The 72,089-nt window shown below is 35.5% G+C and overlaps 2 protein-coding genes across 4 annotated transcripts in view; one reads left to right on the top strand and one right to left on the bottom strand.

Moving 5' to 3' along the window:
- Positions 1–4,812, top strand: part of LOC149786922 (uncharacterized) — a 7,453-nt gene extending 2,641 nt beyond the window's left edge. The window contains exons 3-5 of one of the 3 annotated variants that reach the window (XR_016425230.1): positions 278–356; positions 803–980; positions 3,195–4,807. Coding sequence is in view for 2 of the 3 variants with exons in the window: in XM_089978295.1 (XP_089834421.1) it covers positions 2,317–2,451; positions 3,195–3,407 (348 nt within the window). In the remaining variant the exon portion in view is untranslated. Of the gene's footprint in view, positions 1–277; positions 357–802; positions 981–1,827; positions 2,452–3,194 lie in introns of those variants that run through there. The other 2 variants (XM_089978296.1, XM_089978295.1) reach the window with 2 other exon arrangements.
- Positions 4,813–50,621: 45,809 nt separating this feature from the next.
- LOC149786921 (dihydrolipoyllysine-residue acetyltransferase component of pyruvate dehydrogenase complex, mitochondrial-like) lies at positions 50,622–71,452 on the bottom strand. Its single transcript, XM_089977451.1, has 7 exons — positions 71,393–71,452; positions 68,567–68,717; positions 63,347–63,427; positions 57,492–57,567; positions 56,127–56,201; positions 54,390–54,454; positions 50,622–53,276 (listed from the first exon to the last, which is right to left on the bottom strand). The coding sequence occupies exons 4-7, from the start codon at positions 57,495–57,497 to the stop codon at positions 53,171–53,173; spliced, it is 252 nt and encodes an 83-aa protein (XP_089833577.1). The 5' UTR covers positions 57,498–57,567; positions 63,347–63,427; positions 68,567–68,717; positions 71,393–71,452; the 3' UTR covers positions 50,622–53,170.
- Positions 71,453–72,089: the final 637 nt, after the last annotated feature.

Here is a 72,089-nt window from a genome sequence, read left to right as displayed (position 1 = left end):
GGCTATAATAACTGACGTGTGTTAAAAACTCTCATTTTTATTTGCAACAAGAATGGTATTTAAACAGACGAAAACATGATCAGTGCTTTCATAAACTGTGCCGATATCGTTAAACTGCCGGTGATTGTCATAGACTAACAAGTGCAGTTCGATTTACATGTAAAATGAAATCTTTGTGGGAAAGCTTAAAGGCATTTGAAAGGATTGGTCCGAAGTTAATCAGATTCAACAAACAAGCGATCTTGCATACATTTATCCTATCAAATTTCAAATTCAGTCCAGTGGCCTGCTACTTCTGCAGCGACCTGAACACTACTAAGCTTGAAAAATACAACAACAAAAGCGTGCTTATAGGTGTGAGTATGATTATTTACACAAGCATTTATCATTAACTCTTAAAGCAAAACTGACAACCCTGAAAGTGTGCACCTTAGGTCATGAATTTAGAGACTTTCAAATTCTGAATAAGTGTGCGCTTCCCAATGTTTGGATAATTTTATATGTTATAAGAATATAATAAATATTTGTTTATAAATACAATTTTAGATAGTGAATTATGTTAATTGCCCCAACAATGAAAACCCCATTGTATGGCAAACAAATAGCTTATGTATGCAACTGTCATTCTGTGGAATCAGCAACCGAATCACCTAAGAGACCAATCACATTTTAATTCATTTAGATCCTTAATTATATCCTGGAATGGTACAGACTGTAAATGTTATATCTGCAGATAAATAAATAATGGTTTTTTTTATGAATTCAATGTTTGTAGTCATGTTTTAAATACTTGTTTCTTTAGGTTTAAAGACAATCGAATGTCATCTCATTTCACAAGGTATCCATGTACAAAGAGAGAGAATAAGGAGAGCAGTTAGAAATGTAGATCCGGTTGGACAACAATTGAGGCAGCGAAGGGTTTATTCAGTTCCGTCCCCTCTTGCCCTGTGACATATGGATGGCAATCACAAACTGATACGGTAGTGTTCCACTCAGTTATATTACATGTGCTAACAATAAAGTTGTGTGTAATCTCTAATTCTCAGTACCCAAAGTTTTGTTAATTTAATTTCCTAGGCTCCGAAATCCTAAAATTAAAAGACACATAATTTTACTCCAAATTTTCTATATCTTAGCATCTCCAAGATAAAACCTTTCAATTCTGAACACATTTTATTGGAAGGAAAAAAGTTACAGCATAAAAAATTCAATCAGTTCTCTTAAATAGTTCGGACGTATAACACGAAAATTCGGGAAAGACATCATAACATCAGATCCATCAATGGCAGTTAGTTACTTGTTAATGTAAGTATTATTAACGATATTCATTCAGTACATGTTAATCTTGGACGTTAATGATGATTAGAAAAGGGTAAATTTGGTGCTTATTTTCCCGATTTTTACAAGTCTATCATGTTGGAAATGACATATAGTAGTGGGTCAAGTTGATGAAATAACGCATATACAAATAATTTCTCAGACATGTTTTGTTCCTCATGTGATCTTGTCGTGTTATATGATATTCATATTAATTGCTTAATGTGCCCAGATGATTTGATAATATATGCATCTAAATGTAATGGCTTGCAAAATGCCGACGTAGACGGTGTCTAACTCTTTAACACTAACACAATTTGAGGTAATATTTCATGCAGTTGGTAAACTTATCAATAATTGGCAATTAAAATAAAATTAATTGTACTGACGTTAGCAGAACATAATAATTGTTTAATGCTCTGGTAAGCTTGAATATTTTTGTCGAAGTAAAAAGTAGCCATCGCAGACAAATGCAAAGTTAGGGGGATACATTTATAAACTCTATTCTTCAACCTATTACAACTTACGATCATGAAATTTGACATAATCGACTCTGGTTGATGTAAAGAGGTTAAATGACATGAATGTTTATGACTAACTATTTATTAGGATTTTGACATTTTGTTTTGGACATTAAAACGTTTAGTAGCATCGAGTTAGGGGAGTATTTCCATCTCATATGCAATGTTGAACACATAATGCCGGGTACATCTATCGGAACACCCAAAGGACTCCCTTGTCCTTCAAATGTGCACATGAAAACACAAAACAGTGACAGGACTATATAGTGCAAGATTCTAACAATCTTAATCAGATATTTAGGATCTGAACATGTTTGTGAGATAAATATTAATAATCTTGGAACAGAAACAGCTTCAAACATTGGTACAGTTGAAACTCGCGGTTTTCTTACAGCTATTATTCCAAGATTCGGAGAAACATGTCTTCTGCTTGCATTATGTGTACAGAAATGTGATAAACGACACACTATTCCAGCTTATGAATTCATGGAACAATCATAAATTGAGAACTGAGAACAACAAGACTACCTGCCAGCTATTTATACTTGGACTGCAGCGTATATTTAACGAGAATCAATTAATTGCTAACGAATACTTCGAAGAATTAGATCAGGTGAGAAGCTTGTCTCGTTTTAAGCAATGTGGCCTATTGGTAAAGAAAGAAACCAGGAAGACTGAAGAGATTTGAAACTGGGCACTATCCAATCTGCACGTTCCTTAAAATACCTACCATTATTTTATCAATGTCTGTGTGTGTGTGTGTGCTTCTAATTAGCAGTGTATGTGATTACCAAAGTCATAACAAATGACTACAACTTCACAGTGTGCTACTTCGTTAAGTGGAAAGTACCTGTATTTTCGAAATATATTCTATCAAGCTCATAAAACATACCAAATTTACAATCAGCGAAACATTACAATAACAATATAAAGCAAAATTCCCTGCATGTCAATATAAATAGCATTTAAAGGACATCTGATTGTAACATTTCTGCTTTATATAACTTAACAGACAGTATTCGACAAAAATTTTAGAATTTCAGAAAACTGTTTGTCCAATATCGAGGAACAATTTCTTTTAGCACGAAAAACTTTCATGAGTTTACCATGCAGAGACCAAATTACAAATTTGTTTATTGCCGGTTCTGCAAGACAGTATATGCTATTCTCTTAGCCTAACATTTGTTGGTGATATTTGGAAGTTAGAACTGAGCCACCGTAGCTCATTCTCTTAAACGAATTCATTTCTTAAGAGCCAAACTTAATTGTGTCTTTGAATCATTTTTTTTTTAACTATAAAAAATGAATGAATACATTGCAGACAAAATTATTATTAGTATTATTTTCTTCATTTAGGACGCTCTACCAGAGTATGGAATGGATCCAGATGCACCGTTACCTGAGCCAAGTGATGAAGACAATATCGACGTGCCATCAATAGAGCTACTTAATGAAGAACAGTTGCATTATTTCAATGCCAAAATGAGTGGAATTCACGTAGCTGACCTTTCTGACATTGAACCATATTTGCATGCTTTAGATTCTGTTGATGAGATTTTGGAAGTTTGAAGTCGATAATTCATGTACTCTACTACATTTCCGTTGATTATATGGGGCGATTTTACTTTCTGCAATTGCTCAAAGCAGTATCTTGTCATCAGTGACAACTTTCTTTCATTCCCCTATTTGTAATTAAATTCATCTTAAATCCCTATTTGTAAGATTACAAATGTATTAATAACATAATCTTTGTTCCTTATTAAATAGACTGTGATCCAGTACAGCTCTATGTTAAAAATAATAAATGAATAACTTGCGCAAGACTTCGTCAACTGAAATCTGAGTATCAAATCTACTCCTAATAGGTATGTCCGACTGTACTAAAATCTAATTAATAGTGTTGATAGTTTTTGTATTATAAAAATCCAATAACCGGTAATAGAACATGCGTTTGACTGAATTCAACTGAAATCTCCGCAGAGTACGCATCTTACCTGTATTTATTCGTATTTATACAAATTCTGTCAGTATTATCAAGCATTTTTCTGTGTAATTCAGGGATAGCACTTTCAGTTCTGTTTGGTGTATATTTGTAATCCTCCATAATTGATTATATGTACCCTGATATTTGTCTAAGTTAATTTCAATCAATGAAAATGTCACTTACGCCGCGTGGAGACAGTACTTAAAAAAAATAAATACAAATTAAATAATTTATTTATCAACTGAAAGTTGTGTTCTAGTTCTATCTTTTAGTTTCTTTTAAGTGTAATCATCATAAATGCAACGTGTCCTCTTGTAACTAAACGTAAAATGCGTCAATCTTTCTTAACAGCTATATCCGCACGCGTTTCTCCGAGAACCTAATTAAGTGCCGACCGTGTTTTGATAACTGACTTGTGGAAGTATTTGTTGTATTATTGCACTGAACGAAAAGCTGGACTCATTTGTATTATCACGTTAATTATGTCTTTTGAATCAAATAAAGGAGGTGGAATAAAAGAAAAGTTAAAAGGCACAAAAATCTTATAAACTTAAAATCTAGTGATCCCGGTCGTATGTCGTGTGAACTCGCTTCATTTGAATAATCGAACACTGTTATAAATGGTATCGTGTACTCTTTCATAACTGTTATCAAAGATAGCAATGCAGCCAAGCGAAATGAATACTTCGTAAAATAAAGAGCTTGTTTTCACAGATACGGACCATTGTGGGCAAGCGAGTTTCAGAGAATTTTTGAACTGGCACTTAGAGATATCCTCAAGGATGATAAGAAGTTTCATTAATACTTCCAAAGAAATCACGACATCAATATTGTACTAAGTGAACAATACAAAAAATGAGTTTCGACATAGAAGATCGTTTCATGAAATAAATGTCGCCCTTTTTGTTTTTGTTTTTTAAAAAAGGATTCTTGTTTCGGGGTATATCAACATTTAGTCTAGTTCTCTGCTCTGTGGACTCCCGATTTGGCAGGATACTATTAAACACCACTATGGGAATTAGACTCATCAATAAAATAAAAAGCATTGACGTGTTACACAGATTTTTCGCGCACATGTGATGGTTGTTGAAACCAGTTGGAACGATCTTTTACAACTTCATTAGAAAAAGAAATTTATTAAAAATTGTTATCGACGTGATTGTAAAATGAGGATTCAGTCAGTAAACAGCCCAATTCCCTAACGCCTCCCCCTCCCTCGGTTTTCTCGATGTCAAAGCGAATTTTCAATTTTTGGAGGTACCTCGGTAACTCGCGCCCTCGCTTTTAATGCGGTCTTGTGGACACTGTTGTGTACGAGTTATCGAGGGAGAGGTATATATATATATATATATATATATATATATATATATATATATATATATATATATATATATATATATATATATTGCTATGCCCGTCTCACATTAAATAATACCTATATTGGTACGTATATATTGTTTTTGCCTTTTTGGTGCATTACTTAAGATTGCAATGAAGGTACCTTAATATGTGTTGACTCATTTCAAAATCAATATTAATAAAGAACCTGTTTACAAGTTTGGGGTAATTTCACATTTGATGATTAAGCCTGATGAGTTCTGTCGCAGTGAGAGGTATCGTGAAACATGTGAAATGGGAGGTGTTGATAGATAGATCTATATCGAATAGGAAATTAATGCAACGTAGAGCCTTAAAGTGTATACAAGGTATATGAGTTGAACAATGAATTCATTCCGATTTTTCTATGTTCTTATTTAATGTTATTCTGCAGATATATTTAATGTTTTGTTTAGATATAATTTGAGAGTTGGATTACTCATCAAAATTACAAAGAGCTCATTGATTTTTCAATAAAATATTATTCTGTGATTATTGTTATTATTGTGAATTCATTCAAAAGAGTTCTAGACAATGCCATTGTTATACATTAATAATGTTAGTACATCAGCACATTCAGGATATGGAATTCATATGAAACATATTCTTTTGGACTTGGAATATAATGTTTAGTATTTGTAACGTTTCCCTCTTAGTAAGAGGGGTGGTTAATTGGATTTGGCTGGAGTTATCTAGAGGATGACCTCCCTCGATATTATAACCCGGCGGGAGTGAAAGAAGAATATAATTTCAACAGAGAACTGAGCGAGAATACCTGGAAGAAATAAAACAATACGAGCCCCCTTTGACAAGAAAATAACACATTTAATTAGAACAAATTAATAACGCCAATTCCAATTCAAGTTAGATTATATCAATATAATTCAACAGGCGCGTGCAATTTGTATTTATTTCATCATCATAATAAAAGGTGAAAAGAGCGCAATGTCCACGACTGATTTGCATCATCACCTTCCTATCTTGACAGTATATCCACATCTCCTAGTTCATCCTCGCTAAGCTGTGTGCTTTGGCCATTCATGGACTTACTGGTCCTTTTATTCTGACTTCGTCATTCTTTTTCTCAGACTTCTGTCTTCAGACTGTCCAGTCTCTATCCCATAAAGATATTCCTTAAAGGACAAAATTACCCCTAAATTTCTGTATACCCCACCCTCTAGACGTACATAAAATTCCCTCACGTTACTCAGAGCATGTTGGCTATCCACACACTGTGTAAATTTAGTATGGTTGGACAGTGACCTTGCTTCCAGTGGCAGGTCTTAAATTACCACGCGAGCGTCTATTGAATATTGCCGTATTCTTTTACATATGCAACTACATGTTTTATTTATATTGCATGAAATTCACAAATTGTAACTCGCAGCAATCCTTAACCTACAAGATTATACAAACATTACAAAATCAGATATAATTAGGTAAGTATTGTCCTAACAAAGGAAGTTATTGCAAATAATCCTTTGAAATCCTACATATATGAACATTTGGATCGTATGCAATCAATTCTACCAATGAACTAATAACTGTAAAATTGAAAGGTAAATTGCATAACAATTCTAGCATAAACACTTTCCATGAAAATGAACAAAAATTAAATCGCATAACATCTCTAGCATCAACACTTTCCATGAAATTGAATAACATAAATTGCACAAAAACTCTAGCATCAACACATTTCCATGAAATTGAATAAACGATACATATATGGAAACCTAATCATAGAAAACACATTTGTATAAAACAAGCAATCAAATAATAGAATATTACGTGAAACTAAATTTGCGTACCTTGTTGATGTTCTCTTTCAGAACATACGCTTCCGAGCATTAAAACCTGTCTTTCTTTTACAAGACGGTCTCCTGGTCCTTTTCTTGTTTAACAAGGAGAGCAATATTGTCTTTAGGCCTCCTCCGAAGTCTAGACTCCTCTTTCAGGAAATTTCAGACTTATGAATTTTGACTAAGGTCGTCACTTTAAAGTCTGATTGCTTCTAAAGTGTACGCCTTAATTTATTCTGCCCAATCGTAGGCAGCGGTCCCTAATTTTTCCCAAAGAAATAATTCCTTTCATCAGGTTTAGACAGGTCGGAATCTGTGAACGACGGTGCGTAACTATTTCCCTTTGAAAATGACAAGTGGACATAGGTTCCTACCAAGCGGTTAGGGTTGTTTGCTCAAATGTTTACTTTGTAAGGGCCGTGTTAAGATAGCCCGGTGAATTCCACTTAGTTTGATTGCTGCCCCTTTGAAGTTTACACGGACATGGGCGGAGATGAACGAAGAAAGGTCGAAGTGATCCCTCATAACCACTTTTCTGGCTTAAACGCGATAAAATGTTCATGACCAACACATTCAACTTTAAAGTTCACTGCAATTCAAACTTCGACACTTCACAGTGTTATTTTCGATTGAATTCATAATACTTTAAGTTCCTCTTAAAGTTTCATTTCATAACTTATAGAACTAAATTATTTGTAAATTGTACAAAACTTAACGGTGTTGCTACATTAGGCTCATTACTTTCAGACCACAGAATCGTAACAATGTTTTATTTTGAAATTTTACAATAGTCTTATATGTATCTCATTTCCGCTGTTTACACTTTCTTGAGACGGTACCTTATCGAAACCTGCTTTGGACGGCATTCAGTATGTATAATTGCGTAAACATTGGTCAAAACAAAATTCTACGAAATACTACTGATAAATATATGTAAGTAACAAAATGTCTGTTATATTTCTTTAATAACATTAATACATTTGATTTGACATGATGTTCTTATATCTTAGTCAGCCAAATTTTAGATTTTCATATTTTCATTTGCCAGGATTTCATATAAGTAGGCAATACATAGTATTCGATTGTACCATGATAATCAGTGGCGTAACTACCTTAGTAGCAGGTACAGCCGTGCTGTGGGGCCCGGAAGTGTTTTGGGTACGGCCCAACCAGAAAAAAAAATCATTTAAAGTGACAGTAAGGGGGGAGGGGGGATGGCGGTGCAAAAAGTTGTATGTGTGGTCCGTGGTGAGATATAGCTACGCCACTGATGATAATGTAACAATATTATTCATTTACCAAATAATATTGATAAGAAAATCTTATTTCTAGGTGTGCATGAAATTGTGATGCATTGTGAAAGTCTTATTTTATGAAGTTTGTGCTATCCTAATGAATTAAAATCATTATCGCTATATATAGATGACATTGATAATATGCAAATAATAGACTAAACTGCACACATCCACATACACACACACCACAAATATGTAAAGGTGTAGTGGTTGTCTAGGGGTGGGGTTCTTCTTATAGACTTTAACGAATTATGAGAAGTTCCCCTGGTCCTTATTCAGAAGGTTAATTCTGGACACTATATTATTTATTGACTAAATATATTTATGGCTACGAGCCCCCAGTCAGCAATGCCGACAGTTAAATTAAAAGAAATACAAAGATGAAATTTAAACAATAACAATTTAATAAATGAAATTTAAAAGAATTTAAAGTAATCAATGTTTCTCTTTCACCCAATGATCCCTTTGATCATCATTTGAGTTCACAGTGTGAGGAGATTTTTCCCTTCTTGAGTGCTACTCATCTAAATCTCTTCGTTCCCTTGTCTTTTTCTCCTTTCTTGATCTCCACTTCCGCTTCCTCTTCTATAATCCTTGTTCCTTGCCGTTATCTTGACTTCCGGTTCCTCTTCTAGTATCCGGAACCCTTGACGGTATCCCTTGAGGTCACCCGAAATTCACTCGGTATCTCTCGCCGTCACCCGAAATTCTCTGAACTTCTTTCGTCCCCCGAAAGCTTCCTGTTGAAAGGTATAATGCATTAGCATAGGGTTATAAAAATCTTCCCTCACACTACGTCACTGAACTGAACCATCAGTTTAAGGCGGGACGTTTGGGTCGCGCATGCGCACACATCGAAATTCCCATACACTTCCGCCGCTTACAAAAATGGCGCCATAACACAATCACACAAAGGATTCAAATATCTACATACTGAGCCCTATCAGTATATACATACAAAATATTTCAAATATGATTGTACTAAAATATTACTACGATTAGTAATATGACTATCTATATATTTATATATATTTCCTACACAAGCGTACCAAATCCACAATATTCACATTCAAATGGTGATAAACGGCAATCCGTTACTCAATGGCAAAATCTATCATTACGTAAACAAATTTCTTGTCTACCAAAATATAACTACGCAAAGAATTACAATATTAATTCTTATAGCGGCTAGCGAGAAATACAATTCTTCACAAATACAAATCGTCCTTTCAAAAGGGCGTAAACGTAATAATCCACGAAATAATATGCACACATATTACTAGCGAAAGAAGAGAACATTTTCGCCTCACAAAATAAGGTGTACATAGTAACATTATGAATAATGATGCAACGAATCAACATCGTAATCAATCGTAAACAATAGTACTAGCTAAAGTCATGAAAAAATGCAAAATATTACGGTCATAATTAACTATTCATACTTCAATACAAGTAAAATGTATACATACGACAAATTCTCTTCAATTAACAGCAGTCGTATCAAGCAGAATCAACGTAACATCAAACTTACCTGATCGAAGCTATTTCATGAATTTCTTAAATTCCGCCAATTTTTACGAATGGCTAACGGAGTGTGTGTCACTGCGACTCTTAAACACCAACTGACGAATTTCAGGCTTGTACAAGTCTTATGCCAGTTTCTCGAATCAAGTCCCACCTACAACGCATCCCGATTGGATGGCGACGGACTCTGGTCATTTGATCGAACTGTCAATCATAAAAATGTCAGTCTGTGTGTCCCCATGTACTGTCCAGCCTACCATCGTCGGCTTCCGGCTCTTTGAAGTTGTCTACGTCACGTGTTCCCATGTACAAAGATTCCCGCCAGATTTCCACTCAAGAGCTCAAACAAAGACTGGGTTACGTAAGAGGATTAGCCAACTTAGGTACTTGGAAAACAAAGCTTACCTGGCTCCACTTACAGACTTATAAATACATGTATAATACAAGGGGTTGGGTTAAAACATCACATCCCCCCACGCTTGAGAATAAAATCAGGATTTTATTCACTCAAACTACAAAAGCAAAAGTGTTACAACGATATAAAGAACAAAATCAGCAAAATGAACTAAATGCTAAACTGAGTATGAACACGAAAATATAACAAATGATCTATATCATTTCGGCGCTTCTACTCATGAAATCTGCGCCTACGTTTTCAGATCCTTTCACGTATCTGATCTGCATCTGGTACTGCTGTAAAAACAGCGACCATCGCATCAATCGACCATTGGACAACTTTGCCTGCGCCAGATAGGCGAGTGGTTGGTGGTCGGTCTCCAATATGAACTTACGTCCATATAGGTATCGCTCGAACCGTGATATGCCGAACACGATTCCGAGACATTCCCTCTCCGATACTGAGTAATTCTTCTCGGCAGCAGACAACTTCCGGCTGCCGTATGCGACAGGAAAAAGCGTCTTGTCATGCTCCTGGAGCAGTACTGCTCCCAGTCCCGTGTCGCATGCATCGGTGCGCAGAACGAATTCTTTATCCAAGTCCGGTAGACGAACAACTGCGTCGGATGTAAGTCTATCCTTTAGCGTTTGGAATGCGTGCTCACAAGCATCTGTCCAAATGAACTTACTCGGGGTCCGTTTCTTGGTTAGGTCAGACAACGGGCCCGCAATCGCGCTGAAATTAGCGACATACCTCCGGTAATATCCGGCCAGTCCCAGGAATGACCTCACTTCCGTTTTCGTGGTGGGGCGTGCGGCGTTTCTCAACTGCGCCACCTTCGACTTCTCTGGAGACAGCGTGCCTTGGCTCAGGGTATGTCCTAAATAGTCTAATGTCCTGAAACCAAGGTGACATTTGGAAGGGCGGGCTGTCAAGCCCTCCTGACGTAGCCGCTCCAAAACGTCAGCTAACAGAGCGAGGTGTTCACCCCATGTCTCTGTAGCTAACAAGAGGTCATCCATGAAGTTGTGGACACCCCTATCGCGCAAGGGCTCCAACAACTTCCGCATCATTCTGGTAAAGACGCTGGGCGCGTTTTGTACCCCGAACGGCATCACCAACCATTGGTATGTCCCGTCGGGAGTAGCAAAAGCAAGCTTCGGTCGGTCTTCTTTCCTTACCGGAATTTGCCAATACCCCTTGGACAAATCCAGTTTGGAAAAATATTTCGCTTTCGAGACCGAAGCGAAGATATGTTCGGGGTCAGGTAGCATTTCAACTTGAAATTCTGTCACCTGATTCAGCTTCCGGTAGTCGACGCAGAACCGATGGGTGCCGTCCTTCTTCTGCACTAAGACTACTGGTGAGCTGTACGGAGAGTCGGCAGGTTCGATTACTCCCAGAGCAATCATCTGCTCGATTTCTTCCCTTACAACTTGTCGTTTCGCGTGGGGCAAGGGGTAGGGTTTACGCTGAACTGGTCGGTCGTCCACCATCTTTAACCCGAACTCGACAAGCGTCGTCCTCCCGGGTTTTTCTGTTAGCACGTCGGAATATCCGGCCAGCAAGGTCTCTATCTCGTTCCGCTGCCCTTCAGTTAACATGGGGTCACACTCCACGTCCGACGGAGTCTCGGCCCTCGTTAATGGACAGCTCGGGACAGTGTTAGCACCTTCCGTATCGCCTTCGATATCCTCGGTGACTATCGCTGCGACAACAAAATCGCTGGCGGTCTCCCTTTCCCGGTACCTCTTGAGCAAATTGGCATGGTACAATTTCTCTTTCGTCGGTAGCTGTATCCGGTAGGTTTGACCTCCGACCTTCTTGGTGACGACGTATGGACCCCTCCAGGAAACTTGCAACTTGTTGTGTTCCTGGGGCAACAACAACAACACTTTGTCCCCTACCTCAAACTGACGTGGTTTTGCGCGCTTATTGTAATTTTTCGCCTGTTGCGCCTTAGCTCGTTTGAGATTTTCTTGCGCGAGAGAACAAACCTCTTCCAGTTTGTTGCGCAAGTCCGCGACGTACTGGTAGGTAGTGCGTACTTCCTCTACAGCGTGGTCGTCTGTCCACAGCTGTCTCAGTACGGCGATTGGGCCGCGTACGGTTCTCCCGTACAAGAGTTCAAAGGGAGAGAATCCCAAACTCGCTTGCGGTACTGCCCGGTATGCAAAAAGCATGGCCGGAATATACCGGTCCCAATCCTTGGGGCGGCCTTCGCACAATTTCTTGAGCGTGTTTTTCAAGGTCCCATTAAACCGTTCGACCAATCCGTTACATTGGGGGTGATACGGTGTAGTCGTGAGGTGTTTAATCGACATGAGACGATTCACCTCCGCCATCACACGACTCATAGATTGTGTTCCTTGATCGGTCAAGATCTCGTCGGGCACTCCGACTCTTGACCAGATCGCAAACAGAGCTTCCGCGACGGTTTCCGTGTCAATGTTACGCAACGCAACGGCCTCCGGATAGCGTGTAGCATAATCGACAACCGTTAAAATATATCGATTACCGTGCGCAGACGCGGGTTTTATCGGTCCGATTAAATCCATGGCAACACGTCTAAATGGTTCATCGATAAGGGGCGTACTCCCCAAAGGGATGGGTCGCTGATCCGTTTTCGGTGCCATTCTCTGGCATTTGTCACAGGAGAGACAGAACCGTTTTACGTCTCCCTGGACCCCTGGCCAGTAAAACTCTTTTACAAGACGGTCACGCGTCTTAGCAATTCCCATGTGTCCACCCATGAGACTCTCGTGTGCAAGTTTCAGTACTTCGCAACGCTTTTCCTTTGGCACGACGACTTGCTTGAAGTGTTCGTTGTGTTTCCTGGCGTGGCGATACAAGATTCCCTTCTTGTAGACAAACTTCACCGCGCCGTTCGGAGTTTCCCTTTCTGTTCCCGCTTCTACGTGTTTGTGCAACTGCGCCAGAGTTGCGTCCTCCTGTTGCAGCTTCCTTAACTCCGCTGAAATAACATTACTAACCGGTGTCGATGTAACTTGGATTGGCTTTTGTTTTGGCTGTCGACTCATGGCCCTGGTTTCAACAGCACTAACTGGCATAGGTGTGCAGGTTTCGGGGTTCGGCTGGGGTAACACATAACGGCAACCCAATATGACGTCATGTGATAGCCCCTCCAAGCAAGCAGCTCCAATTTTCCCCTTCACGTATGGTGAATCGAGGTCAATGACAGCTACTGGTAATGAGTCACGCGCGCAGTTCGCGTACTGAACTTCTATTACCTCCCCTGTATAGTCCTCCGGCTTGACATATTTCTTGTCGACAAGCGCGGGGACGCTGCACCCAGTGTCATACAAGATGGTGGCGCCTTCACCATTGACAGTTGCGGCCGCAAGGTTGGCTGGGTTGCGACTCGCTTCCGGCACACATTCCTTCTTAGCTACGACATTCACCTGGGTCTGCCTGCCCTTGGGACAGTCCCTGGCAAAATGCCCCAGGCGCTTGCAATTAAAACATGTCTGCGGCCCTCGCCGACTTGCAAGTCCTGGTTTCGTGGGTGAGGCCTGTCCAGGTCGATAGGCGGCATCCCTACCTGTAGGTGTCCCTCCGACCTTCCCGTCGCCCTGACGGTTACGGACAGCCGGCTCAACCTCCCCCATACGACGCGACTCAGAGGGTCGGGGTCGGTCAGCAACCCCGGAACCTCCACTCTTCGAGTGCGCCTGCTCGTATCGCTCCGCCATGTTAGCGATCTCTTCGAGCGTCCGGTGTTCTCTTTCTGCTAAGAAAACTGTCAACTCGCGACGGTAAGTACCCAGGACATGTTCCTTGAGTATTACCTCGCGTAGCCCTTCGTACGTGCGTTCGACTTCGGCCATTTTCATCCACTTCTCAAATAAACCTCGAACACGGTTGTGGAATTGAGAGTGGGTCTCTGTTACCTTTTTCACCGAGTCCCGGAAAAGTTTCCGGTAAGTCTCGGCGGTCAGCCGGTAATGGCAGAGAAGCGCCTTCTTGAGGGCAGTGTAGTCATCAGCCTCTTCTGCAGTTAAGCCGTGGTAGACTTCCCGAGCTGCACCTTGCAAAAAGGCTGATACATTAATGGCCCAGTGCTGTTCAGGGACCTGATGAGCGCGTGCGAGTTTCTCAAACTGGACGAGAAAATCGTCAATAGCCTCCTCCCTATCATTGAAGCGTGACATGTTGATCTGGACTATCCGGTGGTCGATGAAAGGTCGGCCGGTTGTTCCAGAGCTTGTACTGGCGTCGTCCCGTCCGTTGGTCCTAGCTTCAACTCTGACCTTTTCCATCTCCAGAGTGTGAGCGAGTCTGGCTAGCTCCAGATCTTTCTGGGCGTCTCGGTCCGCTGCTTCTCGGTCCGCGGCTATCTTGGCTTGATCCGCTGCGATCTTGGCTAACTCTTGGTCCGCTGCTATCTTGGCTAGTTCTCTCTGGGCTTCTCTTTCCGCTGCTTTTTCGGCCTTCCATTCCTTGATCCTTTCTTCTATAAAGGTTGCCAGGCGATCTCCCTCGTATCCAAGATCTTCCGACCCCATGGCGCGGTATTCCTTTATCATTTGTCGTTCGATAGCCATTATACTAATGTAAAGTGATACCTTGTCTCAAAATTCAAACAATATACAGATATTTGTAATACCAGTTTAAATACTTACCTGTCGACAACAACTAGTTTCGTTCAGGTAAGATATTTGTTCGATATCTGCTTCACACGTACTGCTATGAATGGAAGATCTACAAAGCCTGCACATATGACAATAAAAATACAAGATGAGAAAATCACAAAATTTCAAATACAAAGAATGGAAAATATCTCACACTGTTCACTAATACTTCTACCAATAACTTTAAGTCCCAAAATAATATATATGTCTAATTCATATCCCGGACGAAGCGCCCACTGTAAAGGTGTAGTGGTTGTCTAGGGGTGGGGTTCTTCTTATAGACTTTAACGAATTATGAGAAGTTCCCCTGGTCCTTATTCAGAAGGTTAATTCTGGACACTATATTATTTATTGACTAAATATATTTATGGCTACGAGCCCCCAGTCAGCAATGCCGACAGTTAAATTAAAAGAAATACAAAGATGAAATTTAAACAATAACAATTTAATAAATGAAATTTAAAAGAATTTAAAGTAATCAATGTTTCTCTTTCACCCAATGATCCCTTTGATCATCATTTGAGTTCACAGTGTGAGGAGATTTTTCCCTTCTTGAGTGCTACTCATCTAAATCTCTTCGTTCCCTTGTCTTTTTCTCCTTTCGTGATCTCCACTTCCGCTTCCTCTTCTATAATCCTTGTTCCTTGCCGTTATCTTGACTTCCGGTTCCTCTTCTAGTATCCGGAACCCTTGACGGTATCCCTTGAGGTCACCCGAAATTCACTCGGTATCTCTCGCCGTCACCCGAAATTCTCTGAACTTCTTTCGTCCCCCCGAAAGCTTCCTGTTGAAAGGTATAATGCATTAGCATAGGGTTATAAAAATCTTCCCTCACACTATGTCACTGAACTGAACCATCAGTTTAAGGCGGGACGTTTGGGTCGCGCATGCGCACACATCGAAATTCCCATACACTTCCGCCGCTTACAAAAATGGCGCCATAACACAATCACACAAAGGATTCAAATATCTACATACTGAGCCCTATCAGTATATACATACAAAATATTTCAAATATGATTGTACTAAAATATTACTACGATTAGTAATATGACTATCTATATATTTATATATATTTCCTACACAAGCGTACCAAATCCACAATATTCACATTCAAATGGTGATAAACGGCAATCCGTTACTCAATGGCAAAATCTATCATTACGTAAACAAATTTCTTGTCTACCAAAATATAACTACGCAAAGAATTACAATATTAATTCTTATAGCGGCTAGCGAGAAATACAATTCTTCACAAATACAAATCGTCCTTTCAAAAGGGCGTAAACGTAATAATCCACGAAATAATATGCACACATATTACTAGCGAAAGAAGAGAACATTTTCGCCTCACAAAATAAGGTGTACATAGTAACATTATGAATAATGATGCAACGAATCAACATCGTAATCAATCGTAAACAATAGTACTAGCTAAAGTCATGAAAAAATGCAAAATATTAAGGTCATAATTAACTATTCATACTTCAATACAAGTAAAATGTATACATACGACAAATTCTCTTCAATTAACAGCAGTCGTATCAAGCAGAATCAACGTAACATCAAACTTACCTGATCGAAGCTATTTCATGAATTTCCTAAATTCCGCCAATTTTTACGAATGGCTAACGGAGTGTGTGTCACTGCGACTCTTAAACACCAACTGACGAATTTCAGGTTTGTACAAGTCTTATGCCAGTTTCTCGAATCAAGTCCCACCTACAACGCATCCCGATTGGATGGCGACGGACTCTGGTCATTTGATCGAACTGTCAATCATAAAAAATGTCAGTCTGTGTGTCCCCATGTACTGTCCAGCCTACCATCGTCGGCTTCCGGCTCTTTGAAGTTGTCTACGTCACGTGTTCCCATGTACAAAGATTCCCGCCAGATTTCCACTCAAGAGCTCAAACAAAGACTGGGTTACGTAAGAGGATTAGCCAACTTAGGTACTTGGAAAACAAAGCTTACCTGGCTCCACTTACAGACTTATAAATACATGTATAATACAAGGGGTTGGGGTAAAACATCACAAAATATATATATATATATATATATATATATATATATATATATATATATATATATATATATATATATATATATATATATATTCAAATATATGATCTTAAACCAAGTGACAGAAAAACGCCAAAACCAGCAAGTTTTGTAAACAACTAATTTACTTCCCTAGAATACGAAACGAAAATTTAAAAAAGAAAACTTGCAGTATAGTGAAATGGATGCCAAATAGTCATAAATGTTTTATCACAAGGCCAAAGATATAGACTAATCGGAGTGAATTCCAGTTTTGAATGTGCTGATGTACCAATAGCCGCTCGCTGATAGTGAATGCCGTTCACAGTGCGGTGAATACAAAAATAAGGGATGGTGGTTGCGTGCTGAAGAGTGATTCTTCTAGCATTCTGTTCAGGAGTAGGTTTCATACAATAAACATAAGAGCAAGTTTGTTATTTAATAAAATTAAAATGTTGTTTTCATGTGTTAATGCCGAATATGTTTCATGTGAAACAAAAAGCAATATATTTTATATTTGAACATGTGAAGCTTGCTGAAATGGAAATGTCACGTTATACTACACAATGAGATATATATATATATATATATATATATATATATATATATATATATATATATATATATATATATATCTGTCTTTGTGTGTGTGTTTATCGTTTATGTCGGATGCGGGAGGTCGTGGGTTCGATCCCCGGCCGAGTCATACCAAAGGCTTACAAAAACGGTACTAACAGCTGCCTCGCTTGGCGCTCAGCATTAAGAGGTTAGTGTTAGGACTGGTCGGCCCGGTGTCAGGTTAATGTGACTGGGTGGGACATCATACTACATGTCTGCGGCATGATGCCCCAGTGCTAGACATCACTATAAACTGCCACATTGCAGACATCGTAGCGATATGACTGAAAAATTGTTAAAGCTACGTTAAAAATCCAATTCACATCACATCACATCGTTTATGCAAACCTAGCTAGCTGCCACAAAGAAGGACTGAACATACTGTTTTACAATAAGTCGTAGAAATGTGAATGTAAAAGAAGAAAATGTCCACCTCTCTTTAGAGGCTATATAAACCTTTCGCATCGAACGTCTCTCAAAATGTGTATATATTGGAGTCCTAGTAATCATGCTAATCTAACACAACATAGGTACAACGAACTGAACACAGATACAATTTAGATAGTATGGAGTAATTCAGGAGTAAACATGTAATATCATTATATTAATAATAATCTTTAAGAAACTAGTTCAATTATAACCATGACGCAAACGAAAAACATTTACCACATATTTCATTTTGATAAATGTATATCTATAATCTATGAAATCAGAACTACCTCTTTCTTGTTATCTTTACAGATGTTATATATTTACCTGAAACTTCTTTAAGGTATGCTATGAATTTTTTATATGTACCATCCTCCTTCAATCTTCTGTTAGATCCGATATCTGAGAATACTGGTTTTAGGACATGGATCAATTTTCTCTGTGTCAGAGTTGACCTTGCAGAAGGCCTGAAGAGATATTTAATACACGGCTTTCGGCGCATTAACTGAAAAGTAACATTTCAATACATAAAAAAGTTGCAATTGACCCAAACTGTTTCATTGGCAAGGTTGCAATAACAAAATGGACTTTGTACCATAACGTCTATTTGCACATAAGACTTTATTATCAGTTTGATTTTTATCTAGTTATGCGCATCTTCAGTTTACTTCTCAAGAATTGGAAAATACGATGGGTACTAAATTTAGAAAGCTTGATGAGATTAGCTGATATTCACATAATCTAATACATGATCAACTTATGCTTTTAAAATAACCTTAACAATGTTTACAATCCTTGTTTAATAAACAAGCTATATTGTATATTGTGGTCCCAAAATCACTGCCAAGATTTTTAGTGTATAATAATAACAGGTTACAAGAGATTTATAGGTCCGGGTTACAGCTGCAGGTTTGGGAAAGTTTAGATACTCATTTGTGCTTACATCAACAAAACCAAGCCGATTTAAGCCATCTCTAAATTGTGCCTGGACTGGTGTTAAGTTTTGGGACAGGAGCATTTCCAATTCTTCTTCTGTTAGGAAACATGGTTGAGGCCCGTTCTGCATCAATGACAAACCTAAAAATATTGTTAACAAGAATAGAATGGGTACTTTAGAAAGTACCAAAGATGACGCGCGTGTGATATTAAATGAAAGATATATTTAAAACAAATTAATCATTTTTCTGTTTCACGCTTATTAACTCCAAAAACGAAGCAAAGCCTGTTAAGCAAGAAATGTGGGTCATCGCAATCACATCTTACTAGGTGTTGAAATACGCGTGACACATGAGTGCCACGCCAAAATTAGTAATGTATTGACCATGCCTGCAACAATGTCGTGTAAACTGAAACTGAGGTATAGGACTTAAAGAATGTCAGAAATATTTTTGCTAAAACAGTTAAGATCGCTTTTTATGTCAAGAGAGAGAGAGAGAGAGAAAGTATACTTTCGTTCAATAACAGAATGAAAGACCTATACCATTAATTTACGCGACAAACGATTTGCTTTATCGATTGCTTACCAAATTGCAGACCAAAGCTATTTACCACAAAAATTAACATGAAAGCATATTGTGCTCTGCCTAATTTTCACATCGCAAATATGTTGTCCATTGATAGCCGAATTATGACCAGCATAGTAAAAATTAAATCTACAGCAAGTAACGAAAATATAACACTTACCACAAACTAGTCCTGCACCAAAATAGTATTTCCTTTCAAGTCCACCGGAGTCATCTTTCAGTGTGTATGCACCCTCCTCAGTCATTTCAAAAAGTCTACATTCTTCTTTTATTATCTCTTGCATCATATGAGTGAGGAACTCCTTCCTTGGTCCCCCTTGGTCGGAAGCCACTTCTCCATAAAATGTCACCTCAAGGGGTACCAGAAGGTTGGGCGCTTCCAGGATCTCCTCCATTCCTGTTGCAAACATATTCATCCGCGACACATAGATGGATTTAACTTCTAGGACAGTCCCCAGGTCTGAATCTCTCTAGATTTTGATGCTTGCCTGCCAGTGTTTGCTTTATATGTCATCACCTTGTTATCAGCAAGTGTGACTTTCACTCATGTCAAATATAATTGCTTTTAGACTCCCAGCTAACTGTCCAGTTATAATGCCCCTGTTTCAGTTCCCTGTGTTTGAAAGCTAGCATTAAATATGGGATTTCAATATTGTATGGGGCATAATAGATGGTAGGTCTATATTATGTACCAAAATAAGATTAGCTGACTGTTGTTGTGATGTATTTGATTGACAGATGCTTCAAATACACTGTCTAAATAGTTTTGTGACTTTTTACAAGAATACTTACAATTTTATCTTGAAGACACGGAGTATGTAATATCATCACGAATTTGAAGAGGAAGAAATAGTAAGAATTCTATATTACTTGCATTCAGTAATTTGTATTATCACTTAGTGTATCACATACATACACTTTCTATTGCGAGTTTCTATTTGAGATACTTATATATATATATATATATATATATATATATATATATATATATTGGATTGTAGAAATATAACAGCTTTATACCACAGTCATTTGCAAATGTTTATAGAATTAATGTATCAATTCAGTTTAAGTTCATTGACAGTTCAATAATAATAAGTTAAGTTCAATAACTGTGCTCTCTCCAAACTCCACAAATCAAGAAATCCAGAGTTCATGTAGCTTTAATTCTCATGCTGGTCATTTATTTGTCTAATTGCAGCAAGAAGTAATTAAGGCATACCAATGTCTATGTCGGTATATTGGAAGTGTATCATCATTAGATAGTAGTACTTTTTTGCCCAATGTATATTATAAGTAGCATAGATAGAGACTATGGTAATTAGCATATATGTTTGTAAATGATCATGGAAGTTTATAAAGCATTTAATCTTACATTGGATCATAACTGACACCAGCCTTGTGTAAATAGCATTCAGGCAACAAATTGAAGCAATTGATATAATGGTCATATGTGTTTGTAGTTTATATTTCTATCCATCTCTCATATCATTGATCAGTCATACTTGTAATCTTTTATCTTCCAATACATAAAATCTAGTACCTAAATTCTAACTTTATATTTTATTATCTAGTTTGACAGAATTGTTGACATCAGATAGTTAAATAATTTCATTCTTCAACAGGTTTCCATCTGTATACCATCACTCGAGTCTCTACCTTTCAATAAAATAGAAGATGGAACTTTCATAGCCATAGATGATCTTGTAAAGTTCCTTAAATCTAACCATTCGATTCATAACAAGAAAAAAATTGTGAAGAAAGAAAATATTGTTCAAGAATTACAGAGACATGATACTGGGATAATCCAGAGAGAAGAAAAGAATTTGGTTTCGTTGTCGTCTTTCTTTCGATATATGTTCTATCACTATGATGACTTCCAGGTTTGCAAAGTGCTATGTGACGAACTCTTAGAAAAACAAACACAGTCTATATCTTCAAACAAATGGAATAAATCAACATGGAACCTTTATCAACAACTGGCGTCTGTTGAAATTTTAAGTTTGGGTCTGTATGAAAAAACAATTAATAAGCTACAACTTGAAGGGCTGAAGATTCCATCTTTAATTATTGATTATAAAACACAGTTCACCGACAGCGAATGGAATAAAATTCAATTGTTTGAATGGCATTATAGTTCCTTTTGTAAGAAAGAACGTCAGACTATGAAGATGAGCAGGACAGTAAATGGGAATTCTTTAGATTATGTAAAGAGTTGGCAGAAAAAGGACAAGAACTCAATCAGTTGTGCTTGAAGGTATGTCAACGGAATGTTGCTCGAAAGTTTGCTGCTGATGCAATAAATGGAATTACTATCCATCTTGAAAGTATCCATCGACCTGAGAAAATAGAAGCCGACACAGAAAATGCTCTAAGAAACATATCTGCTCCTCAGTTTCAGAATATCATTTGTTTTGTGTGCACATAAAGCAGGAGTACACATTGGTATCGAATTGCAGGAATTACAACATAATGTTGAAATGTATGACGATATGTCTCTGATAGTTCGTGCCTCTCTGAAGAAAAGACACAAAGTTTATGTGCCTGTCATACTCTTCTTTCCCAAAGGCTGCCTTCCGCCTGGTGAGCGTTTTCTTGCAAGAAGTCATCTAAAATCTGGAAAACTCCAACCCCATTATGTATCCCTTTCATCTTGTCTGGATGACCAAGATCTCCCAGAGAAATATAGAATTCTTGACTCCTTTTGCTTTCAATGTTATAAAGAGGAGAAACATTGGCTTGCTGACCCCTTAGATATGAACCACTTTCAAATAATGAGAGAATGGTGCTTGCACGTTCCTTTACCATTCCAGTGTTTATTAGAACAAACACTACTGAACAAAGACAGCCTCAGGCGTCGATCGTCAGATGATTTCTACACATCAAAACTGTCTTCTTTATATTGTCATTTTGATTCATAACTGAAATACTTAACATAAATTACAGTGGTCTCATACCAGATATTATAACAGATGAGTTGTTCATCAACTACTATAATGTTACATCTGTTTTTTCCATCACATCAGCTGCGAAATGGATACGTCTCACAAAAGCAGCAGTTCCAGAACTTTGTCACTTTAAAATATTACTGAAACCATATCAACATTGCTATATAAAAACCATATCAACATTACTATATAAAAGCAAGTGACATCTCATCTTCTGAACATTTGATTTGTCTTAGAGTCTGCCATCTTGTATTTGTCATTGACAATCTTGTCCACCTCAAAATAGCTACCAATCAGCTACCAATATGAGTCAAAGTCTGCGAAATGGAGACAGACGTCTTAAGAAAGCTGCAGATCAAGAACTTTGTCACTTAAAACGTATCTGAAACCATATCCACTTTGCTATATAAAAGCAAGTGATGTCTCATCTTCTGAACATTTGGTTTGTCTTAGAGACTGCCATCTTATATTTTTCATGGACAATCTGGTCCAGCTCACCATGAAAACTGACCCACAACCTGGTGAAAGGAGAATAAATCAACTATGCACCCTGCCCATTACAATCAAAGGCATTCCAAAGGATTCAAACAATGTATTAACATGGCATCTTCCACTGTGTGAAGAAAAAGAAGATTGTGCATGCAAGGAAGCACCACCTCTGAAAAAAGAAGATCTAGAATGGGTTCTACTAAAGATGACCTCTGATGAAGAGTGTGCTTTTGAACGTTTTCAGCAGCAAGCCAAATGGGGCCTGAAATACATATGGACAAGACTTACATCATTACAGCGCTTCACAAACATTATAGACAAAGCGGCTTCGATGGAAAATTCAGAATTTCAGGAAGAAAACATGGATCTAGATGAAAGCTTTTCATCCTTGGCCATTCTTGATTTGGAGAAAATGGATAAAGTTAGTAATAATGATAGAAATGAAAACTTCCCACTAAACATCTCCACTGAAGATATAGAGAGCATTAATGGAGCCATTACCTCCATTACATCAGTTGACAGTAATGGGGATACAATCGAGGATATGAAAAACATCCAGGATGATCCAAGTGTATATTGTGATTTGTTACCATATATTGATATCAGTGATATAGATGAGGAGGATGTACATCCAATTTATGAAGATAACATGAATGAAAAAAGAGGAAAAGAAGAGGAAGAGGAGGAGGAAGAATATTCAGATATTAGGATAAAAGTTGATGCTAATAAAGATATTCTCCAAGATGTTCAAGCCCTCCTTGAAGAAATACAGATACCATTTATGACAAACAAAGATGAAACTGTTGTCTGCGGTACTGATAGTAGCATACTAGAGTATCAAGATCTAAACAACACACCATCACCGCCACTATTATGCCGCCATCCTCCACCCTCCAGTGGTAGAGATGACGACATAACCACATTGAAAGTGGTTCTCGATGATTTTTTTGGAGAAGGCTGAACTGAGTGAAACAAATGATAAGGTTCTGTTTGCACCTGACTACAAGATTGCCAGAAATCTTTTTAAGCTTATAGATGGGAACAAATGTATGCAACATTTCTTCCAGAATTTCCAGTACTGCACTTGAGAAAGTCTAAACTCATGAATTTAATATCAGCTTATGAAATATCAGGCCTCATTCATATACTGAAATATATGAGAGCTGATAATATTTAAAAAGACTGCAGTAAATTGGTAAGTATCGAGAACATCGAGACAGCCACGCGAAATGTTTGGCAATTGTCAGCAGCTTTGCATATCTCGGTTATCATCACGTTCATCAACTCGCTACCACATTCACATGCAGAGGAGCTCGAAAAAAAATTTGTGTGATCAGGAGTTATCCGTCAGCCAGCTTGAATTGAGATGGGGACAAATGTTGAAAGAATTCACTAAGAAAACATCCACTGAGAATAAAACGTTTTCCCTGCACATTGATGTAATGAGGCATTGTGACGAAATTGTAGCCATCGCCGTTGCTGAAAGACTAGAAGGAAAAGATGGATACAACTTACTACTGGCCGGTGTGAAGTCTTCACTTCCGTTCTCGTTCTTAAATGGAGCTTCCAGTTGTGCTGGATTTTGCACACGGCTTTTGACAGAACATTACAAATCAAGTCACTTTCACAGACAAATGAAACATGCTCTATTCAGTACCTCTCACAATGGTAGTATTGTCAGGTTTGGATTAGACACTGCTCGAGAGATTGACCACAGAGATGCAAAGAAATGCATTCGACCGGGGGCCACACTAAGCAATGTAATGATAAGGATGTCCCCAGTAGACGAGCAGAGACAAGTCCATAAAGTAATCCAGTCTGTCATCTCAGGAGAGGATGCTTCGAAGATTAAGCAAGATGAGACAAAAGACGAAGAGATAGCATCCAAAATTTCAGAAAGGTACATGGGAAGAAAAGCCAGTGATAATGACTTGGGCCATTTTGTAAGAACAGTTTGTCTGATACATCGAAGAAAGGGAATGTCATCAAGTTTTGATCCCATTCTAAGAAATGTATATCACAAGGAGAATTCAGAGGTTCAGCAAGAGATGTTAGATTCAACCACAGAAAAAATAGGAACATTCATGATTCACAGATATGCAGCAAGAGAGTGTCTATTGGGTATGACACTTAGTGATTGTCCTAACACCGAATTGATAAAAGGACCCAAACATCTCAGTAACAGAATGAAAAGATCAAAAGGGTCAACAATCAAGAGGACTAAAGGCGTACCAAAAATACATCATGTAAGAGCATGAAAGAAAAAAGCGAGGAGAAAAGAAAAAGGCCAGTAAAGAAGATGACAACGATTGTGGACTGTCTAAGCTCTTCCATGAATACTTGTCAGTCAATCTTTAAGCCAGATGGGACAAAATCATCCACTAATAAATCAGCTGGTGTGAAAAGAGCTCTTCTCGATAAAGAAAATATCTGATACTAGAGCTACAAGTGAGAAAAATGAAGATTTGCCAGACTTAGATGAGTTCATCCTAAGAGATTTCAAAGCTGTTCCACAGACCATAAAGAAACAAACGAAAGCTTCAGTTGTAGAATTTGCCGGTGTGAAGTTCAAGACATCAGCTTCGACTGGAGACCAGTACTTTGAGTACGTATCAAAGGCAATTCTTCACAAGCTGATAGGACACCTTCCAAATTTACGTCACATTGTTATATGTGAGGAAAAATATTCCTTCACACCAGACACACTAAAAGCACATACAAGAAAAAGGCGGGATTCTAAAGGAAAAATATCTATCTTACATTTGAAGGAGGAAAAAGAGGTGATCAATGAAGATAAATTTCACAAGCCCTCTGTCGTGGGAACAGCGACCGGCAAGAAACTTGTAAGTTCCTATTTAGGCAATAACATTGATCAGCTTCTTCTTAAGCAAAATATTATACTGGATATAGACAGTGAAGCTCTGCTGACAGCATGTCATTGCCAAGAGGTCCCCTGCACATGTTGTCCTTTCACAACACCACTGAGAGTTCGATTTACTTCCGGATCAGGAATTGTTGGTACGGAGAAGCTGTCTAACATCAGGCAGAGAAAGGGAGAAGCAGAAATGGCTCAACTTGATTGGATGAAGGAGCTTGATGCTGAGTTGTCTGATGGAGATTCTGTTGTCAACTTTGTATCATCAGCTGATATCGACACAGTCCTAATTCACCTATTTGGTATCAGTCTCCACTGGAAAAGAAACCAAACTGGAACCTTTACACGCCCTGTTTATGTTTGGTTACAGAAACAAAAGCCTGAGCTGTACAACATCTCCAAAATCATAGAAAGTATTGAACGATACTTCAATAAGAAGTATTCGGCGGCTCTGATTGCCATCATTTTGTGCATGGGAGGAAATGACTTTTTGCCACAACATTATGGAATTTCACACGAAAAGATTTTATTGAAAGCCATTGACAATCAAGGTCTTGAGCTTTTCAAACTCTTTCACATGGAAATCCATGAGACAGATGAGTCAGTTTCATCCATAATGCTAAATATTGATGCATACATTTCCTTTTTAAACAATTTGTACTGTCCAAAGATCTACAATGCAGCTGCATTGTCCTTTGAAGAAGTAAGGCAAGTGACGATCAAAATGCCTGGGAAAGAATTGCGACATCCACAAACATGGATGCCCCCGGAAAGTACCCTGAGGAATTTAGGAAGCCTTATTCAAGTTCAGATAGATTATTTAGTGACTATATGGTGTCACGAGGCCGCTTTGCCAGATCTTCTTCGATACTGTTGTATTTCCATGTGTCCAGACGGTGAAGTTTATTACAGTTTTGGAGATGATGTTCATGTATCTGACAAAGAACAATTATTATCAATACCAGAGGAGCTACTCCAGGAGAAAATTAATTGTGCGAAACAAACTATAGTACGAACATCAAAGAAACGTGCCTTGCATGATACACCATGCAAACAGAATCCGAGAAAACGACAGCCTCTAATGTCAACACCAAGGTAAGCATACAAACATTTTTAACTCAACAAATTTCTTTTTTTTTTTCTCTTTTTTTTTGGGTTATCTATGAACAAGCTGTGCAGTTGAATTTGAATTGTAATTAAGCACACCACACATACATACATGTACATTGATGTTATACACAGTTTAAATTATTCTATTTGATTAAAAAATGCTTCAGTAAGGTTTATCAGATAGCTATTCATAAAATAAACAAAATTATTTTTAGACCATTTTAAATGTATAGCTACTTCTCATAGATTTCTGCTTCTCATTTTTCTTGGCAACATCTCTGAAAGAAAAACTGTTAACTTTGCAGCTAAATATGAGGAAAATTTGTACTGGACTGTTTTGGTCAAACGTCACATATCAAATGTCCAATTGTAGATCAATTTACATTTTGTCAACATCAGTACTTGTTTTCCTAAGTAGATGCATTCTTCTTGGGACAAAACTTTGCATGCATCTATGTGTTAATTATCCGTATTAAAATGATCTACATACATTACCGTGGTGCATCTATATATACATTTTTGAGGAACCCATAAATCGTATTCCATCAAGATCTATTTTTGAATCTAAATTTCATTGTTTACCATACAGCAGTGTCCTTGGATAAATTTGTGTTCTTTTCCAGAAAGATGAAGTTTTCCTAGTGATCAGCAACCAGACGTTGTAAATCACAACCAATAATATACTACAGGACTTAGAAAGGAATGATGAAAATATCGAATGGCCATTAAAGTCCAATGCAATTCAGATAGGATAACGACTCGTACCTTCAAAAGGAATTCATTTGAAATGGAAATACCACATAATGTGGACAGTGTACCCCATAGGGCAGCATTTGGAACAGTTGTAAATACTATGCTGAAATAATTCTAGGATTTTGTAATAAGTATGGATAGACGCACAGTTGATATTTTACCATAGATGTTACCTCTGATGTGTTCTGTTTCGGATGTACGAAATGTTTATGTAAACTTTGACAATACTTTTAATACATATCATCATTTGGAAAATAAATATCAAGTTCGTTCATTGGACTTTATAAATTTACAGTTCAGTCTGCAATAGATGTTGAACATATTTTGTACAAAAGTGTTCCAGTAGAAGAGTCATATGTAACAATGGGGCATAGCAAATGATTTTTTTTAATAAGTTCATGTGTTTACCATCTTAGAATTTCTAAAAGTATTATGTGATATTTTTTTGTTTTTAAAATGCACGTTCATTGAAATTAGAAAAGCAGGTGCATTATTCTTTGAGACCGACAAATTACAATGTGGGATGTAACAACATTTATATGGACTATTCATAAATTCATCTAGAATGTTTCTATGTGGCTGGAAGAAAAAAATCACATGAAGTAATAAGCTTTTATAGTAATGAAATGCATATAAAACGACGCTCATTATATTGTCCAAACACTTGCTTCAATTGCATGTTTGGAGGTCTGTGAACTAATAACCGGGTGCATACAGTAGTTTACACCAGCCTGGAAGAACTCATCAGGCTCACACAGGCATGGGCTTGGGATGTTAATAGCAGAGAGCCACTCAGCTGGGGTGTCATATTACCTTGGATAGAAACTATCCAAATTTTTGGGGCCTGTCCTATGAGTAGATTGGGTTTCACCCTCCAGCGGTTCTGTTAATAATGTTTGGTCTAATTGTCTTCCAGTCATTACAGATTTTTGAAAATAGCGCAAGACAGCTACTGGGTCATGAATGTCCTTGCTGTGGCAACAAAAAGGAGGATGTCAAGGTACTTAAATTACTGAATTCAGGTAGAATTTTGTAAACTAAGAAGGCGTCAATATATACTGAAACAAGAGAAAAAGAAAAGCAACGGAGTCTAAGAATCTTAAAATTTGTCAGTTGTATCTAACTTTCCTAATTCAAAGAGCAAACACTCATTCATGTGCATGTGGCAGTGAGAAATAAAGATATCCACTGTAAACATGTAATTGAAGCCAAGCTATATACATGAATTAATATATTTTACTTGGATAACAAAGCAGAAGATATCCAACAAGATTAACTAGTTAATAGATATATTAGCAATCGGTGCTTATCGGTGTGCGTGTGTTTGTGTTAAACCAGTCTTTAATATTAAGAAAATAGTTACCTTTTTGCAGATGGAAACATAAACAGGTCACTTGGCACAAAAATACATAGTCCAGCAATGTAAAATGAACTAATTAGAGTTAGCTGCATCTTATTATGCGTTATTATTACTCATCTAGACAAAAGAATTTCCACTATCTCATATAAAGCAGTGTATCGCTGAAAAGGCACAGATTGGCCTCAAGAAGGAAATTTTGTTTTTCATATACTTTGATCAAAGACTATTGATCGATTTTTTGTCTAAGCATGAATGCATACAGCAACCATACAACATGGCATCTCATAATTGGATCTTTCCGAAAAATATTTTTTAAAACATCTTACACTTCTTCCAAAATCACAGCCATGTTGTCAACTAAACAAGAAGACCTGTAATTTGTCATTACAGTATGATGCAGATCACCAATGTTGGGATGTTCGGTTACATCATTATGAGGTTCAGTGTTTCTTGATCCAGTACCATGCTCTTCACTGGTACGTTGTACTATTGCTACTATACCAGCATGCTCGCTAGTCCCTGAGTTGGGAAACATGGCCACGACATTATTCTGTTGTCTGATAGTTGGAACTGTGGGTACATTACTGTACATTGCACCAGTGTTGAGAGGTGGGTCTACAGTACTGGTGTTGTTGTGTGTTGTTACAACACTATGCTGTTCACTAACGTTAGCTGGATCATCGCTGATATATACTGTAAATATATTAACAACATTTGGCAAATCAGATGCTTATAGATCGATTCAGATTTATGTCGTCCTGTAAGTTTCATAACAAGCATATGCATTCTACAAGACATACATTTTAGATAAGAACTGTACTGTAATAGTTGAAATATATGTAGGACACAACTGGAATGACTATAAAGTGGCATATTTATTAATCAAGGATGATTAAATTCCATCATCAGACTCTGTAACATGCAAGAGGATTGACAATGAAGCAAAACATCGCGTAAAAATCCACCAATAGGACATTTAGTTAGTTTACATGGGTAGACAAGTGGACTGAGTAAAGGGGACAATGTATAACGCATGATCAATCTGCACTGGAGCCTCGCTTTCTTTTTCACTAAAGTGATGCTCTATTGTGATGTTTAGTGGATTCCATACATTTATATGCAGTCTACTTCCAGTAAATCACATATCAAGTTTGCAGGAACTGTACGAATGTAAATAATGTATCAGTTGTACATGCAACTATACTATATTCTACACAAATATGAATCATTTATCAAATGTACAGGGAGTTAGTTACACACTCGACACAAATATGTATCATTTATCAAATGTACAAGGAGTTAGTTACACACTCCACACAAATATGAATCATTTATCAAATGTACAGGGAGTTAGTTACACACTCTACACAAATATGAATCATTTAAGGCAAATAATCAAATATTGAAGGATGGACAGAAGACCGTCACACAAATTGTCTAGTCCTGAGTCAAGTAGATCTAAAACCTAGGTTCAAAAACATACAACTTACTTGAAAATTTCAATGCAATCTGCATCTTCTCCTGATTTCTGAAAATCATAAAAAATATGTGGGTACGTTTTTAGCAATAACACTCTCAATCCCCAACATTACGTAAATACTCTGCACACATGATACCATCGCATACATTTAGTGATCTAAACAACAGGCACTTTCTAACCAAACGAAATGCATACCTTTTAATTCTGTCTAGGTATCAGTAAAGTTTGTAAAAAAAAAATACTCTCAACAGAAAAGCAAACCAAAACTTCATTTAGACAGCACTTCATCTTCGCTAGCCAAGCTTCCGATATGATAATCCTATCTACACCTTGGCGGATCGAACATATATACTGGTGCTTTGTCCTAGCGACATCCAATGGATTTCCTGAACTGCCTCCCATCGTACATAATGCCAAGTAACCAATAGCGTGGTGCATTCTACATTAGCCGAAAATAATGGAGGCAATTGACCTAAAAGGATACTTTGGATGTTTAACCTCGAAAGTATGACTATGTACCAGAGAGAAGTAATTACAGGTGTGTTTGAGAGAAAGGAAATTGTGCAAACATGGACTGGGACTAGAAAATTGCTTACTTATCAGTCCATTCTAGCTGTGTGCTCCCCTTGTCCCAATCATGTAGGAACAGTGTTCACATTTGAACAACTTAATTTTGATTGGATGCGGTGGCTTTCCGTTGCATCCAGTGAAATTCATAGACATGAAACACAGAAATATCTGCCCGATACGCTGAGGCGGTGATAGGTTATCATATCGGAACCTTGCCGTGCGAAGATGACAGCCCTTAGAAATTGCACTTTTGTCTAATATACATGAATTGTATATAAACGGAGGTAACATACTGTTGGATTAATGTTAAAGCTTTAACATGAGCAAAATACCTGATACAATTAATTGATAGTCAGACTACCTTACCTGACAAGTTTGCATGTGTTCTTTCGCTATAGGTACCATGCTTGAACAAGACAAACACATATGCGACCTGTACCGAACTCCCTAATGTCTTCTGCACTGCATCTTCCGTGACTTACTGTGGTTAAAACTTTTTTGGAGTTGCTTTTAAGCGTTAACAGCTCAAAACCACCACACTGATCTAAAGCTGGAAAAGAGCTGGAAAACAGATAATCAATATTACATTTTTATTTTCGAGTACGGATAACAGTTTTATATCAATGTTCACTTTTAAACTCAATTTTAAGACAATTATGTAATGTGTTTGATTGGCGTTAGTTTTCCAGGAATAAAGATATGGTTAAATTTATTTAGAAGGTTGGTTCAAGCTGGAAATGTTGAATGGATGATGTTGAGTACTGAGAGGAATCGTCATCGAGTCTTATATTTCATTAATTTCTTAAATATCATTCAATTATTTTTGCTCAGATAATATTGTTTTGTGAACGTATCTAAAATTTGGTTTATACTTTTACTTGATTTTGACAAGTAAACCGTAGGACATAGCTCGTTCAACCAAATCTTACTTGCCCGCATAAACGTTAAGAAAATCACCTGGTCTTACAAGTACAGTATTAAAACTAATCGCAAAAAGGGATACAGTTAAGTCTATAAATAAAATAGACAATATCTACTGAATCTGTACATTTCAAATTTTACATAGTGTTTCTGAACTTTTATTTTGTGGAATATTCTAATTAAAAATGCAATAGGAGCTTAACGCATAATTTATGGACCAACAAATATTAGCTTCCACCACTCCCACTCACACATAAGCTTGATGGTTTAGCAATAAGTACTTAATTGTTTGATTTACCAAGAAACATTATTCTAAGTAAACATTAGAGAAAAACATTTCCAGCCGGAATATTCTTTTCATGTTGAGGCTTGGAACAACTTGAAGATGGGACTTTGTACATGTTCGCATTGTTGAGAGGAAGTTAAGTTATATGACTCAACAAATCTGTATATTGTGAAATAGAAGTGCACACAGAGATACAATTTGAAAGAGACATTTGCATCAAGAAAAACAGTAGATATAACTCACATCAACAAGCGATGGTGTATCTTCTCTATTATGACTTCAACTGTAACTAGATGAGCAACCTAGAGGCGGAAACCGAGTTGCACAGTGCCTACCTGCTATTGCTTTTTTTTACAGTTCATTCTCTATAGATTTAGAACGTAACATACAAGCATTTATTCATATGCACTTCACTCGTTTCCTTCATTCCAAAAATTTGCCGATCTCCTTTTATTACTTTTTCTAAAACATAATTACCTTAGTATGGCCTGTCTCACTTGGTCATGCAAAGCATCAGCAGGAATAATAACTTTCTTTTCCCCAAGGCCATTTTTACGTAGGATTCTCCTTTCTTCCAGAGATGAAATAGTAGTAGAAGTATTGGAACTCAGGCAAACAAAAGATCGAGTCATAGTGCGACCTAAAATAGAAATATGTATCACCGCAGTTTACTTGTTTTGGTGACTAGAATTAGGACATAAAAATGAGCAATATTTCCTAGAACTTTATATAAGTTTATGTTGCATGAGTGAAGCAGCTAGGTATGTGTTTGTGAGACATGGATGCCCACACGTTCCTATTGAACAAAAATTCAAGTAAGAAATAAATATGCATGTATTTATAAATCATACTTAGGTTTCATATTCTCTGTTGCAATTGTGTGTGAAAAAATGTGATAAATTCCATTTTGTAAATTTTAAATGTAGGCATTTCATCAAAATTGAACAATGTAAATTTGTGAATCGTCAAACACACTAACGAAAAGACATAACAGAACAAAAACAACAACAACATAAAAGGGGAGAAACAAACACATATTAACATTTGTGCATCGTAAGACAGACACACATCACGCAGACAGTCAATACAATAGTTGGGGTACTTATTTTATATTCAAAATAATACTAGTACAGAATATTCAAAAAGAAACAAACACTGTGCCTTGTTCTAGTGGTTAACTTGAATAGTGAAGTGATGTGGTGCTGGTTTCACATCAAGACAATAAAGGCTATATACTGACTATATATATATGGGATAACCTATCTGTGTGAAAGTATTTGTGTGTCTGTGTGTACACGTTCAATCTGATGCATTGTATGAAATGTATTTTTCCATTCATAAGTGTTGTCTTGGGTGCTTAACATGGCAAAAAACAAAACAAAACAGAAATAAAGCAACTATATAAAATAGTGATATATAGTGATAATGAAAGGTACCTTTTCTTCTCCCATCAATCCTGACCAAATTGTTATCAGTCCTACCAGTTCTTGACCTATATGGATTTAATCTCTGTGCAAAACAAAAAGAACATGTGACAAGTCTAAATGTACAGAAAAAAAGATGATGTGGGTTTTTCTCATATAACAAAAGATGATGCCTACGTCATTATATTTTGGGGGAAATCAATAACATTTCATGGTGATATTCGTTTACTCTTCTATTGAAAGAAGACCTATTTGATACACTAGGCTTCTATGAATGTTATAGGGCTTATGTGTATGTAAACACACTTTATGAATCATAACGTTTAATTAAAGTTTAGCGGATATTATATTTTTACACATTAGCAATAGGACATTAGCAAGTTACGAAAAGGCAAAACTATAAATTAGTCGGTGTTAATAGTTTCATTGTTTTTCGCATAGCATTTAATTCAGTTTAATGGCTGTTGAATCCACTAAACTTAATTAAATTGGTTAAATGGGACAGTTGCATAAAATTAAGTTAAAATTCAATTTTAAAATCTTCGTGGCATCAACAACTCAGGATGACAGACAGAAAGACGAAACACCGTGATGACAATAATGTAGCTCATGGAATTAAACAGTGCAAAAAGGAGACGTTTGTTGAAATTATATACCATTGTTCTACTAAACAAGCGCCTGTGTTCCTCCGATAACGATGAAGATGATGTCTGACTCGCAGATGAACCAGATGCAGAGGATGCAAGTGATGATGAGGTGGAGGAAATCTGGTCTGCGACCCTCCTCAAGATAGATATGGCATCATCAAGGTTTGTATTCATGTCTGAATTAAGAACAAAATTGGTAATAGTTATGGAACGCCATAAACAGTACTTGCGTGCAAGTTGCTTGTATGAATCATTTTCTGTTCTGTAATATCAATGAATTGGTTGTCACAATGAGGAATACGTGTGTGTGTGTGTGTGTGTGTGTGTGTGTGTGTGTGTGTGTGTGTGTGTATGCATGTGTGTATGAATGTATGTATGTTTAAATTTGCATTGTTTGCTTGCTAGTTTTGTTATAAAATTTTTATTTCACTTTATACTATTGTCATGTAATATTGTATGTTTGACTTAACCCTGTAAAAATTCAAGTTCATTTTATATTCGACTTTAATTACTGATTTTATTTTAAATACTGTGAACAAGTAATATATGGCTAAAATATTATCTTTGTGTATGGGGTTGATATTAAAATCACTATCAATAGAAGTAGACATGTTTATTTGGGTCTGGGTCTAGTTTATTGGAAATTCCCCATAAATTGCCAGGTTTTCCTGTTGCTTACTACATTTTGTATTATAATTTTAGAAATAGTTATAAATAATTACAACTAAGATTTTATTTTGTAAACATTAGGAGCCTTCTGTAAGGGTTTGTATGACAAAATGCTAATTGTGACCGGAGGTCAACTTGTCAAGTAGTGGACTATATAATATTGTCACTGGAAAAATTATTCATTTGTGATTTAAAATCTTAGTAGAATTATTCTGTATTATTGTTGTGACCAGTAGTTCATATGGGCTGGAATTTTAGTTATTCCAGTTATTTCTTCCCTGGAAATACAAAGGTGCTCTGATAACATTCTTGGAAATAGCGACTTGGATTTATAGTGAAATATAAAAAAGGACATAATCCCGGATTGTATTATTGTAATCCAACAAAAGACTTGACAAAACAACACTTTACATGCCATCGCAGGCACATCAAGCCTTTCAGCGTTGGATTTAATTTGGATTTGCACTAAAGTTTATTCATACCTCTTATCATCGGAACTTTTGTCTGCAATTCTATGACTATTTTGGGATTTAATTCGCAATACCATAAAGTTCTTTCTCTTTATTTTCACTTTGTAATCAAGGGAAATAAAATATCTGTTGCTTCTCACACTTTTCTATTACATATTTAAAACGACAGAGTCGTAATAATGTATGTATGTATGTATGTATGTATGTATGTATGCATGTATGCATGTGTGTATGTATGTATGTATGTATGTATGTATGTATGTGTGTGTGTGTGCGTGCGTGCGTGCGTGCGTGTGTGTGTAGCGTCATGTCTATCAAATCTGATAGTAAATGCGTAGAATAGTGTAGAAAAAGTGTCAAAAACGGAGTGCTCATGGCTAGAAACGTGAGGTCTTGGAAGTGGGGAATCTGTAGGTAACTGAGTAACTGTAGTGAACAAAATGGCATCGACTTTATGTATGTATGTATGTATGTATGTATGTATGTATGTGTGTGTGTGCGTGTGTGTGTGTCGCGTCATGTCTATAAAATCGGATAGTAAATACGTAGAATAGTATCTGTAGTGAACAAAATGGCATCGACTGTATGTATGTATGTATGTAAGTGTGTGTGTGTTTGCGCGTGTGTGCGTGCGTGCGTGCATGCATGTATGCGTGTGTGTGTGTGTGTGTGTGTGTGTGTGTGTGTGTGTGTGTGTGTAGCGTCATGTCTATCAAATCGGATAGTAAATACGTAGAATAGTATCTGTAGTGAACAAAATGGCATCGACTTTATGTGTGTATGTATGTATGTATGTATGTGTGTGTGTATGTATGTATGTATGAAAGTGTGTGTGTGTGTGTTTGTGTGTGTGTGTGTGTGTGTGTGTGTGTGTAGCGTCATGTCTATCAAATCGGATAGTAAATATGTAGAATAGTGTAGAAAAAGTGTCAAAAACGGAGTGCTCATGGCTAGAAACGTGAGGTCTTGGAAGTGGGGAATCTGTAGGTAACTCTGAGTTCCTGTAGTGAACGAAATGGCATCGACTTTCGACGATTGAGGAGACCAGGATATAAATGCTTTACGTAATGAATAAAGCTCCTGAAGACAGTTACACAAAGGCACATATGAACTATCTTGTGTAAATGCTGTCTAACCCTAAGGCATAATGTAATGATGCGGACAAGTTGTAGCGTTGTCTGATACAATGCACAGAGTAAAGGCATCGGCGACTTTTGATTTGTTTTACTAAGATTCTTCCTATAAAACATGTTAGTCGGGTCTTGATGCTGAAATTATGCATAATTAGACGTGGACACGAAGGATTTAAACTTTATAAGAAAGATTGTTGGTCAACTGCATACAGTAAATCGCATACATAAGAAAGTCGGGAATATTATCCTTCACTTAGTAATGAAAGTTTAATTCCTAGCCCTGCTAATTATAGTTTTCTTATTTATTAAATTATGGCAAATTGTTCCTTGTAAACAAGTTGGTATTGAAAGAAATCGACACATTCTACATGTATGTATGTATGTATGTATGTACAACACATATACAAATAATGACAAGAATGCTGAAAAAAGACAGACGATCCTTACAAAACTATTTTGACATTATCGTGCAACATCATTACTGAATGGATACTGCCCTGCTGAATTACTACTGATCGGAAGAAAAATACTTTTTTTTGGGGGGGGGGGGCACGAGACAGATGCCCCCCCCCCCACTTAACCAAAGAGGAAATTGTTTATGTGTTTGTGTTTCCCCCAATAGATGTGTTGTATCTATTATTGTTTTTGAAGGAATTTAAACATTAAAATCAAAGTTTGAATTTAGAAATTTTGATCGGGCTATTTCTAAAATGGCCCTAGTGTATTTATAAGGTTGTACGTCCGAATAAGGTTTATGTCACCTTTTCCGGATTTCCTCCCTTAGTTCTTTTTAAGTGACCTTTGCTACAGGTCCCCTATGTCCCATGAGTGCTATATGTTGGTGCTATTTGTTTTGTTTGCTATATTTGTTTACGTGTTGGGGCTTAGCTCTAAATCGTCTTTATAACCCAGTTGTTCTATTTCTCCCTTGATGGAATTTTTGTTTTGTATTTGAATTTTGTCGAGAATGCGGTGTGTTACTCTATAAGTTTAAAACCTTAGTGGTTTGGGTGTATGTTATATATACCGCTCTCGTAGGTCAGAGATAAGTAAGATGGGGTCCATACTTTATTTATTTGGTGTATTTCTCTCATCTCGAGCAGGTTATCTTGTATTTATTTATTAGCCAAAATTTCCGAGACATTTTTTGATGAAAGAGTGGAAGGAAGCAAAGCAAGGTAGAAGAATAGTAAGTATTTAAAATGAGTATAGGATTTTTTTTTTTTTTAAATAGAAACGAGTGTTCTGGCAGGAGAGCGTCCGTTATTCTTTCTCAATTTTTATTATTTGTCCACATGATCTCATTGTGTTCACTATGTAATCCGTCACTGTATATAAAGTCTTTTTGTCAAAATTCCCTTCCAAGTATAGCAGATTTTGTGTCTTATATGTAGTTGTCTGTCTAATCTCGTCGATTACTTTTTGTCTTTTAGTTTGTCTTTGTTCACACTGTAGTACTGTATGTGTCTTACTGAAGTTATATTTTTTACACAGTGGGCATTTAGGCGATACTCTGATCATATGCCGCCGCACTGCAACCTCTCCTGTTAACCACATATTATGCATGTATTTAAAGCAGAGGCTCTGTATTTTTAAAGATCCTAACTTAATCCAATTCCCCCATGCTAGTTTCCAATTTACGTATCTATTTTCCAACTCTACTTGGCTCATTACTTTTTCTGTTGCATTTTCCCTAATCCACCAGTATGTTTTTTTCCTTTCCTATACCCCATAAATCTACTTTGTCTCTATATTTAATTAAAACTTCCCTAATTTCTCTCATTTTTCGCGGTGTTTCTAAATGTCTACTTAATTTATTATTTGTATATATATCCTTTCTGTGTCTCATGAGCAAGCCAAACCAAGATATGTATATGGCTTCCCATGCCATATCGGGAACTGCTTCTAAAATTTTAAATCTATTTATAAAATTACTAGCTAATTTGCCACCGGCACCAGAAAACTTGAGCAGAAAATGGCAAGATTTAAAGAAACTGAAGAAATCGGAAAACTATAGACATTTAATGCTCATGCCTACCACGTATCAGAGCTTGTCCGAGTAATTTTTTAAAAACGCTGATAGTTGACTCTTGATGAAAGCAAATCAGCATCTATCAAGTAAATTTGATATTTCACACGTTTGGGAAGACTGTGAAACCCACATGATAGACAGAACCAGGTCACGTTTCATTTTAAATGTTAACATAAGCAGGATTTGAGATGTAGCGTTAGCCTAATTCTAATTAGCTTTAAATATCACTCAACAGTTCTTGACAAAGAAATTAATCAGACATTCTACACTGGACTAGAACTGATTTACATCAACAGCTGGTTGATGTTATGCCCTCACAGGGTTTAAGATCAATGAGAAAAATAGTTTGAAGGCAATCATGTCTCCGCAGCTTTACTGGTGTCTTGTAATTAATAAATAATTAGTATGCCTTTAATACAAATACGCCATATAGATTAAACCTATTAGTTCATATTATCATAAGGAAGCAAATATCCAGTAATGCACTGTTATCCTTTTTACCATCCAGGTTAGTATGTAGAATAAAGCCGTCTTTTACCAATTGAGTCTAGTTCACCCTTCACTGATAAATGGTGCTCACCTGGAATATTCTGTTTCATCTATAACTTCGAACTAGTAATTGATAGCAGCCTATAACAAATCATAATTCCCCACCACATACTTTACCTCTTTCACACTGTACCTTACCTTCCCAGTTAATAATCGCCCTCATATTCTATATCCCATCGTTCATTCAATGATTCTACATTGCATTTATCTGGTAAATCACTAGACTCCATTAAAAGTAAACTTCAAATCGACCTCAACAATATATCAGTTTGGTGTCATCAAAATAAAATGCATATTAACATCTCTAAAACGAAATGTATGACAATTGGAAAAAGGCAGCGTCTATCTACTAACATGGATTTACTTCTAACTCAAAATGGCTTAGACGTATATATTGTCAAAAATCAGAAACTTCTTGGTATCTGCATTGATCAACACCTCAGCTGGAATGCGCATACCGATAACCTATGTGCAATGGTAGTCAAAAGAATAACTCTATTAAAATTGCTTTCAAAATTTCTACCTCCACAATCACTTGAAATTTAGTTTTTGAGTTATATGCTACCACTGATAGATTACGGCTGTACCATATGGGGAAACACATCAAATTATAATCTGTCCAGAATTGATAGACTCCAGAAAAGGGCAGCCCACATAATGCTGAAACTTTCTGTTATGACTCCCTCAAATGTTTTGTTTTCACGTATGAAATGGCTACCTATACAAAAACGTATTCTTTATTTTAAAGGAATCATGACATACAAGTCTTTCAACGGTCTTTCTCCAGATGATATCTCTAACATAATTGAACTAAGATCATCAAATACTGAGCGTAATCTCCGATCGACGACTAACAACGATCTCCAGATTCCTCGGTCGAAAACCAAGCATTACAAAAGTTCATTTTTTGTATCAGCACCTACTGTATGGAATTATCAATGAGGATATGTAATTCAACTTCCCTTGCTTCTTTTAAAATATCATTAACGAAATTTTTTCTAGACCAGCTGGAATGACATAATAAAAGCTCTGAATAGAAAATGTTATAATCATATCTATGATTGATATATCCAGATCTTATTATATATATATATATATATATATATATATATATATATATATATATATATATATATATATATATATATATATATATATATATGTGTATAAAGTAAGACTTATGCTGAAATGTATGTACCTGTGTATTGTGTGTATTGAATATTGTTCATAGTTGTATGTTTCCCAGTATAGTCACACAGTCAGAATGAGTGCGACGATACCTGGTTATGTGCATGATCTTATATTTTTATTTTGTGCATATTTTTTCTTTCTTATTTTGTTTTAAATATTTAAAAAGAATTGTAACATAGCCGATTAAAAAAACTGAGGACCAGACGGCAGATGGATCAGCCATTACCAAATGTGTTATCCTCGTTAAAGATAGGTAATTAGTATTATTATTATTATTATTATTAATGCATACTTCACTGATCGCGTAACTCATATCCACGCCTGAGTTTTACATATTAATTTCACGCGTTTCTCTTTGTTTTCCACCTTTGGTGCAATGTTAATTTCTCTTTGCATAATAATAATAATAATAGTCTTATACATGATGGTAACACAATTAGTACCGAAACTAACCTCACTTGTGGCACTTTATTATCTACATATGTAGAGGAAAATATATAAAATACAGTTGAGAAACAAACATCGTACAGAAAAGGTTTAATGATTGATATACACAGGAACAATTAAGTGTTGATATAGCACAGAAAGCATTGTGTACACCAACATGCATGATTGAAAACTTTTCATTCACACACACACACACACACACACACACACACACACACAGGGGAAAGTTGACCATAACCGGTTATAGACTTTATTTAGATTGTATCCATTTCAAACGCCTGTGACGAAAGGAATGCTCTGATGGTTCTTCTTTAACATCTAGAGGTAGACAGTTCCAAATGAATGGACTCAAACTATTTTTATACAATTCCTTAGAAAGAAGAAAGTTATAATTTGGCATAGAGTGTAGTATCGATAGACCAGAAACTGTATTGACATTATTTGTCCTTTTACTGAACAAACAATAAACAATAGTTTATATAGTTTGGCGTCGAATCATTAGGAAATAAGTCTTTATACTGTGAACAAATACCTTTTAGAAAAATTACCACGTATGATTTTGTCACTCATATTTATACGTAATATTAATTTCATGTCATACGCTATCATTATTCTCATCTCGTTCTAAGTCATACTTGCTGTAAACACTTATTGATTGGAATGCATCTATCGCTCTCCTTTTCATAATATATTTTCTCAGTGCGCGCCTGCGCATGTGATACTGCTGACATATATACATATTTTATTGAATAAAATCTATGAGAAAAGTTATAGACCGCTACTGGAGTTATTCTTCAATAACAAAACATTACAATCACCATCACTATTTAGCACCACATAGACCAATAACTGGTGGCGCCTCCAGTCATGTCAGAAAAATGCGGAGAAGTGCTTGTAGGTGTGTACAGCACCACAATAAAACAATATAAAGAGAATAAATTAAAGACACCAGCAGCACAAATATGATGTTCAATAATAATAATAATAATAATAATAATAAGAAGAAGAAGAAGAAGAAAAATTTACTTGATAAAATAAATCTGTTGATGGTGCACAAAGTTAGATTTTCTTAAACTTTACGGTTTCGCTTGTTTCTGTTACTTAGTTTAACACCATAACAATGTAACACTTCATACAGACCCAAAATTAGGGTATTAAGAGATGCTAATTGTTGATACACGTTCCATGTTGATTTGTTTGATACATTTGGAGATGTGAACAGTTTGTCTTTCTAGGGGCTCATCACATACCACTTTACAAATATGGAAGTCCTTGTAGTGTTGAAACATATATTGAAAAAAAGACAGCAATGGAATCAATTTCTTTTCTTTGTTTTTTGAATTATCCCAGGATCATGTCTCTATGATTCTTGTAAAATATTTTGTTTTCACAATTTTTCAAGGAACTTTACAAAACCATATATTACCATGAAGGTTCCATCTTCGTTTTTATAAAAAAATGTGGTCGCACCGGAATTAATGCGCAGATGGAAACTGGACATCAATAATTAATTCAAACTAGATATTCTTATAAAATACAAAGTTATTATTTTGATACTAGGTTTTTTATATATTGGAAGATAAAAGACTAAAACTTGGGCTTATGAAAATAGATGAAATGTGGACAGAAATAGAAGCTACAAAAAAAAATAACTATTTAATTATTATGCAAATTGATAAAACTTGTTGCACGAATGTTGCATGCACAAGGTTCGTGTAAATTTTAATCATAAACATTTATAAACTTCCATGTTAATATCTTTTCAAAATCTTTATTTTAATTTAATTTTTATTATTATTTTAAATTATTTATTTTGATTTAATATTTTAATATTTTAATAGCCATAGTTTCTTCAGTGTTACTTCTAATATACATATAGCCATATAGTATTACCGTTTACTGGTAATACATTTAAAATATAGCCCAAAAACAATGTCATGCCTAAAGTACATCCTCCATTATAGTGACCAATATATAAGAAATAAAGTAACATATACACCGAGTTTCTTGATATGTGGAAGCCTGTAAAACTGACAGGATTATACAATTTTGGAGAGAACGCTGTTATTGGTTGATCTTAAAATTAGTCAGTACTGAAAAGTTATAAGCTACCATGACAATAAATAAATAAATAAATCTATCTCTCCTTCTTCCTATTATTATTATTATTATTATTAGAAGAAGAAGAAGAAGAAGAAGAAGAGCAAGAACAAGAAGAAAATGAATTATCTAAACTGATATAATGGTATGGTGATGACAACAATGATGATAGTGCTGCTAATGGTAATGATGATGAGCTGGAGGTTGCTTATTTTTTGCTTCAACATTATTTTTAACCTGATTGTGAATATTATTTTTAACCTGATTGTATATATTTGTGATCATCTAAAAAAAACTGTTCTGCTAAAACACTTTTGGGAACCGATGAAAACTGGACTTAAATATTTGATGAAGAGGTACAGTGCTTTTGTGGAATTGGTTTTTATATTTGTGTGTCTGTGACACAATTCCACAAACGTGTCAGTTTTTTTCTCTCACTTCCACAGATTATCACATCATCAGCTAAGGGTGATTTACCCTAGCTACCCTATGTTTCATCGTCTCGGAATACACAACGATGATAATGTCCTACTTTAATTCTAAGTTTGAATCTCTTCTGACTAAACTGGACTATTTTAGTAATAAACTAATATCGCTCATTCGTTTTATCTAATATTAAGTGGCATAACAAGGATATCAAACCTGGGGTGGGGTGGGGGTGGGGGTGGGGGTGGGCTGGGGGTGGGGGTGGTCTCAACTGAGCTATAGGGCTTGACTTATATTTGAACGCATACGATTAAGAAATGTTGATTTTAGGTCTAATATGATGTCAAAAGAAGGAAGTAGATGATATAAACTTGCATGCAATAGTGTTGTAAAGGAGGGTTTGGGGTACGGACGGAGTGTTTGCTCCGTACGCTAGTGGCATTGGGGCACCAAAACCATGGATGGGTGCCAGAGGTGTTGTGGTGCCAAAAAACCCTTGGGCTATCATCGTCGTCCCGACGCCATTTACCTTTAGGACGCCAATGCTTGCATGCAAAGTTAGAATGTATTTATGCTTTAAAACAAACATTGCTCTTGTGGCAGTGACAATTTGTTACTTTTGACATGACATATAATTATTATTATTATTATTATTATTATTATTATTATTAATTCTGATATTTTGTTCTTGTTGGCACTGCCAATGACATCAAAGTAGAAAAGTGATAAAATATGCCTCGCTTCTGTAAAACAAGATGTCGAGAGTTCGAAACTCGCTGTGGCATCCCAATTTTTTTGCAAATACATTTTTTTGGCATTTCTGTCAAATTCGCTCATTCCAATTTTACTTTTTCAAATTTTTTATCTTGAAAATGAATGGCTTTTTTATATTGATACCCATATTTATCTTTCTATGTGTCAGGCTGCCAAACAAGAGGTCGCAATTTTTTTAACACATTTTTTTATTTTGTAATTCAATTTTTTTTAAATTTGCTTATCCTATTATTATTTTTTTTTTATTATGTTGAAACAGGCAATTGAGCTAAGTACAAATACATGCCAAATAGACACTACTTAAATCGATGGATATCAGGTAAAATCTAGCATTGGTCCAGCAGTCAGCAGAAAGCAGAAAGTACAAGCTTCGACCGTTCTATTGGAGAGAGAGAGAGAGAGAGAGAGAGAGAACGTCTTTACCCTAAGGGCTACGTGGTATCACCTACAAATCACTGATGCTGTTTTTATTTTTTAAATTCTGATAGAATCCATGGTCTTTCCTTGTTATTGTGGGCTTATTCAAACATGATCGCCATAAGACACTCCAAAGGAGGTAACTGTTTTTTGTTCACGTATTATTCTTTCAAAATATATGACTAAGTTCCCTCCCCCCCCCCCCCCAATTTTCAATACGTTTGGAAAGGAGAGTGGCGTGTTTGAAGTACACTAAGAGTCGTGAATAAGGGATCTAAGAAAAATGATATTCGATATCAAAGAGGAAATATAAAAGAAGAAAAAAGCACTAATATGTCGCTACAAACTGGATTCAATAGCGGAAAAAGAGTTGATAACATATAGACCTTTGAAGAATAATGCGTATGCACGTAGGGCCAGTAATGTAAAATATACCAATATTGACGGGAAACACATTTTTTGGCTTAGTGTGTAAGGTCATTAAACATGGTAACTAATATTGATCAAATAAAATCAAGATTTAATCTCTTTAGTTGAAAGATCTCGCTTTGTTGAAGCCTAAGAAATTCGCGCAGTACAGGGCAGAACTTGAAAACAAAAATACACGCACATTCATTAATGTGGATAAAATCACTTTATGCTGATTGGAAAACACTGTTCTTGTTTATAAAATACGAAAAGAAACACTTACCTTTACTTTGCTGTCCAACTGTCGTCTGCAAAAATCTCAGCCAAATGCTGTACATACGCCCGACCGATTATGTTTCGGCGTACTGACATCATAAGTCATAGATAACAGCGCCCCCCTGTGTTTGTTTGGATTTATGCTAGCTGATTTACACTTTGATCAGACCGTTTACATTCCATACATTTCATTTAATACCACATCATTTGGAATATGAGCTGATCATTCCATTCTGTTCTTCAGACCATTTCAACTAATGCCAGATCATTTGAAATCTGAATACATCATTTCATTTGTTTGGTTAAATCATTTAATTCTAGACTACATAATTTAATTTATTACTACGTCATTTGGAAGCAGATTTCATCAATCCGTTTTGTTCTTTAAATCATTTAATTTAATACCACATCATTTGGAATCTGAATTCATCATTTCATTTGTTGAGTTAAATCATTTCATTTCATACTTAGTAATTTCATTTAATAATATGTCATTTGGAAGCAGATTTCATCAATCCGTTTTGTTCTTTAAATCATTTTATTTAATGCCAGATCATTTGGAATTTAAATTCATGATTTCATTTGTTGAGTTAAATCATTTCATTTTAGACTACATCATTTTATCTAATAGCACGTCATTTGGAAGCAGATATCATCATTCCATTTTGTTCTTTAAATCATTTTATTTAATACCAGATCATTTCATTTAACGCCACATCATTTGAAATCTGAATTCATTATTTCATTTATGGGGTTCAATCATTTCATTTCATGCTACATCACTTCATATCACACAGCATCATTTGGAATCTGAATACATCATTCCGTTTGATGTGTTAAATCATTTCATTTCACTCTACAACATTTCATGTGACACCACATCATTTGAAATCTGGATTGATCATTTAATTTGCTAGGTTAAATCATTTGATTTCATACTAGATGATTTGATTAATTTAATTTTGGCGGCGACGGCTGCCCATAGATATTGTTGGGTTGTTAACCATTGTACAAGGCTTTCATTGTGGTAAACGATATTGTTGGGTTGTTAATCATTGTGGTGGCGCTATACAGTTTCGCATTTTGCATAAGGGTTAGGATGTTAAAGAAAAAGAATGTCCCCGGCTTTCCTCACTGGTTATACTGGCTATTTAAAAAAGACCTTGTATATCGTAGGTATAATGCAAAGAACCTTTAATTCCCTTTATTTTGGTGTATGATTGATGGGTGTACTATGGGTTATAGAGTATACAGCTTGGCCTTACTTCAAATGTGCACCTTTCAAAAATGTGCTAGCTCTACTTGGTCATTTTCACTTCCTGAACTTCAGCGGTAAATTGTATAAAAAAAGAGCTGATAACTTTTTTTACATTTTATATATTTGGTAATTCATTCATTGCACTTTCAGAAGCTGGTATTGTCTAGTCTGGCAAAATTCATTTTCCCTATTTTAATAGCTGCTATGTATAGTGTACTTTAGACTAATTCAGACTGATTTTTTAACACAAGGGAGCAGTCATTTTAGTTAGCAGTTTGCTTAAATCATGTAAAATTTCCAAAAGTACAATATCCAAAAGAAATATCATCCACACTGCATTAATGTAGCATATAGGTATGCAAACATTCTCTCCAATGTGCATGTTTTAAATGCGAACTACTTCACCTTACATACGTCACTCTTTCAAAAGTACATATTATCTGGTGAGTGCCACCATAAACAAAATATAGGTATTATTTTTGTACGATTTAATTATGTTTATATGGCTGAAACATTTAAGTCGCAAGCATCAAAACAATCTTTTTGAATAATTCTCCTGCCTTTTCCCCCACAGAACAGTATTTATGAGTGTCATAGTCTCTAACAAGTCCAGCCTCCCCCCCATGATAAAAGTGAGCTTTTTTAAGAATGCACATTACATTTTGTAAACATAGTAACCAATGTTATGCTGAATGACAGGAACATGAAACTAGCCAGAATTATTTCTGAGATATCAACAATGAAGTTTGTAATTAGAAAAGGGAGGTAACTCATCAGGTTCATAAAGGTCAAAGGTCAAAGTGTAAAATATTTTGCCTATTGTTTAATATGGAAGAAGCGAATTCACTTTCTCTTCATTTATTTTTTATTTCATTGCAAATAAATGAAAAGAAACATTTTCACCATATATTTCTGTCACTTATTGCAACAGTTTTAAATTTAAGTTGACTCTATTCCTATATTCTAAGACTTCTAATTTCCCCATAATTAAGGTCACTGCTCACACAAACATACTTGATGGCAAATTATGTAAGCAAGAAAAAAATGATCATAATTAGCTTATTTTCATGCTTAACATCAATATGAATGTATCATTTTATTCAGAACATCATACACAATTATATGAAAATAAAAAAAATAATTGCAAACATTTTTATATTTTCTTTAAGGTGGCGCCATAAGGGTTTCGCATTTTGCATAGGGTTAGGATGTTAAAGAAAAAGAATGTCCCCGGCTTTCCTCACTGGTTATACTGGCTATTTAAAAAAAGACCTTGTATATCTTAGGTATAATGCAAAGAACCTTTAATTCCCTTTTTTTTGGTGTATGATTGATGGGTGTACTATGGGTTATAAAGTATACAGCTTGGCCTTACTTCAAATGTGCACCTTTCAAAAATGTGCTAGCTCTACTTGGTCATTTTCACTTCCTGAACTTTAGAGGTAAATTGTATAAAAAAGAGCCGATAACTTTTTTTACATTTTATATATTTGGTAATTCATTCATTGCACTTTCAGAAGCTGGTATTGTCTAGTCTGGCAAAATTCATTTTCCCTATTTTAATAGCTGCTATGTATAGTGTACTTTAGACTAATTCCGACTGAGTTTTTAACACAAGGAAGCAGTCATTTTAGTTAGCAGTGTGCTTAAATCATGTAAAATTTCCAAAAGTACAATATCCAAAAGAAATATCATCCACATTGCATTAATGTAGCATAGAGGTATGCAAACATTCTCTCCACAGTGCATGTTTTAAATGCGAACTACTTCACCTTACATATGCCACTCTCTCAAAAGTACATATTATCTGGTGAGCGCCACCTGTACAAGGCTTTCATTGTGGTAAGGGATATTGTTGGGTTGTTAATCATTGTATAAGGCTTTCATTGTGGTAAGGTATATTGTTGGGTTGTTAATCACTGTACAAGGCTTTGATTGTGGTAATGGGATATTGTTGGGTCGTAAGGGATATTGTTGAGTTGTTAATCATCGTACAAGGCTTTGATTGTGGTAAGGGATATTGTTGGGTTGTTAATCATTGTATAAGGCTTTCATTGTGGTAAGGGATATTGTTGGGTTGTTAATCATTGTATAAGGCTTTCATTGTGGTAAGGGATATTGTTGGTTTGTTAATCATTGTACAAGGCGTTCATTGTGGTAAGGGATATTGTTGGGTTGACAAATTAATGGTTTTATGAGGCTTAATTAATTACAAGGTTTTCAGTGTGGATAAGGATATTGAAATGGCGGTGAAATTGGTTTTGGTAAGGGACTTCAAAGATTTATGCATGGCTGCAATTTAGTACGGAAAAGATGGTTTTATCTTTTAACCAGTGTGAGAAAGTATTATATGGTGCTCCATGGAAAGGAAGTTTCTCCCACATCTTGACCTTTGAAATGTGTATGTCATGAATGTGATGATTTTAAGGGAATGTCAGGAATATGTGAATTACCTCTGCTTGGTATAGGGCTAACTCTAATGGCAAAGATCTGTCATAACTGGGTGTGGGGCAATTTACTTACCAATGTGGCAATGGATTTTTGCTGCTTTTACACGAGCATTAAATTTTACAGCAAACAGTGATAGATGATTTCTGAGAGTACAAAATTTTGTATATGGAGAGAAATAAAAAAATCGTGGAATGCAATAATTCTGAGAGAAAGTGATGGTTCAGTTGCCTTGAGACAGATGCTCCCAAATTCCAGTCCATCACTATGTATCAGATCAGATATTTTCTGGTAAGGGGCCTTCCATTTAGTATGTATGCATGGGGGGGGGTTAACCCAAATGCATACGCTTGTATGGGGGGGGGGAACTGATAATGTACGTACGCATAGGAAACGGGGATGGGTGGTGAAACCTTGATAATATAATGTGTCTAATACTTAACCCGTTCAACTGGGTTCAGTCAGCATTTGAATTTTAGCAGACACTAGACAATCTTTTTAAAGTTACACAGCTTATTTCTTTGATGCAGCCAGACATTCAATCCCAGTTGATTGTTTTATTAAACATGTTAATATTATTAATCCTTGATTGTTTCTGCATGGATTAAATATAGCTCATTCTATAGAATTCAGGGGGTGGGGTGCGTCAAGTGTATGTACACAGGTGGAGGGTGTAAAAGAGTATGCATGTGTACAGGGAGGGATCAAGCTTTGCCAGATTTTTGCGTACATACTAAATGGATGTCCCGTAAGACTTGTGAGCTGATCAATACCTAATCAAGCCATTGCTCAGGTTAGATCTAAACTAAATTTATATGTAATGAAGACCTTCTGGTATGCTTGTCAAATTGTCAACCTTAAAGTTTGTAAATCCTGGGCATTTTGACATATATCTTAGATATCTCTAATATATTAAATCTTGGAGATTTTGACACATACACCAGAGTAATATTAAATCTTGGACATTTTGACATATATTCCAGAGGTATATAATATTAAATCCTAGGCATTTTGACATATATCCAAGAGGTATGTAATATTAAATCCTGGGCATTTTGGCATATATCCAAGAGGTATGTAATATTAAATCCTGGGCATTTTGGCATATATCCAAGAGGTATGTAATATTAAATCCTGGGCATTTTAGCATGTATTCCAGAAGTATGTAATATTAAATCCTGGGCATTTTGGCATGTATTCCAAAGTATGTAATATTAAATCCTGGGCATTTTGGCATATATCCAAGAGGTATGTAATATTAAATCCTGGGCATTTTGGCATATATCCAAGAGGTATGTAATATTAAATCCTGGGCATTTTGGCATATTTCCAAGAGGTATGTAATATTAAATCCTGGGCATTTTGGCATTATTCCAGAAGTATGTAATATTAAATCCTGGGCATTTTGGCATGTATTCCAAAGTATGTAATATTAAATCCTGGGCATTTTGGCATGTATTCCAAAGTATGTAATATTAAATCCTGGGCATTTTGCCATGTATTCCAGAAGTATGTAATATTAAATCCTGGGCTTTTGACATGTATCATAGGATAGGTAAAAAGAAGAAAATGTAATTTACAGCCATAAAATGTCCTAAAATGATTAAAAATATGGTATAAATAAATAAGAACTGCATACATGGTTTTTAAATGAATATGACATCCAGGAAAAATAACAAAGAAGAAATAGGAGTCATGGACGGTTTATTTTGATAAATCTATAAAAATGGCATGACCTTCTAATTGAGATTCAGTAAACAATGAACATCTTTAGCATTCAAGCCTCCATTAAACTTTTATAATAACCCAGTACACATTTTATTCCCTGTACCTTGCACACAAATATCAACAATTTCGAAGTAACAATCAATGATTTGAGTCCAAAATAAAATTTTCATATTTTCTTATTATTATTGATACAAACCATGACATTATTTTCCAGTCGGATTTTGACTTTGGATCAACCAATTATTCGATGATGTTGTGAGCATTCAGTTTGTACATTAACACTAGCAAATGTTATGAATACATAAAAGACAACTGTTTATATGGAATACAATCCAAGACTAAAATATATAACATTTATAAATGTACACCATGGCATTATAGTATACTGTATTTTCTATGTAGTTACATGTTTCTGAATAACACATTTTAAGATTAGTAGCTACCATATACACTCACTTGTAAGTCACGTCCAACTGCAAACAAAATAGACATTGATCTGCAATGACATTATGTGCCTGCAGATCTGGGTTTATGTTGTTTGCTGTACTGATTACTCTTAAATGCATACACCCAGATCTGGCACATTATGTGACAGCAGATCAGGGTCTATAATGTTTTCAGTTGGACTGGACTTGTACTGAGTATGTACTATACATTACGTTCCTTTGCAATAAGCGATCAGATTGACCAACTGCACCCTGATATATCAAACAACCAAAGCTACTTCTATAAACCACACTTAACAAAATGTTAATTTCTCCAAATCATTGTGGAATATTATATGCAACAAAAATAGCATGTATGTATGTATGTATGTATGTATGCATGTACGTACATATGTATGTATGTATGTATGGCACATCAGCACAATCCTGACTATATGGTGCAGGTTAAATTCAAGTCTTCCAGAAGACTTCTAAAACATATAGGCAAAAGAGCATAAATATTAATGCAAATAGACTCAAACATTTTTGTCTTAATTTGAGATTATGGTTAGTTTATTTTCTGCATGTCGTTTCAAAGTTAACTGCTATGCAAGCCTGATGGAATTAACCATATCTGTGTACATTGTGATTATGGGTCTGTTTATTTACATGAGTTTATCTATGCCAACCCATAGCACTATTCCAACAAAAGTAAAATACATTCCACTTACAAAACATTCGCAATGCCAATTTTCGTATTTACAGAAAGCTTCTTTTCACAACAAGGATTATGTTCATGCCAATCCAGTAATACTACTATAAACTCAAATATCAACTTTGAGAAAATTCTTCCCCGATAGTCAAAATTAGCTTCAAAAATCAAATCCATTACTAACAGAATGTGTCTCAATTGCAGCATTCATCAAAGAATGGAAAAAGCTGCTAACATCAATCTACAACAATAATTTTCTTGTTAATTGCAACCACTTATGATCTGTCTTTCATTACCTTTTAACTTTGCAACTGATGACCAGTAAAACAGAACAAAAAGAATCTTATATGTGGACTTGTGTATTATTTTTACCTGTATACTAATTGTTATGATCTTTTAAAGACATCCAACTCTTTCTCAGAAGTAGCTGAAATTATTTTTTATGTCCTATAGGTTATGTAGCCATGGTGGTTCAGTGGTTAGTGTGCCTGACTCACAACTGATAGGGTGCAGGTTCAAATCCCTCCGATGGACCAGACTTGGTCAGCTACCCTGGTGTGTCCTTGAGCAAGGCACTTTATTCCCATTGCCTTGGCACTAAATAACCTACTTTTATTTCTGTGCCATAAAGCTCCCAACCAAAATAAAACCAAACCTGTTGGTCACACACAGAATAATACTGGTGTAAAAAACAAAAATTAAAACAGTTGTATTATCTCTTTTCTTGTTTGTTTTTATATCTAACACCTTGTTGCTAATCACTGCATGAATTGCTTTGCAGAGAGAATCTCACCTACCCCTTTATTTTGACTACTGATTATATAAAGGGTTCTTTTATCATTAGGACAGGTGTAATTTCATTACAAAACTATTAAGTGCATTCTACAAAGAAAAGTTAGAGACAGAATCCAACATCATACATTTGAAGAAAAAACCTATATTAAAGGTCAAATATGGATTGCAACAATTTGTTAATTTTGTGATATTTTATATAAGCATCAGATATTTTGATATCTGGTTTGGCATGGAAAGATTGAAAATATAAAGGTTAAACAAAAGCCTAGTTGTGATTAAAACTGATATCACTATAATACTGGGACGAGACAAAACAATGATCCTTTTTGCAATAGTTTGTTTGCCAAGATAATCTTCCATTACAAAACAATGTGCATCCATACAATTTTCCAAGGCATAACTGACAGAGATTACACCAGGCTAAACTGTCTGACGTTTGCTGTAGAACACAATGACTTTGGATTAAACTGTGCTTTAAGATGTTTTATTTTTAATAACATATCTGATATTTACAAATATTTATCTCTTGGTTCCTAAAGGACACATTCCATCAAAAACTCGACTGGTGTAACCACATTACAATAAACTTTTTAATTCTGCTAGCCACTTTGCTCCGGCCACCCCATCCACCACTCTGTGATCACAACTGAGGGTGACAGACATCATTGTAGCTTGTCTGTATCTGAAAAATGAAAACAAATATGGAAACTGAATATGAATTTCTTTTATCAGTTTAAGTAGTTTTCACTACAACCGTCTATTTGTTATTTCTTACTTAGCATCGATATATGTCAGAAACTTTTTCTTTTAAAACTGTCCACATGCACTAATGTTATAACATAATAGCACAATTATGGTAAAAGATTAACTGATGGTGTTCACAAGATACAATGTAATTCTGTGTATAAATCTCATTATTTTCCTTATCATACACTGTTGCACCTTTCTCACACTGGAGTTCAAAAGGGTGCAAGTAAACATCAGTAACTTGTCATACAAGGTATGCAGATATAACATGTCTGTATCATTTGCTACTTGTACTCTGTGTCATGTCTTTCAGGCATACCCACTAAATAATCAAAACACTTGATTTTAACATGTGGTTAATTCTGAAAGCTTCTCACTGATCAAGACCATTTTGTTCTTTGAAAGAATAGAAAGCAAGACAATTGTTAAGAATGAAAGAATGTCTAACGTTTTCATGCTGAATACTTGTCATTGAAGGTAAGTATGTCAGGAGTCTGACAGAAATCCAAGTACTGCGTCAACTGGGAAAAAATGAATTCAGATGAATGATGACAACCACGGGAACTTTGCCTCAACATCTGCTACCAGTACTGGGAACACTTCTTTAACCAATCGTGCTTAAAGAATACACAAACTAAATAAGCACAATGCTTACATTCACAATAAAAAGGTTGTCCAAATATAAAAAAATATGTTTTATTTCGTTAGCAATTGCACGGCAATGTAAAATAAAACACTGATGATTGGGTATACAATATTATTCCAATTCCAATGTATCAATACTGTACAAGTTCCTACACCACAGGCTTCTTAATGCAAGAGTAGAAAGGAATGAAATAATAAACTCATCAACATGATCAGAATTCCAGCCCACAAGCTTTGGTTGCATGTGTCAACCTTCTAGGCAAATCGGCTGTGGACACTCATTGGAACACATAATGTACACATGGATAAACAAAGCCAATCTTACAAACCATCTGCAATGCGACATATAGCAAGGAAAATGGATTGTCACTCCCATAAAACTAAATGTATCCAGTAATCTTACCCCTTATCACTTGATTCATCCACCACTAGCTGCTTCTCCGCTGATCCCACAGCAAGAATACAGGCCTGAAATTATACTCATGAGAATATAATCTGGAATCTTACTGATGAAAAGATTTTATCCGTTCAAGTATTCTCTCTCTCTCTCTCTCTTTGGCTCATGTTCTCAAAGCTGAAAATCAAATAAAATGTTGTTCAATAAATACATATTATAGGTTGTTGTTTAACGGATACATATCCTGAGCTGTTTTTAAAACATACACATTCTGGGCTGTTGTTTAATAGATGCATATTCTGGGCTGCCATTTTATGCACACTTTCTTGGCTGTCATAATGGAATAATTTCAACCATCATGTTCAAAATCAAACTAAAATGAAACTTTGCTTCATAATTTGTACTCAGAATACATATTTCACTGCCATAATCTTTTGATCCCTGGGTCAACTGAGCCTAAGTTCTTCATCTTCATGGAGCAATATACGACAAGCAAAGAAGGTAAAGTTTAAAGGGTAACTTATTCCAATTATTTACTTTTTATAAAAACTTTCTAATCTACATCATGCATAAAAAAATGCAAGCAACTAAAGTTCAGAATGATTTTCTTTTAAAGTAATCAACAAGGCAGAATAAGAAAAATCAAAGGTTGTCAAGTTTCAACATATATTACAATGAACCTCACAACTCGTACTCATTATGTATTAGTACTTGAAAAGAAGGACTGGTTCCATCAACTGTTCCCTGCTCTTTTCAATTTGCTCTGCAGAGACATTATCAAAAGAACTAGAAAATCACTGTAAGCAGAGGATATGCATTAAGGGGCCATAACTCTTATAGAGACTTATGTGGAAAGCTGAAAATCCAGCTCATGTAAGGTGTCATCAATGTAGTATGTATCGAAACTTCGGCTTAAATACAACATTCCTTAGCAAATTTTGAAAGATATGAAAGTTATTTAGGGGTCATAACTCTTCCAATGTGGAACACTTGAAATTCAAATCACTAGGGTTTATCAAAATAAAGCTGTATGCCAATTATTTTTTGTTGAAATCCAGCTAAGCTTAGGAAAGATGGCTGGAGATCATGCTCACTCAAGGTTTCATCAATCTGAAGCTACATGCCAAATCTGGTTAAAATCAACAGTGAGATTATCCGACCGAAAACAAACACGTCAGCAGGATGAGCAACCAGGGGTCAATAATTCTTATAAAGTATAACATTTATCAAACAGAAGCTGACAAAATGAACGGCACATCGTGAGCTATCAGACAATCCATGCATCAAACTCTGAATGGTTTCTGAGTTATGAAAGAATATGGAGAAGCATTTCTACAATTGTTCTTCCACAAAGATTTAATGAAGTACCTTCTATTGGTAAAAGTGATCATTTAATCATTTTACCACACCTTCTGTTGGTAACGGTGATTATTTAATCATTTTACCAGACCTTCTATTGGTAAAAGTGATCATTTAATCATTTTACCAGACCTTCTGTTGGTAACAGTGATCATATAATCATTTTACCAGACCTTCTGATGGTAACAGTGATTATTTAATCATTTTACCTGACCCATATATGGTAAAGCTTTCATGCAGTGATGTGAAAGTATGATTGAATGAGGGGGTGTTCTTTATACAAAGGTCTCACTATATCTATTCCACCAATTACTAAAACTATGCAAATGGTGTATAATATAAACCCTACTACTACCAATATACCATTTGGGCACATTCACATACCTGTGGTGGGTTGATAACAGCTGAGAATGACTTGATTCCATACATTCCTAGGTTAGATATTGTAAATGTGCTTCCCTGAAAAGAAAAGACGGATCAATGTATTAAAATAACATTGCAATAACAAAAGAACACTATGAAATGTAATATAACAGATTTTTGCTGAATGTAACTTTCAACAACTACATGATGATTCACACATTACTTGTGATAAGACTGGTAAATGGTCCTTTGGAATTTCAAGCATGAGAGAACCCAGTGGTTGATCAGAACTGACTAAAATGACAACTTATATTTTGCTGCAATTCAGTATTCATCAATAAACCATGAATATTTTATACTTCATACTGGTACGAGGCCAAACAAAACTACCTGGATCAATTTAGAAAACAAAGTATTCATGTACACACTTATTCTGTACATTCATGTATTCACGTACACCAATGACTACCACAACCTTATTCTGTACATTAATGAATTCATGTACACCACTCTAACTACGACAACCTTATTCTGTACATTAATGAATTCATGTACAACACTCTGATTACCACAACCTTATTCTGTACATTAATGCATTCATGTACAACACTCTGATTACCACAACCTTATTCTGTACATTAATGAATTCATGTGCACCACTGACTACCACAATCATATTCGTACACTAGTTCTTCTTGTTTAGAACCTACAAATACATATGCACAATTGCCGGCTAGTAAAACAAAATCAATAAAGATACTGAATTGAGGGATGCATATTGACAAGAACCCCAAGCTGGTCACAGACTACTCACCATGCTTAAATCAACAAATTAAATAAAATATATCAGCAACAAGCCAAGTAATCTATTTTAAAGGATGCTGATAAATTTAAGTGAACTTGGATAAAGTCATTTTAATGATCTTATATTTCTTGCATGGACAACCAATATTTCTGATCAGACTGCATGACCTTTATAATCCATGTTGCTGGGATGCTATCACATAAATATGTTAAAAACCTTCAAGCAGACATTTAGATGCTGGTCAAAGATTTTTCTATTTTAGTTGTGGTGGCAATATTTTATGCCTAGGTGTGCTAAAAAGGAACACACGAAATCAGAATTTGTATATATGTATCTATGCTATCTTTCAAATGTAACATCTTACATACATTAAAAAGTTTGGACAAGATGCTGATGATAAATTTATATATTCTTATAACCACAATGACATGCATGACAACATATTGATATGGATAAACCAATGAAAAGTAACTATCAAATAATATGTTTACACTCTAATATGGACTGCTGAAAATGGTAATGTTAAAAAAGATCTGTATCCCATCTTTTGTAATTACATCTACTCTTTGCAGACATACTACCTTCATGTGGAAGACGATTTTCTTCTCTTGCCTTTTCAGCTAGTGTCATAACATCATAATTGGTTGATAAAAGGCCCTGAAATTTAAATTAATTATGGTTTAAATGCTTGCTATTTCCAAGTAGGTATGCCAGCTAGTGTCACAACGTCATAATTTATCGATGAAAGGCCCTGGACTTTAAAAGAATTATGGTGTAACTGTGAGCTGTATTGATGACATTTACCTTCACAAATTCAGCCTTTCAATACAGCAAAAGAACTGATCTCCATATTCTTATCACTATCAATCACTATGAAATTTAAAAGAATTAATGGTGTAACTGCTTGCTATTTTCAAGTAAGTCTGTCTCTGAGTGCTAGTAGCAGGACTCTTTAAATGTCTATGAATTTTGCTATATTCCTTGTAACAGTACATAATGTCTATGATCAAAGTCTTATTGTTTTGTTTGTACCAATACATAACGTCTGTGTATCTAGCAATATTCATTGTCACAATACATAACGTCTGTGGATCTTGCAATATTCATTGTAACAATACATAATGTCAATGACCAAAGTCTTACTGTTTTGTTTGTACCAATACATACCATCTGTGTATCTAGCAATATTCATTATAACAATACATAATGTATGTGGATCTAACAATATTCCTTGTAACAATACATAATGTCAAATGTTGTTTCTTATGCATTATTAGAACTCAGATCAGCTCCATTTTCATCCAGCACCAACAACATATAAGAAGTCTTCCGGTGAAAATCCTATGATATTATAACTTTTCTGTTCGGGAGGAGCAGCTAATACATGATTTTCAATATGGCTGCCATGTTAGCCCTGCTGGACGTCATATCTACACCTTTTCCAGCTGTGAGCAACCATACATGATAAAACGTCTTTTAACAAAATCACATGTTGATATTATCATTGATTCAGAAGAGTAGCAATATCAAGCTTTTCAGGATGGACACTATTGTGGCCATATTAGACATCAGACTGACACCATTTTCATTTAGGACTAACAAGATGATGGAATGAATGTGTGTGTAAAGTTTTATGGCAATTCTACAAGAAGTTTAAGAGAAGTAATGATAAGAAACTAGTGCTAGCGGATGGATGAATGATGCATGACAGATAAAAGATCATCCCATAAGCTTTACATGTTTAAGCACAGTTGAGATAAAAACCTACAAGTGCTGAATGTTGACACAGTCATATTGTTGACCAAAAGAGTTGCAAAACAGTAAGGAGTGACAATATCTTAGTGTTAATCAATTTTGTTGTCAATGAAGAATATGTTTTAAAAAAAGGAAATTCACGATTACTTAAAGAAATGAATAATTACTCAAAGAAATGAATAATTACTCAAAGAAATGGATAACTGCTCAAAGAAATGCATAACTGTTCAAAGAAATGGATAATTAGTCAAAGAAATGCATGATTACTTAAAGAAATGGATAATTACTCAAAGAAATGGATAACTGCTCAAAAATATATAACTGCACAGAGAAATGGAGGATTACTTGAAGAAATGCATAATTACTAAACAAAAGGCATGATTGAAGCAATATAGATGCTTTATTCATAAATCAAGAAAGAGTTCTAATTGCAGCCATGAAAGCTTTACTGGCAGCACAATGTGACAGTTCCAAATTATGTGATACTATAAAAAATATGTCCATACTGAGAATTTACAATGGGAGGAATATTTTTAAAATGTATTTCCTTGAAGAAAAAGACTTATAAGTTACAAGATTATGTTTATGTTCTAATGATGACCGTACAAAATAATTCATTAAAGTTCATAAAAAAGGTTCTGAATCTGTACTAATAGATAATGAGTAGACACATGTGTTGCTTTGGTAATGATACATGCAAACTCAGTGGTAACTTGTACTGTTTTTCTCTGCTGTGTGTAATTCATCTTTGCTGCTACCTTCATTAAAATGCCTTCTCTGAGTCAGAATACATTAACACAAGAATACCATCTTTCAAGACAGTCTTCCCATGCAGTGGTTTTTAATCCAGGCCTGACCTTTTAAGGCAGTCTTCCCATGCTGTGGTCTTTAATCCAGGCCTGATCTTTCAAGACAGTCTTCCCATACATTGGTCTTTATCCTGGTCTGATCTTTCAAGACAGACTCCCATGCAGTGGTCCTTAATCCAGACCTGATCTTTCAAGGCAGACTCCCATGCAGTGGTCTTTAATCCAGGCCTGATCTTTCAAGGCAGTCTTCCCACACAGTGGTCTTTAATCCAGGCCTGATCTTTCAAGGCAGTCTTCCCATACAGTGGTCTTTAATCCAGGCCTGACCTTTCAAGATAGTCTTCCCATGCAGTTGTCATCAAAGTTAGATTCTAATGACTTAATTTTCAGGGAACTCATTATGACACAAGAAATTAAGTCACAGTGACACAAATTAACTGCCACAAGTTCATCTCAAGATGCAACCAAACTGCAAGTTTGGTTTCATTGAGAGATGCAAGGGCCCACAAAGACTGGTTTTATTTAGTGGTCTGAAATATAGGCTTATCACAAAGCTGAGAGATGAATATACACTAAAACAGATGCACAATTTATATCTTATATATACACTGCAAGTTTGGTTTCAATAAGTATATTGATACATGGGCTCATCAATCACCCACACGAAAACTTGTTTTTAAGTGTATTGAAATATAGGCTTATCAGAATGACAAAGCAGACCGACGAATGTACACAAAAACAGATGAACAATGTAAATTCTATATACACCTCCATTTGTTGAAGTGGCCACAAAACTTAAAATACCCAACCAGGACAGTACTCTTTTACTATAATGTATGTCATGGCTGGAGTATGGTCACTTCTCAAGTATGATAATATGGTAACTTATCAAGTATAAGACTATGTTCACTTATCAGTTATCAGGCTGGTCACTTTCAGATAAGAGATTATGGTCATTTATCAGGTATAAGACTATGGTCACTTATCAGTTATCAGACTGGTCACTTTCAGATAAGAGATTATTGTCATTTATCAGGTATGAGACTAAGACAATTCATACATAACCTTTGATAGGACAGGTATGTGGTCCTTTGAGATTTAAAAAATGAATATCCCTTAGGTGGATAGAGTTGGCAATTTATCAGGATTGACTAGAATGACAACTTCTCTTTTGCTGCAATTCCTTATTCAACAATAAAACTTAAATACCATAAACTTCATAATTCACGGATCGATTAAGAAAACATTCATGCATTCATGTATAGCATTATGACTACCTCAATCATATTCCTTACATTAATGTATTCATGTGCACTACTTGGACTACCACCATATTATTCTGTACATTAATGTATTCATGTGCACTACTTGAACTACCACCATATTATTCTGTACATTAATGTATTCATGTGCACTACTTGGACTACCACCATATTATCCTGTACATTAATGTATTCATGTGCACCACTTGGACTACCACAACTGAATCCTGTACATTAATATATTCATGTACACTACTTGGACTACCACAACCTAATTCTGTACATTAATGTATTCATGTGCACTACATGGACTACCACCATATTATTCTCTACATTAATGTATTCATGTGCGCTACTTGGACTACCACAACCTAATTCTGTACATTAATGTATTCATGTGCACTACTTGGACTACCACAACCTAATTCTGTACATTAATGTATTCATGTGCACTACATGGACTACCACCATATTATTCTCTACATTAATGTATTCATGTGCACTACTTGGACTACCACAACTGAATCATGTACCTTAATGTATTCATGTGCACTATTTGGACTACCACAACCTAATTCTGTACATTAATGTATTCATGTGCACTACTTGGACTACCACGATATTATTCTCTGCATTAATGTATTCATGTGCACTACTTGGACTACCACAATCTTATTCTGTACATTAATGTATTCATGTGCACAATAGGACTACCACCATATTATTCTGTACATTAATGTATTCATGTGCACTACTTGGACTACCACAATCTTATTCTGTACATTAATGTATTCATGTGCACTATTTGGACTACCACCATATTATCCTGTACATTAATGTATTCATGTGCACTACTTGGACTACCACCATATTATCCTGTACATTAATGTATTCATGTGCACTACTTGGACTACCACCATATTATCCTGTACATTAATATATTCATGTGCACTACTTGGACTACCACAACTGAATCCTGTACATTAATATATTCATGTACACTACTTGGACTACCACAACCTAATTCTGTACATTAATGTATTCATGTGCACTACTTGGACTACCACCATATTATTCTCTACATTAATGTATTCATGTGCACTACTTGGACTACCACAATCTTATTCTGTACATTAATGTATTCATGCGCACAATAGGACTACCACCATATTATTCTGTACATTAATGTATTCATGTGCACTACTTGGACTACCACAATCTTATTCTGTACATTAATGTATTCATGTGCACTATTTGGACTACCACCATATTATTCTGTACATTAATGTATTCATGTACACTACTTGAACTACCACCATATTATTCTGTACATTAATGTATTCATGTGCACTACTTGGACTACCACCATATTATCCTGTACATTAATGTATTCATGTGCACTACTTGGACTACCACAACCTAATTCTGTACATTAATGTATTCATGTGCACTACTTGGACTACCACCATATTATTCTGTACATTAAGGTATTCACGTGCACTACATGGACTACCACAATCGTATTCTGTACATTAATGTATTCATGTGCACTACTTGGACTACCACCATATTATTCTGTACATTAAGGTATTCATGTGCACTACTAGGACTACCACAATGTTATTCTGTACATTAATGTATTCATGTGCACTACTTGGACTACCACCATATTATTCTGTACATTAATATATTCATCTGCACTACTTGAACTACCACAATCTTATTCTGTACATTAATGTATTCATGTACACTATTTGGACTACCACCAGATTATTCTGTACATTAATGTATTCATGTACACTACTTTGACTACCACAACCTATTTCTGTACATTAACATATTCATGTTCACTACTTGGACTACCACAACTGAATTCTGTATATTAAAGCATTCATGTATACCACTTTGTCTACCATAATCTTAATCTTTACATCACAGCCTATTCTGCACAGAAGTTCTTTTTGTTCAGGACCTACAATTCATATACAGAATTTCCTGCTAGTACAAAATATCAACAAACATTAAATGAGAGATGCATTTGAACAAGAACCCCAAGCAGGTAATAGATTGCTCACCAGGCTTAAATCAGCTAATGAGGCAGAATGTATAAGCAGGTAATCTGTATTACAGGATGCTGTCTAATTTGATTAAATTCTGTTGGGTTTTTTTTGGGGGGGGGCTTTTGATATAAAGTCATTTTAACGATTTTATATTTCTTGCATGGACTGCCGTATTTTAGATAGAGAGGCATCATTTGCATAAACCTGAAAACCCAGGTTGCTGAGATCCTATCAATGTATTTTTAGTTGTCATGGGAAAAGTGTATGACCAGGTGTTCTGAAATGAACATGAACTTAGAATTTATCTAGATTATCTTTCAGATGTAAGAAGTTACATTCATTAAATTGCTCTCACAAGATGCTGATGATAAATACATTATATTTTCTGATCATCACATAGACATGGCAACATACTGATAGAAAACAAAAAATAAATATAGCAATCAAATAACATGTCTATACTCTAGTACAGACTGATGACAAGGGTAGCATTGGAAAAGAAATGTATCTGACCTTTTAAATTTATATTTATTTCTTTCAGACATGCTACCTGAAATTCATGTGGAAGAAGTTTCCCCTCTCTTGCCTTTTCAGCTAGTGTCACAACATCATACTTGATCGATGAAAGACCCTGAAATTTAATTGAACTATGGTGCAACTGATATGTTCAAGTAATTTCAACGTGGTGCAATCTATTAATGACATTTTCTTTCAAAAAATCTAAAGTCTTTCAATACATCAAAAGAACTGGTCTCCATATACCTATCACTATCAATCACTATGATGCTCTAAACTTACAATCAAGTTCTCACACCTCCAATTATGACTCAGAGTGCTTCAGGTGGGAATCCTTAAATGTCTATGAATATAGCTATATTATGTGGAACAACATATAATGTCAATGAATCTAGCTATATTATTTGTAGCAAGACATAATGTAAATGAATCAAGCCTTACTATCTCTACCAATGCATAATGTCTATGGATCTAACTATATTCATTGCAACAATATATGGTCTCAGATTTTGGCTGTTATCTAATATTTTAGATCAGATTGCCATCATTTTCTTTAAGCACAAACTAGATTTAAGAAGTCTTCTGGTGACAACACTATGTTGAAAGAGCGGTCTGCCTCTTGATTGCTCCCCCTCACCACCACCACCCAACCAGCAGCCACCCCCATTTGATGGCCAGAGACTCTTGGCACCAATAAGGTTCTTTTTAAAAGTACCCCTCAAGAACAGCTACAACTCTAACGCAACAAATGGCCAGCATATAAGTGCATAAATGTTAAATATACCCATCACAAGTGGCTACATTTCATTTTAATGTGTCCAAAACCACTATTTAATCCATATGGTAAGGCAAGTCATTGGATTATCTCTACCTATGTATGTTTCCCAATGGCAGGTTTTTGCTACTGGAAAAAGTGTTGGCTAAAGTACATGTACCACTAAGATTAATTTTATATTATTATCCAATATTTACAAAAAATGGGCTCAACAAAGTTTTGATAGAGTTTTGGGCTTCGCACATCTGTTGAGTTCTTCCATTTGATGATTACAACTGGACATTAATTATCAAGATCATAACATGGTCAACATTGGCTAAACTTACATTTTGTGGATTAACACACAGAGAGAAATTAACCCTCGACAAACAGGTATGAGATAAAGAAGAAAAAATCATGTGAGAGGTACATGTATCACTTTCTTAATAAGCATGACATTTCATTCGCTCTACACAAGTTTCATCTGCATCATTAAATTGCAGTACTGTACAATTAACTGCACATAAATAAATCATTACACGACTCGAACATGTAAAGAGAGACTTGTTAGTTTAGATGAAAAGTGAATGTTATTTGAATCAACATCGGGTGTGAGGGCTGGGGATGGTGAGCATGTGGTTGTCAAACAAATTTACAATGGTAAGACTCAAATGAACAACATCATAACAGATAAGGAGAAAATTCAGTAGCAGTGGGGAAATGGAATAAAAGGAAATTTTTCGAATTATCAAGAAATATATGTACCGAAATTTTAAATGAAGCTTTTGAATGGTTTTGCAATGTGTATGACAATACCCAGCTCCCATTTCACGCTTCAGTGAGGAATAATAACTATTACTGTAATGTTTGTTCAACTGAAGTCTATTCTTAAGATAGAAATAACCTTTTAATACTTAATGTTACTTTCAAAAGAAGCTATTTAAATGCTTTGAAGTTATTTGTAGCTTTCTTACTACATACATTCCAGATACTTTTCACAAAACTTTGGTCCCCCTATGGAAGGCCACCCATCTTATAAGGTCACTTTCCCTGTATGTGTATGAGAACACCCCACTCCCATTTCACGCTTCAGTAAGGAATATGAACTATTACTGTAATGTATGTTCACTTGAAGTCCATTCGGATAGAAATAACCTTTTAATACTAATGTTACTTTTAAATGAAGCTGTTAAATTCTTTGAAGTTTTATGGAACTTTCTTACTACATACACTACATATACGTTTCACAAAACTTTGGTCCTCTTCTGGAAAGGCCACCAATGTTGTAAGGCCACTTTCCCTGTGCATAACGGATGGCTATACAAAATAGAGACTCTACTGTATACTTTCAGCATCAGCTATAACATAATTTCTAAGATGCCTGCCATGGTAGCCATACTGGATATCACATCTGCACCATAACAATTTATAATCAACTAAACATCATAAAAAGTCTTTAAGTGAAAATCCCATGTTAATATGATCGTCCATTCAAGATGGACACTATGGAGGCAATATTAGACATCGAACTGACATTTTCATTTAAGACCCAAACAACCATGGGATGAATGTGTATGTAAAGTTTCATGGTAATCCCCTAAATAAATGAAACTACAGTTGCTTCCCAGGTATGACAAAAGAAAATGTATTTATTTAAGACACGTTTACTTCAGTAGCATTGTGTCAATCAAAAATGATCTACCTATTTATCACTATAGACAACTGGAATTATCAAACTAGCTGGAGTGGCCACTGCAACTTTCACTTCTATTGTGTTAGACCTAATAAAAAAATAGTGATGATGGAGTTTTCTTCTGCTAAAATTCTGCACAATAATGAATTCCTATTACACATATGAATATTTTCCAAACTTTGAGGTTACATATCTTTATTCCAAAGATAGTGTGTGTGTGTGTGTGTGTGTGTGATTTGGATTTTTAACGTAGCTTTAACAATTTTTCAGTCATATCGCTACGATGTCTGCAGTGTGACAGTTTATAGTGACGTCTAGCACTGGGGCATCATGCCGCAGACATGTGGCATGATATCCCACCCAGTCACATTATCCTGACACCAGGCCGAACAGTCCTAACACTAACCTCCTAATGCTGAGCACCAAGCGAGTCAGGTGTTAGTACCATTTTTGTAAGTCTTTGGTATGACTCTGCCGGGGATTGAACCCACAACATCCCGCATCAGAGGTGGATGCTCTAACCACTAGGCCACTGGAGCAGTTATATTCCAAGGATAGGAGTTTCATCTAGATAATGAATGTCAAAATCATTTGCTATGGCAGGATGGATTTTGATATAAATATACTTCACTCGAGCCATATGAGTCATGAACTATGATAATCATCCAAATTTGACACTAATAAGAGAACTGGTCTGCAAGCCAGACTAATTAGTCTGATTGGACGTATGTTTGACACCCCTGATGTACATCATGCAAATAGTAAACTTAGGTAATGTCTCTATTATATTGTAATAACAGGATCCCCAAGTAGGCATAAAACCACTCAACTGGCTGACATTTGCCTGTTAAAAGTTTTATCTATACCATGTAAATAGTAAATTTATGTCAAGTCTCCCCTTAAAATGTAATAATAAGAGGCCCAAGTAGGCCTATGACCACTCCCCTGACTAACTTTGCCTCATAGCAAATGAACGAGAAGTTGGTGAAGAATGATTTTTAATTTTTTTGCTGCTGGTTATGTATGTAATGAAAAGAACTGTTTCAATGATTCTCTACTTATTTTCTCTTCATCCATGATTTGTTATTCAATACTGAAAGGCCACTGTGCCAAGAAGCTTAGAGTATGCCAGAATACATTCTCCAAATTGGTCAAATTCAGCTGGATAGTTTTGAGAAGTCATTTAAATGTTTCACTAATTTTAAAAATGGTGGCTATATCTGATGCATCATTTCTATAAACGGAAAGTTCAACATGCATGGATGCTTCCTATTAAAATTGATATGATTTGTATTGCAGTCATTTTGGAGAAGCAATGGCTGATTTGTATCAATCTGAAACATCTTCATGACAGAATGTTTTTTGTCAAATATCAGATTCTGTTAAGTAGTTTTTTAAATGTGATTTCAAGGTTTTTCCATTTTTTTATAATACCTGTCATATTTAATGGTGGATCTGCATCATTTGTTAAAATTTGACAGCGGTAAAAAAAAGATGATTCCAGTCCAATTTTATCAAATTCTGTTCAGTGGCTTTTGCTATCTTATTAGAAGGGCCCTGAGTGGCCGAGTGGTCTAAAGCGCTCTTCGTTACGGATCACTGCCATCGCACCTCTGTCTGTGGCGTTTCGAGTCTAAGATTCAGCCAATGTGGGCATGTGAGAAAGCTTGCCAGTAGCTTCTTGTGGGTCGGTGGTTCTTTCCGGGGTTTTCCAGGGTTCATCCTCCATCATTAATACTGGACGCCTTGTATAGCCTATCGTGTGCTGAAAAATGGCGTTAAACCCCACAACAACAACAACAAAAGCTATGTCATTAAAAGGTTGTTTATATTTAGTAATGGTCAGTATTTACTATTATTTGTAAAATTTCTGTTCAATGGTTATTGAGAAATCGTTAAATGGCTTTTATTTTTTATAGTAATGGCAGCTATATTAGATTGTGAATAGGCATCATTTTTATAATGTGGCTTAGTGACTTTTAAAAGGAAGTTTAAATAGCAAATGCTGACATACATTTCTTTGGAGGCAACAGAGAGTAGTTCCCAATGTTAATGTGATAGGGTAAATATTTTTGAAGAAATATAATTTATATTCTTTTTCTAAAATTCCTTTTCATAGATGAAAATGCATACTCATGCGTCTTAGTCCATCTTGTCATATAAGAATGCTTAATATGTACATACACTGACATGTGTCATAAATATTGGAATTCAAAGAATGCACTCTTATAATATATTACCTTCAGAAGCTATGTCGTTAGGATTACTTGCATGTTTCACCTCTCTATGAAGGACCCTTGTCCATAGAGGACAAGACTTTGCAATCTTTTTTTAATTAATTTTCCTTTAAAGACATTTGTCAGTATCTATACCCACTAGTTTACAATATCAAAGAAATCCGGTAATCTATAGCTGCATCTGTCATGTACTGTGTTACCTTCTGACATCATACTGCCAATAACAACTGGTAAAAAATTTACAATATGTGAATAAATTTATCAGGAACAGACAGAAATATATTTTTTATGTCTTTCAGGGCATGCTATATTCGAGGAAGAATTCCCCAATATTATTGTGGTCAGGCAATGCATTTCAGGCAATGCATTTGGTGACAAAAGGTAATGTGTATATGATGTTGGTCAGTAAGACTTATACAATGCAATCAATTAGGTTTTGGAGGAGATATATATATATACTCATATAGAGACAGATGAACAAACCTAAAGAAAATGGACAATCTGAATTGGCATAAGAATGACAGAGGGATTATACCAGAGTAATAAACTCAGAAGTCTCTTCAAACTTACGTTGGTACGTACTGTCTAACGAATGCACCCATCCATGACGAACTGGCTTCTGGTACCTTTCTATTGGCAAGGGCTGATGCTTTGATGACAAAATCATTCACTGACAACTTCTGATTTCTTGGATAACATCTAATTAAATTCCTTCCTTATCCTGAGTATGAAAGAGAAAACAAAGATGAACGTACACAAACTGTAGAACAAAAAGCATGAGGTAAACATCACTACAGCTGCTAACATTTTGTCATTATCCATTAAATAGTTTTATCCTTTGAGAACATTTTCTCAATATATGAGATTTCTCAAATGCAACAATTGCCATATTTGATCCTGCATTATGTTAATTTCACCAGACTGAGTGTAAGTTTTACCATTTTTCAGGGATGAAAACAGCCTCCCAAAAAAGCCAGTACATTTTCCATGCATTTCCAGGGCACATGTAAAGTGAGGAATTTCACAAGTAACTGAAGACATGCACAGCAATTTCAAAATTGGCGAAATATGTAAGAAAAGATTAACTATTGTCATGATTTATTAACTTGAATACTCTTCAATTGTTTTCACAAGTCACTTGTCAATAGCTGTTGATACCGCTTCTTTCAGCTTGAATGAAACTGTTTACCGGAAGGCATGTGGTACCTGCTGTGAGGTAAAAAAAATGTGTGTTTCCTAATGCATTGGTTTTAAACTTAGGGAAGGCAGTTTTCTTCTATAAAATATATATATATATATATATATATATATATATATATATATATATATATAGCACTAAACACTTCAATTAATAGACTATTGTACAACTTAACAAGTCACATGTGTCACATATGCATGCTGGGAGTGCTCACCAGTTATCATGTACTTTCGAGAGAGTGACGTATGCAAGGTGAGTTGTTTGCATTTAAAACATGTACATTTGAGAGAATGTTGGCATCCCTCTATGCTATTTTAATGTAATATGGCTGACATTTCTTTGGATAGTGTACGTTTGGAAATTGTACATGATCTAAGCATGCTGGTAACTAAAATGACTGCTCCCTTGAGCTATAAACATCAGAATGAATTAGTCTAAAGTACACTATCCACAGAAGCTATTAAATAGAAAAAATGAATTTTGCCAGACTAGACAATACCAGCTTCTGAAAGTGCATTTAATGAATTACAAAATATATAAAATGTAAAAATAGTTATCAGCTCTTTTTATACAATTTACCTCTAAGTTCAGGAAGTGAAAATGATCAAGTAGCGCTAACACCAATCATACATCAAAATACACTGTAAAAGGAATGAAAGGTTCTTTGAACTATACCCAAGATATACAAGGTCTTTTTTAAATAGCCAGTATAACCAGTGAGGAAAGACAGGGAAATTCTTTGTCTTTACAATTCTAACCCAATGCCAAATAGGAGACTGTAGAGTGCCACCATTTACTCATTTTTAATTAAATATAAATTTTTCTTTTAAAATGTAACACTACTTTTCTTTAACCCAAGTCTAATCAATCCTGATTATTGAATGCTCTGCACTTTAGCTGTCACGAAACTTCCAGACAAAAATTATGTATCACTATGGACTTTTACAATGGTGGCCAAGTAATGAACTTGGGTCAAAATAAGAGCATGTAACCGGTATTGATAAAGGTTATGACAAGAATGAGTATCCAGTTACTGCAATCGTGTGTAGTATTTATGTGATAAATGAGCACGCATCTGATCACATAATGCGATTGCATGATAGTGTGATAAAGTATTATTGAGCATTTTATAAACGTTCCTGATTGACTGAATATCGAGTGAAAATTATTCAGCAACAGGACCAGCATGTTTATTGCTACGGTGCAAAACTCTCAGATTTTGCTTGTTGGAGTATGTACTCAAAATGCCCTATCACTGATAAGATTTTTATTTTATTGATATGAAACTGACCAAATATATCTTATAATAAAATTCTAAAACAGCAACTGTTATTTACTAAATTGTGATTTCAGATCAATGTATATTATGTACAAAACACTGTAATGAACATGTGCTATTGGTTTTAAGAGTAACATACAATTTCAACTTGGTATGACTCATGATTATGCTATTTTATGCAAAAATGTTTGGGGGCGTATGATAAAAAGGCACAGAAAGTCTTCAGAAGTACATGGAACATAGAAAAAGTGAATTTATTCTTGAAGCTGAATGTTCACAACACATATATATATAATCATATGTAAAAGATCTGCAACTTTCAGCATGAAATAGCATGAGGTCAAGAATTTGCAAAAATTGCCAAAGACCAATATTAAAAATGGTGGACGGTACATGTTTCAATGCTTCCTGTGAATTAATTTGAAAAGATATCATAAAGATGGTTAATTTTCTTAAATCTGTACACTCAAATTATGCAGAAAACATTATATTTTTATATATTGTATAATTATGAAAACAATCATCCCCTGCTGCTAATAAAATCAATGACAAAAGAACAAACAAAACTAAACATGAACATTTTAATTTTAATACAAGTGTCTCTAGATAAGAATCATACCTAGAACAGATGACATGACATTGATAATATCTCAGTGATCAAAATCACATACATATTATCAATACGTCTAGTATCATTGAGTCAGTAATGATACTCCGTCGAGTCTCTAACCTCGAAAATATATTGCACAACAAAAGTCGTACAGATATTTTGTAACAAGTTTGGTATAATGAATGACAGTACATCTGTATAAACCGAGTCCTTGCTATAAACGTCTGCCTTTTGATACAATCAAGTTTTCGTGTGTTTTTGAACCCAAATTATGTCGTATTGTTGTCATTGTTTACATCTTGTACGTACCCATGTGCCGAGAAGAGTTACCATTCTTGCACGCAGGGGTGACCTTTGAAAAAGACGTAATTCGTGGGTTTTCCACAAAAATATTCGCACACATTTTACCATTATTCTCGTAAAAAGAACTCCAAAGTATTTAAAAATTAGGCGTAGGTGAGCGTATATGTTCGTTTGTGTAGTTTTTCAGCGTTTTGAAAAATTCGGTTTTCGTTTTTTTCCGCAGAAGAAGTTGTAGAAATGGCCCAATGTCATATACGCTAAATATAGACATTTGACCTTTCAACCATGAATACATTCGGATGTAATAATGTCGGCTTTTTACATATTAAAGCGGAAGAAGTACCGGGTGTAATGAGGTTGACGTTTTGAGAAAACGTTAATCTTGATCGCCAGTGCCCTCTAGCGGCGTCCCCTGTTGCTAATAAGAGACATTTATGAATGAATGTGATAAACACCGACGCTGCTGCGTTATGGAGCAGATCAAACGCAACACACAAGCCTGTTTGCCTGAACTGCAATTTCCAGCAAAAGTCACAATCAGATTTTATCAAGGTTAAGTTTTCCAAGCCATCGCCGACATTGTTACATATAATCATATAATCGAAACACCTATGACATCTATGTAACTCCGTAGTATGCAGGGATCCGGAAATTCATCCACGACAACGACAGCGCCAATATGCTAATGATGTTTAACAGACGC

The sequence above is a fragment of the Sinohyriopsis cumingii genome, chromosome 12, assembly GCF_028554795.1.
Source record: "Sinohyriopsis cumingii isolate HCF-2022 chromosome 12, ASM2855479v2, whole genome shotgun sequence".
NCBI lineage: Eukaryota > Metazoa > Mollusca > Bivalvia > Unionida > Unionidae > Sinohyriopsis > Sinohyriopsis cumingii.
The sequence above is the reverse complement of the archived record's forward strand: the minus strand, read 5'-3'. Positions and strand labels throughout refer to the sequence as shown.

Excerpts from the sequence above, each read along its gene's own strand:
- LOC149786921 (XM_089977451.1), bottom strand. Across the intron at positions 54,455-56,126 it reads CTGTTATCAACCCACCACAG|GCCTGTATTCTTGCTGTGGG; the intron begins GTATGTGAATGT and ends GTATAATTTCAG. Across the intron at positions 53,277-54,389 it reads GATGAATCAAGTGATAAGGG|ATACAGACAAGCTACAATGA; the intron begins GTAAGATTACTG and ends TTCATTTTTCAG.